Source organism: Bidens hawaiensis, unplaced genomic scaffold (assembly GCF_021521415.1).
Source record: "Bidens hawaiensis isolate Kalapana, Puna unplaced genomic scaffold, B.hawaiensis_p1.1 tig00030490_1, whole genome shotgun sequence".
Lineage (NCBI taxonomy): Eukaryota > Viridiplantae > Streptophyta > Magnoliopsida > Asterales > Asteraceae > Bidens > Bidens hawaiensis.
Genome location: NW_027495074.1, coordinates 46,447 through 118,535, shown reverse-complemented (window position 1 = coordinate 118,535; position 72,089 = coordinate 46,447). Strand labels below are relative to the sequence as shown.

General features: G+C 39.6%; 2 pseudogenes across 2 annotated transcripts; one reads left to right on the top strand and one right to left on the bottom strand.

The window, feature by feature from the left end:
- The first annotated feature begins 33,707 nt into the window (after nucleotides 1-33,707).
- LOC143580445 (nuclear poly(A) polymerase 2-like) lies at nucleotides 33,708-41,062 on the top strand (annotated as a pseudogene). Its single transcript, XR_013143657.1, has 13 exons — nucleotides 33,708-33,732; nucleotides 34,659-34,828; nucleotides 34,900-34,977; nucleotides 35,649-35,756; nucleotides 36,360-36,420; nucleotides 36,514-36,675; nucleotides 36,762-36,875; nucleotides 36,956-37,018; nucleotides 37,976-38,305; nucleotides 38,395-38,559; nucleotides 39,552-40,190; nucleotides 40,837-40,925; nucleotides 41,018-41,062. The product of XR_013143657.1 is annotated as a nuclear poly(A) polymerase 2-like (transcript).
- Nucleotides 41,063-41,949: 887 nt separating this feature from the next.
- On the bottom strand, nucleotides 41,950-45,903 carry LOC143580444 (uncharacterized; annotated as a pseudogene). Its single transcript, XR_013143656.1, has 2 exons — nucleotides 43,196-45,903; nucleotides 41,950-42,386 (listed from the first exon to the last, which is right to left on the bottom strand). The product of XR_013143656.1 is annotated as an uncharacterized LOC143580444 (transcript).
- Nucleotides 45,904-72,089: the final 26,186 nt, after the last annotated feature.

Sequence of the window (72,089 nt, the reverse complement as noted above, 5' to 3'; positions counted from 1 at the left end):
GAGGTTTTAGAAGAAAAGACTAAACTGATTGCTGAACGAGAAAAGCAGATTGCTGACCACCAGGTGAAAGTGGTGGAACTGAACCGAAAACTTGAACAGTTTAGAAATTCCTCAGCTATTCTTGATCACCTTGTTAGTGATCAAGGTACCTCTACAAAGAGGGGAGGAATTGGTTATCACGAGGTTCCACCACCTTATAACACAATTACACTTTTAACCCTAGTGTTCAGAAATCTGTTGATTTTGAAGTTCCCCAGACAGTTCAAATCAAGGATACGAGTAAAGAACCAAGTGTTAGTAGTGGCGAAACGAGTTCGCCTGTTTCAAGTGAGAAAATTTCTGTTACGAGTCCAGTCTCATCGGATTCGGATAAGTTGTCCGAATCAGGTAAGACAAAAGAGAAGGTAGTGTTACCCACTGGTGGAGAAAAAGATAAAACTTCTAAAAAGAATACTCCACTCAACCCGTACGTCCCACCTTATGTGAGACGAACGGCCGGTAACACAGCCTCTACATCCAAAACAACATTTGAAAAGAAAATGGAGTATAGGTGTTGTTTTAGGTGTAATAAGTTAGGACATCTTGTTGCAGATTGTCCTCTGACGCCGAAATTCAGAGGCATGAGGCCTATTAAAACTGAGCGTAAGTCTAATGGTAATTTTAATACTGCTAAAAATGAAAACCCTTCAAAGTTCCGAAATGTAACTAATTCAGGTTTTCACAAAAACAAACCTCAGTTTAACAATGCTAATAACCAAACCACAAGATATAATACTTTCAATGTACATAGGTTTGGAAGGCCTCACACTCAATTTCCAAGGAGATTTCCTAATATGACTGACATGAATTATCCAAATGCTAACTTTGGAAAGCAGAAGTACGGGATGTATAGATCCAAGACCAATTGGTCTTGGGTCCCTAGATTCTAATCCTTTGCTTTATTGTGCAGGAACAGTTGAACAGGGCTGCCCACAGTCTTTGGATTGTAGATAGCGGCTGTTCCCGGCACATGACGGGTAACAAATATTTGTTGCACGACTTAAAACCTGTTCAAGGAGCGAGAGTTAGTTTTGCTGGTGAAAGTGGAGGAAGAATTACTGGAAAAGGAACGGTGTCCAATGGGAAAATGACACTTGAGAATGTGAATTTTGTAGAAGAGCTGAAGCACAATCTGCTGAGTGTGTCGCAGATTTGTGATAAGGAGTATACTGTTCACTTCACGAAGAATGAGGCGATCGTGTTGAAGCCTGGTTTTCAGATACCAGACGAGTGGATAGTGATGAAAGCTCCACGCGATACAAATACTTATGTGATGGATATGAGGTCTACTGAAATGGCCACGGGAGAATCATGTTTAATGACGAAAGCAAGCGAATCAGAATCCGAACTATGGCACAGGAGAATGGGGCACATTCATCTTCGGAAGATGAACCACATTGTCAGGAATGGACTTGTGATGGGCGTTCCCTTGAAAGACTTTAACTTTGAAGACAAATGTATTGCATGCAAGAAGGGAAAGCAACACAAGAAATCCCATCTCACCAAGAAGGTCAACTCTATTGCTAGTACTCTAGAACTGCTTCACATGGATCTCTTCGGTCCAGTGAATGTAAAAAGTCTAGGAGGTACTTCTTACTGCTTGGTGATCACTGATGACTACTCGCGATATTCGTGGGTATATTTTCTGAAATCGAAAGATGAGACGGCTCAAATGGTGAAGAATTTGATTACCAAAGTTGAGAACGTCATGAGTAAAACTGTTAAGTTCATCAGAAGTGACAATGGGACGGAGTTCAAGAATTTTGAAATGGAGATTTTCTGTCTTCAGAAAGGAATTGAACATCAATACAGCGCTCCATATACTCCGCAACAGAATGGAGTGGCTGAAAGGAAGAACCGAACTTTAATTGAAGGAGCCAGAACTATGCTGGCAGATTCGAAGCTTCCTGTGATGTTCTGGGCTGAAGCAGTTGCTACAGCCTGCTATGTTCTGAATAGAGTGTTAACCGTTAAGAGACTTGGTAAAACTTGTTACGAGCTTATGCATGGAAGGAAGCCCAACTTGAGTGGTCTTGAACCATTCGGGTCCCCTTGTTCGATCTTGAAGACAAACTCTAAATTTGGCGAAGTAGCCGATGAAGGAATCTTAGTCGGTTATGTTGTTGGTACTCCCAACAGACGTGTCTTCAATACTTCGACCTGCAAGGTGGAGGTGGTGTGTAACACTGACATCACAAGTTACCAACCGCCAAAACCTAGCAATGGACCTGCTGAGCTTTTCGACTATGTTAAGCTTTTTAAGTCGTTTAACGTACCGGATTTAGAGATTTCTGAAGAAGAAGAAAGAGCTGCGACGAAGATGATACTCGATGAGGAAGAAAATCTATTGCAAAGACAGCTGATTGATAAATGTCAACATTCCTCATCAAACACTATCGGTACCCCTGCTGCCTCTGCTGAAGAAGAATTTATCAATCCTTTTCACTCTCAGCATGAAACAACCATTGATGAGATCTCTTCTAATTTGGAAGATAATTTGCATGTCGGTTCTGTTCCGACCACGAGAATTCATAAAGATCACCCTTTGGATAATGTGATTGGTGATGTGTCCTCAGGTGTACAAACGAGAAGTATCTTGAATGAACATACCTGTGTTTATACAAGCATTAAGGAGACAGGAATAATCAATGAATGCCTGTATACCTGCTTTATAAGCCAGATTGAACCGAAGAATTATCAAATGGCTTTAAAGGACAGCTCGTGGGTCGAGGCCATGCAAGAAGAGTTGGCTCAATTCGAGAAGATGGAAGTTTGGACTTTGGTTGAAAACCAAAGAATGTGCATGCGATAGGCACAAAATGGGTGTTCAAGTGCAAGAGAGATGATAAGGGGATTATTATAAGAAACAAGGCGAGGCTAGTCGTTAAAGGTTTTAATCAACAAGAGGGGATTGATTATAACGAAGTGTTCGCTCCTGTCGCCAGGTTGGAAGCCATAAGATTGTTTTTGGCGTTTGCTGCTTATGAAAAGATGAAGGTGTTTCAGCTAGATGTGAAGAGTGCGTTTTTAAATGGGATAGTTGATGAGGTTGTGTATGTTGAGCAACCTCCGGGTTTTCCTGACCCAGACTATCCAGATCACGTGTACAGGTTGAGCAAGGCGTTGTATGGATTACATCAGGCACCTCGTGCCTGGTATGCAACTTTATCAGATTACTTGCTCGAGAATGGTTTTGAAAGAGGGAAAATTGATAGCACGTTGTTCTTCAAAAGAGATGGAAGCGACTTCCTGCTGGTACAAGTCTACGTGGATGACATTATATTTGCTGCGTCAAAAGTATCCATGTGTCAAGAGTTTGAAGCCGTCATGAAGAAAAGGTTTGAAATGAGTGCTATGGGTGAACTAACTTTCTTTCTAGGATTGCAGGTTGATCAGAAGAAGGACGGGATGTTCATTCATCAGACGAAGTATGTTCATGATGTGCTCAAGCGCTTCAAGATGGAGGACAGTTCTCCATATGATACTCCAATCTGCGTCAATCACAAATTGGGTGCTGAAGTAGACGGTGATGCAGATGTGGACCCAACTCAATATCGGGCAATAATAGGTTCTTTAATGTACTTAACTGCATCTAGGCCTGATATAATGTTTGCTGTCTGTCTTTGTGCACGTTTTCAGGCAAATCCAAAAGAATCTCATTTGAAAGGTGCAAAGAGGATACTGCGGTATCTCAAGGGCAAGCTGAAGCTGGGGTTGTGGTACCCGAGAGGAGGAGACTTGGAGCTGGTCGCTTACACAGACTCTGATTATGGAGGGTGCAATCAGAGTCGGAAGTAAACAATTGGAGGATGTCAGTTTCTTGGTGGCAGATTGGTGTCGTGGCAATGCAAGAAGCAGACTTCAGTCGCAATTTCAACCTGTGAGGCAGAATACATGGCAGCATCCAACTGCTGCTCTCAGGTTCTTTGGATACAACAACAATTGCGCGACTATGGTCTGAATTTCTTACTTACTCCTATTTGCATTGATAACACAGCTGCTATCTCAGTAACTAACAATCCCGTGAAACATAGTAAAACTAAACACATTGACATACGTCATCATTTCATACGGGATTGTGCTGAGAAGAAACTGATAATTCTTGAAAAGGTGGATACGCTTGATAATTTCGCTGATTTATACACTAAAGCGTTTGACAAATCCAGATTTCAAAACCTTATTGAACTGAATGGGATGATCAATCCCGAGTAACCATGCTTTTCTTGTAATTTAAAAAAAAAAAAAAAAAAAAAAACGTCACTAATCGCTTAAAAATATGTCGGTTACATCAGTTTGAAGGACTTGTCTTCGGATATGTTTTGGTCCTCATTTTCTACTTGTAGATTTTGAGGATATCCATTAACCAGATTACTGATAGTGACCGGGGCGGTTTATGATGAATTTTTCGTTCTTTCGCTTAAAATTAGTCGATCATACTTAGTTAGAAGGACACATACTAGTATGTGGTCGGTCCAGCTGATCCATTGGATCTTCGGGATAGCCGTTTACCTGAAGACTTTGTTTTGGTCGGGGCGATTAATGTTAAAATTTTGAAAAAAAAAATGGGAAATGAAATTATTCTTCAAGTCTGTTACTTCGTAAGAAGTTCGTTAGCTATGTTAAACGGAAAATTGATCCAACCTTGGAAAATGATAGTATACTAATTCTGTGTGCTTAGCTAGTGAAGTTATTAGGCTTAAAAGGCTTTAGGACAGTCATTGTATGTCATGGTAACTTTTATGGTGCGTAAAAGTAGATGTGATACAAACTAAATTTACTTGATTTTACGTGGAAACTCCTTAAGAGTTTTGCATGTCTTCATATATATCTTTCCGAATGATAGGCAGAAAAGCGATTACCCGGTCATACACGAGCTCATGTGTGTTCTGATTCCCGTGAAGATAGCGTTTCAAGATACTGCAGTAATCCAGATTCGGGACTTGCAGCTAATATCTACTTTGAAGTCTATGTTAAAAAAAAATAAATAAAAAAAAAATATATATATATATATATATATTCAAAGTTATTGAAACATATTAGTGATGATAAAATAAAGACTTCACAATCATTGAGTAAGAGAGAAGAACGGGAAGCAGATCAAGAAGAGTTCTTACAACTTAATCAGACACTATGGGTCGAAGTCAATTCGGGGTGACTTGGGGAAAGCCAAATACGCTTTGAGGATAGATAGGAGGCATCAATATTTCTGAGTTGTTGCCCACTTAAATTTTAAGGCTTAATTGAATATAACTCGTATCACAGAAACGATGAAAACCACTTTAAGTTATACCTGCTTACAACCTGTCTCTATATGTCATAATACAGCTAAACACGGATCTATGTGACAGTCACGAAATTAGTATGATTCCTGTTCGGATCTTTTCTAAAACGTAGCAGTCACTATCGAGACTGAAATTTGATCCCTTATACTTTAAATTTTTTAAGTTTTTGTACTTAGATAGTTTTATGATTTTTTAACTGGTTACTTAGACTTGATCATGTCATTTATTTCTTAATGGGAAGTTTTAAAGAGTTAATTGAAAAATGTTAAACTTATAAGGTTAAATGTTGTAAATATATAGGCGATGTTGTTGAACAGGCGAAGTTGTGGATAACTTCGCCTAGGCGAAGTTATCCGTAACTTCGCCTGAATAACTCCGCCCATATATAAGGATTATCAACAGTCTTTCCTGTTCATTAATCTCAATTTCAGCGAACTTATCTTATCCACAGCGAACATCTTTTCCGGCGAACTTGTTATTTCCACCGATTACGTATTATTTATTCCCGATTTTCACACCGATTCAAGGTTCGAAATACCATTATATCACATACTCAATGTTCGTTCAAGCGTCTACATGTTTGTTTCGACTGGTTTCGAACCCTCGGACCATCGGTTTTGAAACCGAGTTTCATAACTTGTGTTTTAACGTGTTAATAAACATACTGATCGTCAACATGTCCTTAAAACTTGTGTTTAAGAGTACTTAATCGTCTAAACTAGCCGAATCATCAACTGCACGTTGTTCCATTAAACTTACTGTCGCCGATTCAGATTCAGGCGAAGTTAGGGTTTGGGCGAAGTTATCCGTAACTTCGCCTGGAGCTTAAGTTCGCCTGAGGCGACGTTATCCGTAACTTCGCCCGAAGCTTAAGTTCGCCTGAGGCGAAGTTATCCGTAACTTCGCCTGAAACTTAAATTCACCTGAGGCGATGTTGTGATGAAGCGAAGTTAACTTTAACTTCGCCTAGATCATTTTTACTTAATATTAATTAGACGAACTTAAAGTTGAAGCGAAGTTGTTCCCAACTTCGCCTCAACTTTAACTTCGCCTATACAGAGTTTATCACAACTTCGCTCATGGTAACAAAGCGAACTTGTGCTATGTCTTTGTGTCGTTCTAACTTGGTTAGTTTGTTGCAGATATGGCTGCGGTAGCTGGTGCTGGAGGTGCAGGAGGAGATGATGGTGACAATCAGAGACAATTTTTCCCGGGTCACAATATGTACATTACACTTGACCCGGAGGCGAGCGGTGTGGACGATTACCGTGAGATCATAACCTTTCTCCTGCGCTCGAGGATTTTTCATGCGATCACAAATACTCTGCCGATATCTCTACCGAATATCGAAGACTTCTGGCAGACGGTCGAATACGACTGTCGTGTTGAGCCCCCGGTCATGCGAGCGACGGTGAACAATCAACAAGTTCAGTTCAATTCTGAACAGATACGGGTGGCCTTACGATTCGGTGAAGAGACTAGGGATGACCCTACAGAGTTCGTAGCTCCGTTCCGTGATGGAGCGTTTCTCCGAATGGGCTACTCTGGTCGATGAGTTTCCTTCTAGATCAGTGGCGCTTCCTCATGCACGTTATGATAGTTTGCATGTCTGGGAGGAAGGCGGGCACTGACGGTATGGGTGCGACCATGCAGTCTGCAATGACTGCACTGACCTATAACAAACGTTATAGCTTCAGTCAAATGGTCTTCAAAGAGATTGATAGACAAAGGAGGGCGATGTCTCGGGAGCGGTTCATTATGTACCCACGGTTCATCCAGATGATATTGAACCATGTGGCTCCGACTCTACCTCAGAGACGCCCGATAAGATACGTGGAATCGGTGAGCAAACGTATCTTTGCTCAATGCCGCACTTCGAGTGCGAGGAGCAACCCTGAACGTCGTCCCAGGCATACTCCACTGTTTGGGTTTTTAATTAACCCAGAGTATGTTCCTGCTGGTGGGGACGAGTTCAGAGATCCTCAACCGCGACAGGCAAGAGCAACTCAAGCTGTTCCTGCTCCTGCTGTGCCTGTTGTGTCTGCTGCAGAGGATATTGATCTTGACGTTGTTTTTGGAGGTCAATGTTATTTTGATATGGATCACGTTGAAGAGGTGCAGGTCTCGGCTGCACAAGGTTTGGGTGTGAGTATGACTAGAGCAGCTACGTCGATGGCTGACTCCGATTTGGATGAGATTATGAATGAGGGGAGACGGTTGATGGTGTCTCGAGAGAGAACGATAGGGAAGAGAAAGAGAACGGAGGATGATGATGAGTCGGAAGAGGAAGAAGACATACATAAGCTGATAAGAAGATCAAGAAGGGAAAGGACAGGTGCTGGCATGGGAGCTGGAGAGACTTCAAGGACTGTACGTTTTGCTCCGGCCGCACTGTCTGGTATGTCTATTGTTCCTTCCTCTGTACAGGTGACAAGTACAAGCGCTGCGGATGTTCCCGTGGTAGCTACATCAACGGCTGGCATTCCATCCACCACTACCATCCAGACGTCGACTCCGGAGATCGTGTCTCTACCGCCTCCAACGCTTACTCAGTCGGTGGTAGCTGCACGATTTGTAGAGTCAACGGTCGTCACTGCTGCAGGGTTATCAGGTATGGTACCACCTGCGGTTACGCCTGCTTCTGGTGTCTCGCCTTCGCCTATGTCAGACTCAGAGAGAATAGCTTCACTAGAGCGGATCGTGGCAGAGCAATCTAAGACTATTCAAAGCCTAGTGGAAGCAAATCAACTACAGGCATACCTCCTGGTTGAGCATGGGAAAGTTATAGATGCCTTGAAGGAGTTCTTGGCATCTCAGGGGGAGATGAGCTGTAAGGGCGACGAGCTCAGAACGAAGAAGAGAAACGACCGAGACGATGATCCCAATGCATCGAAAGATGCAGGTGGTGAGCTGCCAAGAACTTCTCAAGCTCTTGGTACTTCCACAGCTGAGGGGGAGTCTACCGACGCGGCTGGTGGTGATGATGTGGTGTTAGTTGAGGATGACGTGATTGATGCGCTGAAGGAGCTTGACGATGACATGTTCAGCGATGATGTGTTGTTTGATGAAGATGTGCTGCCGAGTGATATGATTGAGAAGATCGGTGAGCAGATTGTGATTGAAGATGGGATAGAAGAGGGGGAGATAGTAGAAGAAGACGTTGAACACGAGATCCCTGATGTTGAGAAAGCCGACATGGGTGCTTAGATGGATGAGACTGAGTGGGAGGAGCAGCCTAGGTGGAAGGAAGGCTGTGCTCATTGGTTTATTAAGACCAAGAAGCCTGCTGTTCCAGCCATGTTCAAGAAGACTTATAACATCAAAGGCTATGCTGAGTCGAAGAAGGGAATTATCTGTTGGATATATGATGAACAGATGAAGTTGTTTGTGGTGAAGCGTTATGATGGTATTCAATACTTCAAAAGAATGTTGAGATCTCTCAATACGTTGCCGGAATGTGAGGTGAAAGATTTGGCCAGGTTGGGCCTGATAAATAGAAGTGACAACAATATGGCGAGAGTGATTGAGAAGATTGTGTGGAAAGAAAGCATAAAAGAAAAGAAGTTTGAACTATTAAAGCCACAGAAGGGAAAGCTCGTGGAGGATACAGAAAGGGGATTGAGAGCAGATGGCAAGCCATGGATGGTGATGAAGTACAAACCGATCCGATGCATCAAGGAGGTTCCAATGAAGAATATGCCTCAAGATGTGTTGAAGAATCTAAAATGGTGGTACGTTGATTGCCAGACTGCTGAAGCCGTGATGGAAGACGAAGATGAACAAGAAGTGCTGAGGGTGTATGAGCCGATGCATCTTGTTAACTTATCGAAAGCTGATTTGCAAGTGTTGAATGAAAAGAAAATATTCTATATTCCTGCTTGGAAGGATAAAGCAAGGAAATATCAGCGAGTAGTCACGGTGTGTGTTAGAGAAGGAGTGCACGCGTAAAGATACAGGATTACGAGACAGATGCTGAAAGATCAAGATATGAAGCTACTGCCAAGGGGGAGTCTGTTGGTGCATAGATGTCAGTAGTTCATATGTCTAATGTCTGTAATCGAGTCTGTAATATTGTTTGTGTATTTGTATGTTAAAGCGAAGTTGTTGACAAGTTCGCTTAGGCGAACTTGTTAACCAAGCGAAGTTGTTGACAAGTTCGCCTAGGCGAACTTGTTGAACGAGCGAAGTTACGGACAACTTCGCCTGAGGCGAAGTTGTCGTGTATTTATATAGTTTACAGTTTACTGTTTACGAGTTAGAGTTTTGGTTGATCGAGTAGTTCAGTTTACGTGTAATTCAGTGAGTCGAGTGACGTGAGGTCGAGAGGCTGTAAGTATCACGGTTCAAGTTATTAATATAACGTGTGTTTGTTCGTATCGTGTTCGTGTGTTTGTGAGCTTGTGTTCTACGTCCGTAACGATCTACACAGGGATTCCGCACCTGTGTATATCGGGATATCTCGTGTGATCCGTCCAGGGAACCTACACATAGCCTCCGTTCCATAGGTTAGGCTGAACGGGAATTCGCCATTGCTGGTTTTGCTTAATGTCCTGTGTGCCCACAGGACATTAGGTTGCTCCTCGACCCATGAATGGGATTCTCCCTCCAACCTTTTCTTCAGCCCATTCAGTAAGCTTTGGTTCGCGCGCTCCACTTGGCCATTCCCCTGAGGGTGGTATTCTGAAGTGAAGATTTGGTTGATGCGCAATTCCTTGAGCCAACTGGATATCTTCCTGTCGGTGAATTGTTTGCCATTGTCGCTCACAATTTCCATGGGCAGGCCAAAACGGCATATGATGTGGCTCCAAATAAATTGCTTCATCGCCTCGGCTGTGATTTTTGCTAGTGGCTTGGCTTCAACCCATTTTGTGAAATAGTCTACTGCCACTACCAAAAATTTTACTCGCCCTTGCGCTTGCGGTAGGGGACCCACAATATCGATTGCCCATTTGTGGAAAGGCCATGCGGAGGTCACCGGAATTAAGTTGTTCTTTGGCCGCATGGTGTTTGGCGCATTGCTCTGACACGCTTTGCATTTTTGGATCTCTTTTAACGCGTCCAAGTACATGCCTGGCCAATAGTAACCTGCGATCATTGCCTTGGCAACCACCATGCGCGGGCCAGCATGTATTCCACAGATTCCTTCGTGTATCTCTCTGATCACATAGCTTGCTTCCTCAGCATCTAGGCATTTCATGAGCGGTCCAAGATAAGAGCGTCGATATAACGTACCATCAAGCAGTTCGTAGTTCTGCGACTTGTGTCTTATCTTCCTCGCCTGTGCGCGATCGTCCGGTATCTTTCCCTCCTTCAAGAATTCCATTAATGGAGTTATCCATGATGAAGGTGTTGTATGAATTACAAGGACAGACTTCGCTCCCACCGACGGGTTGCTCATTACTTCCACCCTGACATCTTTGCCAAAGTGATCGAAGCTGGTTGATTCCATCTTACTCAGCGCGTCGGCAGACTTGTTTTCACTGCGCGGAATATGTATGATTTTGAAGAAGTCAAATTGCTCGATGAGTTTTCTCGCCTGCTCTAGATACAGAGGCATGGTGTTCTCCTTGGCATCATAAAGGCCATTGACCTGTGCTGCTACCAAGTATGAATCAACATGGGCCTCTAGCTTTTTAACTCCGAACTTGTGCGCGATGCGCAGACCAGCCAGCAGGGCTTCATACTCAGCTTCATTGTTGGTGCTCTTGAAATCCAACCTGATTGCGTAAGTATACTCATGACTTTCTGGATCCACCAGCTTGAGGCCTGCGCCGGACCCTTCATTGTTTGAAGCTCCATCGGTGAATAATCTCCAAACATTTTTTTCATTATTGGCTTGCGGAGGGTCTACCTCGCGCTGAGCCTCTTCAATTTTTTCTTCAGGGATTTCTGCGATGAAATCAGCTAAGACTTGTCCCTTTATTGCTGGACGGGGCTTATAGGCGATCGTGTGCTCTCCTAATTCCAGCGCCCATTTTGTCAGCCTTCCTGAGAGCGCGGGACGCCGCAAGACTTGCTGGATGTTGTAACCAGTCAGAACTTCAATAGGATGACCATTGAAATATCTATGAAGCTTGCGCGACGAGTGTGTTAGTGACAAAACTAACTTTTCCATGATGGAGTAGCGCGTCTCAGGATCTGTCAGCACCCGACTCACATAATAGATTGGTGTTTGGATTCCCTTGCGATCCACCAACAACACTGCGCCGATGGCGCGCTCTCCTGCTGACAGGTACAATGTTAGAGTTTCGCCAGGAAGTGGAGCTGTGAGCGCAGGCAGATTTATCAGACATTCTTTTATCTCACTGAAAGCTTGCTCGGCCTCAGGCGTCCACTTGAATTGGCTTTTCTTTAGGCAATTTCTCAATGTGTTAACAAATGGGGTAGATTTGCTTGCATGGTTCGCTAGGAACCTGTTAATTGATACCAATCTACCATTCAACTTTTGAACTTCCTTCATGGTGGATGGTGAGGGCATGTCAAGGATAGCCTCCACCTTCTCTGGGTTCACCTTGAAACCATCCTTGGTGACCATTACACCTAGAAATTTCCCTTCTTCTACGCCGAATGTGCATTTGCTCGGGTTGAGCTTCATGTTTACTTCCTTTAGGCGCCAAAGGGTTTCTTCGATGTCTTTGAGCATTTGTTTTTCCTCCTTGCTTTTAATCACCAAATCATCCACGTAGACTTCTAGGTTTCTTCCAATTTGCTCGTTGAAAACCGCATCCATGAGTCTTTGGTAGGTGGCTCCTGCATTCTTCAAACCAAAGGGCATTTTTGTGTAACAAAAAACACCCTTGTCAGTTCTGAAGGCAGTGTTGTCCTCGTCTTGTGGTGCCATTTGAATTTGGTGATAGCCCTTGTAGGCGTCCAGGAAACATTTGAGCTTAAATGGCGCCACAGAGTCCACCTTCGCGTCAATGTTTGGGAGGGGGTAACAATCTTTTGGACATGCTTTGTTGAGGTCCTTGAAATCAATGCACATCCTCCATGACCCGTTGCTCTTCTTTACCATCACAGGATTGGCTACCCATGTTTGGTATCGTATTGGGCGGATGATATTTGCGCGCAGTAGATCTTCTACTTGCTCATTCATGGCCTTTGCCTTCTCATCCCCTATGACTCTCTTCTTTTGAGCAATTGGCTCTACAGACTTGAAGGTGTTGAGAGAATGTTGCGCCAGGTCTCGTGGAACCCCAGTCATATTAGAATGTTGCCACGCGAAGACCGACATATACGTTGTGAGCAATCTCTTCATTCTCGACCTTGTGTCGTCTGATATCGTAGCTCCAATTGTGATTGTTTGCTCTGGGAATTTTGGGTTGAGAATCCATTCCTCTGGCGCGTTGTTTGCCATTGGAAGTTTCATTCTCCCTTCCCTCGGTATACTTGTCACTGCGCACAAATGATCTCGGTATACACATGTTACACCTGTTGGTGTTGGGAACCCCAGCGCGCCGTGCGCTGGTGATGGTATGGCGTTGAATTGAGCAATCGTTCCTCTACCCAAGATCATATTGTGGCATGAAGTGGTGGGCAAGACCAAGAAGTTGACAATTTCGGCTCGCTTGTGTTTCTCATCCCCCATAGTTAGTTCAAATTGTATCTGACCTAGGGGGTGAATGATTTCATTTGAAACACCCGAGATTGGTGCATTCACAATTTCGAGCCTTGCTTGGTCTGCTGGATCCAACTTCCTGAAACATTGCTCATACATGATGTCTGATTCACTGCCAGTGTCCACCAGGATTTTTGACACTTCATAATGAGCAATGTGTGTAGTGATGACTAGAGGACTGCTGATAGACGGGCCTCCCCTGATTTTTGGGAAGATTACTTGTTGCTCGCGCCAATCTCCTTGGACTTGCGCGCTTCTCTTTCTCGATCTTTGCCCTTGCCTTCCTCCCTCGGCTACACAGATTCTTTTGAACTTTTTGCTGGCTGAGGCTCCATCTGGTTGTTCATTCTCTGGTCTTGGGTTTTTCACCAGGTGAGCCAACTTGCCTGATTTCACATCTCTTTCAATCGCATCCTTCAAATGGTGGCATGCATCGGTGTTGTGCCCTGTGGACTTGTGAAACTCACAATACTTGCCACTGTTTGATGGTCCCTTGTGGAGTAATGGCTTGGGGCTTTTAAACTGGACATTCTCTGTGCTTAACACTTGTGAAGGCGTTTTAGTGAGGGGAGTCCATATTCTTGGTAGAGGTCTGTTAGGCTCTCTGCCGCCTTCCCTCTTGTCACTTTCTCCTCGATTGCGAATGTCTTTTTGGGGCTGGGGTGAGCTTGGTTGCGCCTGCTTTTCTGCGGGAGAAAAACTGGTTTGTTGCAACCTGGACCATACGGAGTTCTGTTTGCCCCTCCTTTCATTGTTGCGTGGCGCTTCTGTTTGATGCCCTCTATCTCTTGCTCTATCTTGGGCAATTTGTTTTTCATTTCGCGCGAAGACTCACGATGCTTCCATTAGCTTGGCCCAAGTGGTTGGCATGCCATCTCTGCTCACGAGAGCTCTGCGGAGTTGATCACTGCGCGCACCTTGTATAAAGGCCACGCGCAAGAGTTTCTCAGTGATACCTCCAATTGCAAGAGATTCCTGATTGAAACGGGTTATGTAGTCTTCAATGGTTTCATCATTCCTGCGCACGCAGTGCATGATGTCATCGGGGTCGCGAGTGTGTCTGCGCTGTTGTACGAAGTGAGCCTGGAACTTCTCCAATAGCTCTTCGAACCCATCGATTTGTCCAGTCGGCAAGCTTTCGAACCAGACACGCGCTGCGCCCGTGAGGCAGCGAGCAAACATGTGACACCATGTTGGCATCGTCCAGCTTTCTAGGTTTCCAGTGTTGTAAAAACCTTGTAAGAAATCGTCTGGATCTGTTGTGCCGTCGTACTTGCCCAAACCACTTGGCATCTTGGTTTTGTGCTGAATGGGAGCCTTCGCGATGCGCTCAGTGAATTTTGAATGCTTCACCAAGATGGCTGGCCTGTATGGTATGGTTACGTCCACTTGCCCTCTCGCTGGTGGGTTGTACGGTGTGTACAGATCCATATCGGCTTTGGTTCCAGGCGCTATGTTCATGTGCGCGCGGAGCTGTGAGCCTCCTGCATGAGTATCTCGCGTCTTCCTCATGCTGTGCACTTCTTTATCACTAAAATCAGCGTGTTCAGTGTGAACAGAGTGACCATCTTCCGGCGCGCGCGCCCTTTTTGTTGTTCCTTGAATGGTTTGCTTATCAAACGCGAGCCTTTGTGTTAAGTCGGCTAACTTTTTGTGTTTGACCAGCTCATTGTATTTGTCCATTAAACGTCGTTGTTCGTTTATGAGCCATTCTTTAGGGTCATTGGTTTCAACTTCTGGACCCATTGGTCCTTTTTGTTTCGCGCCAGTCAGATTTTGGAACGTGAGATCGTCTGGAGGAGTTTCAGTCTGGCTATGGGGAGTTGTGATGAAGGGATGGTTACTGGTGGTGCGCGCAGAATCACGCGGCACCCTCAGAAACTGCTGTCCCTCATTAACATCCTCAAGCTCAATATCCTCCAGAACTTGATCGCTGTTTCGAACACCAGAAACCATGGTGAAGTTTTTCAGAGAGAACTGATGAGATGGTGATTTTGTTGCCGTTGTAACTGCTGTCCCACGGATGGCGCCAATGAAGAAACGTGGATCGACTCACTAGTAGACGATCAAGTTTCCTCGGGTATGAGTATGCTATTTCACCGATGGTTCTCCGGAGTACGAATTCTTCCACCTACAAAACGAGCAGCACCGTGAACTTACCCCTCAGAAAGGGACAGAGGGGTCCTCTTTGGGGTAACCCTCCGGTGTGAGAATAAGAGATTGTAGGAGAAGATAATAATAATCTGAGAGTGAGTAAGGAATTGGAATGTATTTTCTTGCTTACTTCCCCTTGTGGAGGTGGTGTGGTATTTATAGTGCTAGGGTTTCCAATGATTGGGCTCAGATCCCATTAGGGCCTTTTTAGCCTCCTCTTATTGCTTTGCGCCACGTGTCCTTAGGACACCTGGTGCTTTTTCATTGATTATTCTCTGACCCAGGTATTTCACCTGACCCATGTGCAATCACGTGGTAGCACATGGGTTTTGCTGAGTTGTCCACCTTTCATTGGCAGCTGTCAACATCAGCATATTCTTATTCCTTAAAGGATACCTTCTGGAAGGTTGTCTGACGAGCACAATCAAGGTTGTCCTTATCCTGATTTGGATAAGGACGAGGTTGATTATGTGCATGTGTGATATGCGCCTATCCTGAGGATGCGCGAGGTCTTCTCTTTATTCTCACGCGCAGATGTTTCATGCGCAGATGTGATATGCGCAAGCATATGTAATATGCGCCACGCGCAGATGCGCCACGCGCAGATGTGATATGCGTGAGCATATATAATGCGTGAGCATGTGATATGCGCCACGCGCAGATGCGCCACGCGCATATGTGATATGCGTGAGCATATATGGTGCGTGAGCATGTGATACGCGTGGGCATATGTGATGCGTGAGCATATGTGATATGCGTGAGCATATGTGATGCGTGAGCATATGTGATATGCGTGAGCATATGTGATATGCGCCATGCGCATAGGTTTTGGCTTTGTGCCTTCATGATATCTTGATTTCAAGCCTCTTGTCTATATCTTGTGGGTTGACCCGCCCCGCTCGATGTTAAGGCGGGTACATACCTCTTCAGTACACAATATTACTTATTTAGAACAAGTTTACATCAATGTCATTTTACAAAATTTAGATACGCCATAGTCATATACTAAGACTAGGATTTCCCAATCCCCGTTAGGAATTTCCACGTCAATATCTATTGTTGGCTACCTAAAACCACTTTTGAAAATATGTCAAATTGCTGGTGAATAATGCTAACTTGACTCAAAAAGGTTCTTATAATTCGTAAATACCACAAATGACAATAACTTTTAACAACTCAGTAGGACAACAACCATTTCCTTGGATAGTTAGCCACTTAAACATACACAAGTCAACGAGTGCATGGGCGCAGTGTGTTCATCGCTTACCATGTATGTAACGATCCATAAACATGTATATTTTGATCTATTTTTAGTTATTTCTTTGTGTCAAAACGTTCTAAGGATTACGTATAATCCTATGTAGACTCTTTAAAATTGGATATGCATATCCTTTTGTTTATGAAGAGTAAACAACTTTGTACAATAGTTGAAAGCATTCACCTTGTCAGTTCTTATTAATCTCAGTCTTTCTATTTTTCTTGATTATCTTTAACCTATTAAAATAAGTTTGTATAAATATCTATGTCATTGCATGATCTATCTTGGTTATCATGTTAAAACTTAATTTTATTTAAAACCACAAAGTTCACCTTCAGACGAACCATCACATGATTAGACAAACCATCAAACCATTGGTTTGACTTTTTGACCAATATTGGTTTTAGACCGGCCTTTATATATAAGACAAATTGTCTGACATTAGAAGGTCTGTCACATTCTTAGACAGCCCATCAAATGATTAATTGTGTCTTCCAACCATTTGAACATACCCCGTTTATCATTGACTTTAGGCGGCCCGTCTAATAGTTTTCCTAGAATTGGTTTTGTAAAAATCATTCTAGACATCAAACCAACGCTCGTTTATGCATTCTTAGCTTTCTAACTTGTTTATAAACACTTTTAGGTAACGAATAACACCATTTTAACAATGTTTGATCATTGTAGATTAGATCTTTTCTTAAACGTGAAGAAACGAGCTTTAAATACCATAATTATACCTTATCTCAACTTAATGTCTAAGTCAAGGCTTGGCTTATACTTCACACCTCAAGAGATTTAATCAAAGCCTCCTTGAAACTTATAACACCTTCTTTGATGGTGAAATGGCTCATGAACACCAACAACTTGTTCTTCAAGTGTGTGATTGATCTATGCTGATTTGCATATGATTGATGCATGATATGGTCATGGTATGTGTTAGGCCATGATTTTTATATACTGAGGATCCTTTATCATTGACTATCATATGAATAGTTTATCCTTGAAATATGTATCAAGATATGAAGGATCGACGATTCTCGGTATTACTTGTTTACTAATGATTGCGTTTAGTATGGTGATGTGTTAGACATGTGTAGCAACTTTAAGACGTACTTGTACCAATTATCCTCACAGAGCATTCTCTAGCTGGAGCACGGATCCAGGATCCTAGTTTAATGTAGCCGTTAATGGATGAATTCATGTGAAGATGGATGCTCAATATCAATAACGGCTACAAGACTCATTCTTCCGCTTATTTCGCTACTGGACGGCTATCACGTGGTCAAAGGTCGTGGAGCAGCTGGTGGAAGACTTTCGGATAGTTAGGAAATATTGTTAGTAATATTATCTTATTTAAACGAGCTATGATCGAGTAGAAGAACACATGTATTATCACACACACTATAGCAGAACACATAATTCTCTCTACGCATAGGTTACTTTGTAATCTCGATCATTTACTCCATAACACTTGTAACCACCTTTGATTATCAATATAATCGACAGTGATAGTTTTCACCGTCCGGGGGTTTTTTGTGCCGGAGACCATGATAATCACATACTTATCGACCGAAGGTTACCTTGTTGATCATTGACTAAAGTAATTCGACCAAAGATTATCTTATTAATCCTTGACCGAAGTTATTTTACCAAAGATTACCTTGATAAGTTTTGACCGAAATAAGACTATCTTGGTTAAGGGCTTTTTCCCTCGTGATCAAACCTTTGTGTTCACCAATATTACGCTTATACACTTGTCATTATCGAGTTAGCACCTTACCTCGTATAACAGATTTGGATACTTGATCCTTAGCAGATTTTTGTCCAAAACAATTTGGCGCCCACCGTGGGGCAATTGGTGCTATAATCCGTATTATTCTCATCGATTTTCATTTTTTCGTACCCTATACACTTGCAATGGCCTCTCAATCCACCCCTACATCGTCAACTATGCCGTCTTCGATTTCTCTCTCCTCAAGGTCCCTGCCGCCGATGCCTCCGCCAATCACGGGAGCACCAAAGGCTGCTACTTCTGGGAGCAAGACACAAATACCAGTCTTCCAGAGCTCGAGAACAACCGCTGCTACTTCGGCGGTAAACTCTAACAATGACGTTTCCTCTATGTTTTTGCAGGTGAGAGCATATATGGAACAACAGAACAAGACTAACCAAAGGATCTTGCGTGAGATCGAAGACATCAAAAAGTCCAAGAGGCCAGCAGAGGATCTCACCCCCCTGATGCCTAGGATGCTGGATTTCACCAGTCCAGGATCCCTGGCTCAGCTTCAGCAAGGATCATCCATCCTTCAACATGGATCCATGGGTCAACAGACTCAAGGATCCTTAGTCTTTCAGCAAGGATCATCCATCCTTCAACAATGATCCATGGGTCCTCAGACTCAAGGATCCTCAGTCTTTCAGCAAGGATCATCCATCCTTCAACAAGGATCCATGGGTCCTCAGACTCAAGGATCCTCAGTCTTTCAGCAAGGATCATCCATCATTCAACAAGGATTCATGGGTCCTCAGATTCAAGGATACTCGGACTTCCAGCGAGGACCATCTAGTTTCAACCATGGGTCGATGGGTCAACCAACGCAAAGTTCCTCGTTGTTCCAAAGGGGATCATGGATGCTTCCGCCAGGGTCTTCCAGGATCCCTTATCAAGGATCCTTCTTTCAGGATCAAGAATCCTTTGGATCCCAACATCAACGATCTTCCGAAGTCCATGATGGGGACATAATCCCCATGCAAACCATAGATTCTGGAGGACCCACTTCGATTGCTGACTCCTCTTATCCCAGATACTCGTCTGGAATACCAAACTCCACCCAGCAGAGAAGTAACTGGTACGATCCTATATCTTTAGATACTAACCATGTTCCCATGCATGATTCAGGTATCAACCAGGCCATGGCAAAGGAGTTACAGAAGCTAAAGGATATGATATCTAGTGTCCCGGGAGTGATACGTCCAATTCCTGAGATACCGGAGGGAAGTCACAAATTATCCAGATTCGCTCCGCCCATATGTGAGGCTGAAATCCCGAAGCGGTTCCAAACTACCAACATGAAGACGTATGATGGGAGCACCGATCCGGAGGAACATGTTGCCCAGTATAGGGAAAGGATGGAAATTAATCCTGTTCCTGAAAGACTCAAGGAGGCTTGCCTTTGCAAAGGATTTGGAGCCACACTAATGGGAGTTGCACTAAAATGGCTGCTAAGTCTCCCGCCTTTCTCGGTTACATCTTTCTCTCATTTAGTTAATTTATTTAACACTCAATTTTCCTGTAGTCGGAAATTTGAGAGGTTAACCGGTGACTTATATCGTGTTATCCAACCTAGTGATGAATCCCTTAGGGATTTCATTACCAGGTTCGGTAAGGAAGCTCTAGAAATCCCAAACCTTGATATGACTACTGCTGTGGAAGCATTCAAGATGGGAATTCAAAAGAGCTCCCCTTTTTATGATGATTTAGTGATGACTCCGTGCAGGACATTAGATGAAGTCAGAAACAGGGCATTAAGATTCATCCGATTAGAAGAAGATAAAAAGATCCAGGATCGTCCCGGGGGACAAACGAAACAAGAAACTCCCGAAAAGAATAAAGGATCCTGGAATAGGAACAAAAATTCGAAGCCGTACGCCAAGTTCAACAATCAGAATGTACGGGCAATTGAAGAAGGAGATGACGATGAAGACTATCCTTGCATCTCCGACTATTGTTTCTCTGTGGATACTCATGGCTTGATCTGTGCCATGAAGGATCTGGGAGAAAAAGCGAGGTGGCCCCGAAAGAACGAGAAAGTTGTCGGCTTCAAGGACAAGTCTAAGTGGTGTGCCTTCCACGAAGATTTTGGCCACGCGACAGATGAGTGCATCGGCTTAAGGAGGAAAATTGGATACCTCCTGAGCAAGGGTCACTTTAAAGAACTCCTGGGAATGAATAAATCCAGGATCCAGGATCCTAAAGATCTTCTACAGAAAGCAACACCACCACCACCAGATGCTCATGTGATCAACTTTGTCTCCGGAGACTACGATTTATTTAAAGATTATTGTACCATACAAGAAAGTCCCATGGAAGATTTCGAGTTGGATAATGAGAGAAGACCACTCATCCCCACTACTCGAGTGACTGATCAGAGAATCTTTTTCAATTCAAGGATCCAGGATCCTCATCAGGACAAGCTGGATGTGCAAGCGGTCAACTTCATCTCTGGAGGTTCAAACATATGTGGAACTTCTTTCTCTGCAGCAAAAAGACTTTCCAAAGAGATCAAGATGGATAACGGGGATCGTCCAATAGTGTCAACCACATTAACAACGGAAAAGAGAATCTTCTTCGATGAAGAAGACAAGCTGAACATTCGGGATCCTCATCATGACGGTTTGATTATTACTTTATATATCTCTAACCATTATGTACACAGGATCCTAGTGGACGGTGGCAGCTCGGTCAACATTATCCAACATGATGTCCTCAAGAAGATGAACATCCCGGTTTCAGAAATCATTCCTAGAACATCGGTGTTAGTCGGTTTCAGTGGTGAAACCAAGAAGACATTGGGGGACATCAACCTCCCAATTTATATTGAAGGGTTAAACTCATACCAAAAATTTTGTGTTATAGATAACCTTTCCTGTTGTAATGTTATTTTAGGTAGGCTTTGGCTCCATGGAATGAATGGTGTAACTTCAACCTATCACCAATGCATCAAGTTACCTACTCCTTGGGGAGTTGTAAAGATAGTGGGTGACCAGGCGGAGGCCAAGAACTATTATTCATCATCAATGAAGCCAACAGCCAAGCCAACTATAGCATAGCAACTACAGCGACATCCTAGGAACGTGCTGGAAGCTCGGGAAAAAGACCTTAAAGAAGTATCATTGGACCCCGAGGATCTAGAGATAAAGGTGTTCCTAGGATCCTCTATCCCCAGTAAGATTGAGGAGGATATAATATCCTTCTTAGGGCGAAGAAGATCTACCTTTGCCTTCAAGCATTCTGACATGACAGGTATTTCAAAAGAGGTAATCACTCATAAACTCGGCCTTGATTTATCTGTTAAACCCGTCCATCAGAAGCGAAGGAAATTCTCTCCTGAGAGGAACAAGATCATACAAGAAGAAGTTGAAAAACTTCTTAAGGCCGGTATGATCAGAGAGGTTCAATATCCTCGATGGCTAGCTAATGTGGTCGTTGTTTCAAAAAAGAATGGAAAGTGGAGGGTGTGTGTCAATTTTACCGATTTAAACAAGGCATGCCCCAAGGATCCTTTCCCATTACCACATATAGATGCCATTGTGGACGCAACGGCTGGACATGAAATGCTCACCTTTATGGATGCTTCCTCTGGATTTCAACAAATTCAGATGGAACCATCTGATCAGGAGGATACAGCATTCATGACTCCAACCGGCATATATTGTTATACTGCTATGCCGTTTGGACTAAGAAATGCAGGAGCGACGTACCAAAGACTAGTCAACATGATGTTCAAGGACCAGTTGGGCAACACTATGGAGGTATACATAGATGATATGGTGGTAAAGTCGAAGAAGGCAGAGGATCACCTCAGGGACCTTGAAGAAGATTTCAATATCCTCGACCTATATAACATGAAATTAAATCCGTCAAAATGCCACTTCGGTGTTAAAGCGGGAAAATTTTTGGGATATATGGTGACAAAAAAAAGGAATTGAAGCAAGCCCCTAGCAAATTGAAGCAATCCTCAATTTGAAATCTCCTGCGAACGCAAAGGATGTCCAGAGACTCACGGGAAGGATAGCTGCCCTCAATAGGTTCATCTCGAGATCCTTAGAAAAGTGCAAGGACTTCTACGAGATCCTTAGAAAGAATAAGAAGTTTGAATGGACGGAAAAGCATGAGACTGCGCTTACTGCATTGAAGGATTATCTATCCTCAGCTCCAGCTTTAATGAAGCCTGTAGATGGAGAATCCTTATTTCTCTATTTGGCTGTCTCTGGAAATGCAGTAAGTGCCGTCTTGGTAAAGGATCATAAAGGCGAATAACATCCCGTCTACTATGTAAGTAAAAGCCTTCTAGATGCAGAGGTAAGGTATTCTCACCTTGAGAAATTAATTCTAGCTTTAATTATGGCCTCAACCAAGTTGAGACATTATTTTGAAACACATACTATTATTCTAAGAACTAATTATCCTATTAAGAATGTTCTTAGAAAACCAGAGTTATCAGGTAGGATGGCCAAGTGGGCTGTAAAATTAAGTGCATATGATATCCAATACGAGCCAAGAACAGCAATAAAGTCTCAAGCACTAGCGGACTTTGTGGCTGATTTCACTAGTGATCTACAAAAAGAAGCCGACTTGGAGGTTCAACAACTGGAAAGGACCAAGGATCCTTGGATACTATTCACTGATGGAGCATCCAACGTAAGAGGAACAGGATTGGGGATCCTACTGAAATCGCCACAGGGGGACATATTACCACAGTCCATAGCTTGTGAGTTTCAAGCAACAAACAATGAAGCAGAGTACGAGGCTCTAATCGTAGGTTTGCAATTAGCCAAAAGCATGAGGATCAGGTATCTTCAAGTTTATGTAGATTCTTTATTGATAACTAACCACTTTAATGGCTCGTATGCTGTCAAAGGTGAGAAACTAATGAAATACTTAGATGTTGTGAAGGAGTTGTCGAAATCCTTCGAAATATTTAGTATTACACAGGTACCAAGGGAGGAAAACGCTGGGGCAGATGCCTTGGCAAACTTAGCCTCATCTCTGAAGATTCCTGAGGATTTGAAAATCCCAATAATCCACATTCTCTCGCCAGCAATAGGAGAACAGGAAGTTGGAGAGATAACAAATGACAAAGAAATCGTGCTCTGGGATCCTTTATCCTCAAATAACAAAGAATCATGGATCCATCCTATCAAGAACTATATTCATACTGGAGAAATTCCAGCCACAGAAAATCCCAAGTCCTTCAAACTCAAGGTATCCCAATATATTTTGTTAAATGATATGGTATATAGAAAATCTATTACAGGTCCATATTTGAGATGCATTGAGGATCCTGAGATCCAAGAAGTACTCAAGGATTTTCATGAAGGAGATTGTGGCAATCACACAGGTGGAGGAGCATTATTTTCCAGAATACTTAGAACTGGATACTTCTGGCCGACAATGAAGAAGGATGCAGTGGAGTATTCAAGGAAATGTGATGCTTGTCAAAGACACGCGAACATCCTTCATCAGCCAGTGGAGCCTCTATATCCTATATCCTCCTCGTGGCCTTTCATGAAATGGGGGATGGATATTGTAGGCAAGCTAGCAAAAGCACCAGGTGGAAAGGTCTTTATGCTTGCTATGACTGACTACTTCTCCAAATGGATTGAGGCAGAAGCATTTGTGCAGGTCCGAGAAAGGGAAGTAATATCTTTTATTAAACGAAATATTATAACTAGATTTGGTATTCCCGCTGAAATTGTTTGTGACAATGGTTCCCAGTTTATCGGTAATAGAACCACTAACTTTTGTGACAGTTGGGGCATCAAAATGATCACTTCCACTCCGGTTCACCCTCAAGCCAATGGTCAAGCAGAATCTAGCAACAAGATCATCATCAACAATCTAAAGAAGAAGCTAGGATCCAATAAGGGAAAATGGGCTGAAGAACTTCCTTATGTTCTTTGGGCAGACAGGACTACACCCAAAAATGCGACAGGCCAGACACCCTTTTCTTTGGTGTTTGGATCAGAAGCTGTGATCCCTACATAAATGGTGGTTCCTACTGCGAGAACGAGCATCCGTGATCCTGAGGCCAATGAAGAAATCCTTCTTGAAGACTTGGATACTATAGAAGAACTCAGAGACCTAGCAAAAATCAGAATAGCAGCTTATCAACAAAGGGTAGCTGGGGCATACAATAAAAATATCAGAATCAGAAGATTTCAAGAAGGAGATCTAGTTTTGAGGAAAGCCTTCCAAAATACTACCAATCCGGCTGATGGAAAGTTAGCACCCAAATGGGAAGGACCTTACCAGATTGAGTCGGAAGCAGGAAATGGGGCATATCATTTGCTCATAATGGAAGGCAACATGTTACCAAGAGCATGGAATGCCATCCACCTCAAAAAATATTTTTTCTGATCAGGATTCACTATCCTGAGAGGATATATTATCCAAAAAAGAATCTATGATCCTTAAATCGGTAACATCTTTCTGATCAGTTATTCTTTTTATATACTACTGTTAATTTAAGGATATTGAATTCTTAACATTTTTGTCTTTTCCGAGTTTTGAATAACCATGCAGGGATCTACTCAAATGTTCAATGATCAAGAGGTTGGCCACCTCTCCTTTACATTCGAGGTATTACCTTATATCCCTTGGCCTAGCCCACGATTGGATATGACCTTCGATGGTCATATCCCCTACGATTTAAAGGTTTTCACCTTTCTCATGATCGCCAGTTGTGCATGCTATCCAACGTATAGTTCGGGGCAGCGGGACCAGTACACGCTTAGTAGCTGACAATTTCGTTGTCTCCGGCTATATGGAGGATCCTACGAATTATGGTAAACGTACCATACCACCGGTTTATAACGTTTTCACGTTATCTCACGTTTAGGCTAAATTCCGGTTTGGGCGAGTCCCCAGTTAACATCCGTATTTGGGCTTGTCCCCAGTTGCACGGGCTTGTCCTCAAATTACACGAGCTTATCCCCAGATTGCACGGGCTTGTCCCTAGATTACACGTGCTTGTCCCCAGTTGCACGGGCTTGTCCCCAGTTTATTATTTGGGCTTGTCCCCAGCTTAATGGGTTTGATCCCAGTTAATATTACAAATCATTTGCAGCAGATTTTCTAAGTTTTTTCTGAAGATCAAGAAACTAAGGATCCCGTATTCTAAAGCTATCCCTGTAAGGATCATTAAGAGTTCAATACTCCTGGTAAACTAGGTCTATCTAGGCCTTCTGGTATGATCTCTGTTAATTAACTTATGTATGATATTTATTGCAATGATTTTGGGTATTTCAGTTTAAAAAACTATTCTCTTAAAGTTATTTGATTACTAAAATTTTTGTCTATTTTAAGGATACTTTATCCTAAAATTTGCCCTTTGAGGGAATTCTCTTATATAAATTTTATCAACTATTAAAGATGTATTATCCTAATATTTATTGTTTAAGGATATTCTTTCCTAATAATTTTTTCTTAAGGATATTCTATCCTAAACGATTTTCATAAGGATCTTTTATTCTAAAAATCTTTTACTCAAAATTATTTGTCAAGCTATCAACAATGCTAAAGTATATCTAACAAGTTTTTGAAAATAAATAACATGTAAATAGTTAAAAGATTTATTTATTAATTAAAATAAGCCCCAAGGACTTATCCAAAATTCTTAACCCGGATTTCACCATACGAAAGATGGACCATCCATCCGGGTTAAGTGAAAGTTACTAATAGTTCATACGTGCAGGAAAATTTAAAAACAGGGGCAACAAAGGCTTCATCCCCATAAACAGAGGACCCCTCCACTTTTGTTACCCCCGCAGATTGTCTTAAGGATCATGGATCCTTTATCCTAATTACTATTGTTTATTACAGACCATAGAAATTGTTCATAAAAACATCAACACTAAACAAAAAAGTGGGCTCGGGCATTGTCTTTGATATCCTTCATTGCCCACTTAAGCTGCATCCTCAACCGCAGCATCATCTTCTCCCTTGCCAGCTTCAACCGCCTCCTTAACGCCACTGGTCCCAACCTCGGTGTTCTCAACCATCTCCTCATCATCCTCACCACCAAGGTCGTCAAGAGCAGCCTTCCATTTCTCCACATCCTAGGCCGACTTGTCGAAAGCAGGATCACCGGCCTCCGTCGCCATCTTGATCCGCGCCTGGAATATCGACCTGACAGCCCACACCTTGGCTTCATCAGTCGCCTGCTCCACTGCCTCTTGACGTTGGGCTTCGGCTAAGGATAGCTGATCCTCCAACTGTTTCTTCTCCTTAGAAAGCTGGATCATAGCCTTGTCCTTAGCAACCACAGCTTTCCCTAACCCTGACATTTTCTCGCTCATCTGATGGATAATCTTTTCATAGTGATCCCTCATAGCGGTCACAGCCTATCAATAAATTTCATATCAGGACTGGGACAATATTGGATCCTAAAATACTAAAGGACAGAATACAGCATACTTACAGAGTTGACAATGTCATAGTGGGTCTCAGGATCAGAGGATCTTTTCCTCTTGGAAGCTGCAGACTTGGCCCTGGTCGTAGCAGTCTTGGGCTCGGAGCTAGTGCCTGCCTTTGAAGCCTCATTTTTGACAGTGGGAGAAGTCACCATACAGTCGATGTCATCTAAGGAGAACTTGAGAGCGGACTTTCCTGATTTCTTTCTTCCTGTAGAAGAAAAATCGGCAGATAAGTGTTCTATTTTATTTACCTTAAAATTGTTAACTTACTTGACATGCTTGAACTTGAGGAGATATCACAAAAACCTTCAACAAATCAAGCTTGAAAGGTCCTAACTTCGGTATCCAGTGCTAGGAACCGTTTCGCTTTCTCTTCTGTTCCAGGTAGTTTACTCAATAAAGCAAAGTTCTCAACTGCAGACAACAAGAAAGAATAAGGATTAAAATAGAAGAATAAAGGATCTTGCTACTACTTAAGGATCCAGGATCCTACCCTTTGTGACCCACGTTGAAGGAAGATCAGTTCCCCCCGGTATTGAGTCGCGTTTTACGAAGAAAAACTGATTCCTCCACACGGAATCATTTAGCGTGGCTTTTGAGATCGGATGGGGCTGTCGGGGCTTGGATTTGAAGATGAAACGAGCAGGACCGTGGGTAGTGAGGGTATAAAAATATGACAATTCGGGAAGGCCGAAATCGATTTTTTCCTCTTCGATGATTCTCTCGATAGTGCTGAGAACCCTCCAAATCATCGGCATGGCCTGTATGTAAGAGATGCCGGTGGAGTCGAAAAAACTTTGGGTAAAAGATGGAAAAGGGTATTTATAGCTGATTAAGAATGTATTTGCCGGAAAACACACCCATATCTTGGAATGTACATCACAGCGAACACTGGACTCGTAAAGGCGGAAAAGGGTTTTCGAAGGAAATAACGTGCGAAACTTGTCAATCTCTGGGTCTGTCAGTTTACAAATCTCAGAAGACGGATTGACAATGAGGCACTGGGGTTCCATTTCCGACAACTCGCAGTCATCGGAAATCTGTTCGGAAGGGTTAGAAATAGCCGGAGAAGAAGAAGATGAAGCAGCAGACATGATTAAGGAAAATAATAGAGAAAGGTAGGAAGGATACCTGATGCGTCGGAAGAAGTCGTGTATATAATCAAAGATATAGGGCGGCATATATAGACGGTTATAATTAACCTTGGGGGTTAAATGGTAAATATTTTGGCAAAACCGTCCCATCTATCAGTTTTCACAGCGATTTTGAATTTCAAAATGACAGCTGTATTCCACTGTCACCCGCCATTTTGGGGGCAATTGTTAGTCCATGATTTTTATATACTGAGGATCCTTTATCCTTGACTATCTTATGGATAGTTTATCCTTGAAATATGTATCAGGATATGAAGGATCGACGATTCTCGGTATTACTTGTTTACTAATGATTGTGTTTAGTATAGTTATGTGTTAGACATGTGTAGCAACTTTAAGACGTACTTGTACCAATTATCCTCACGGAGCATTCTCTAGCTGGAGCACGGATCCAGGATCCTAGTTTAATGTAGCTGTTAATTGACGAATTCATGTGAAGATGGATGTTCAATATCAATAACGGCTACAAGACTCATTCTTCCGCTTATTTCGCTACTGGACGGTTATTGGCACGTGGTCAAAGGTCGTGGAGCAGCTGGTGGAAGACTTCCGGATAGTTAGGAAATATTGTTAGTAATATTATCTTATTTAAACGAGCTATGATCGAGTAGAAGAACACATGTATTATCACACACACTATAGCAGAACACATAATTCTCTCTACGCATAGGTTACTTTGTAATCTCGATCATTTACTCCATAACACTTGTAACCACCTTTGATTATCAATATAATCGACAGTGATAGTTTTCACCGTCCGGGGGTTTTTTGTGCCGGAGACCACGATAATCACATACTCATCGACCGAAGGTTACCTTGTTGATCTTTGACTAAAGTAATTCGACCAAAGATTATCTTAATAATCCTTGACCGAAGTTATTTTACCAAAGATTACCTTGATAAGTTTTGACCGAAGTAAGACTATCTTGGTTAAGGGCTTTTTCCCTCGTGATCAAACCTTTGTGTTCACCAATATTACGCTTATACACTTATCATTATCGAGTTAGCACCTTACCTCACTTAACAGATTTGGATACTTGATCCTTAGCAGATTTTTGTCCAAAATAGTATGATCTATATTTACAGGCCAAATCGACTTGGATAATCATTAATCACCGCTTGACACATTATAGCCTTATCGTCACACTTTGGTTGCGAACTCAACCATTAGATGGACCGTTTGGAATTTGTAGGCGGATTAACGATCCGTTTAATCCTTTCTGCGGCTAAGATAGCCTTTAAACGGGGTTGCCTCAAAAAGTAGGCAGATGAGACGGTCCTTCTAATCTACTATCTTTATAGTTAAGTCAGTCTTTAGATGGGCCTTATAATCTTTCATACGTTTCGTCTAATCCTAAATTTTCAAAATTATTGATTAAATCATGAATTTTAACTTTGGCATATCTACAAATTGATCACCTGAGTTTCAAAGTGGGCTAATTCGATAAAAAATTGGGGGTGTTACATGGTGGTCAATGATGGCTAATAATATGAACGTGGTCATGGTGGTAATGATCAACAAAGATGAAGGTGAGGTTGGTGGTTACCGACGACGATGATGGAGAGGGAAGAGTGAGTGATGCAGATTGAATGTGCATGAGAAGGTGAAAAGGAGATTAAGTGTAGAGTTTTGATATAAGGGTGAACTGTCAAGTTTGCCCATCCGTTTGTCGATGTTATCAACAGAAAATATACTGAGAGATTCATAGTGTTCTTGTCCCCCCCCCCCCCCCAAAAAAATCAAAGGGACTCAACCAGTTTAAATTTCGTGGGAGGGGCAAAGTTGTCCCCCCCCCCCCCCCCTCCCAAACCACATGGACGCAAACTGCAATTTACACCTAAATTTATAAATAAATATTAACTATGACGATGCAGATTTAATGCATGTTTTGAATATTAACACAAATATACTGACATTTGTTAATACGAGACATGTTGATTGCAACACGTGGCATCATGTCACCGACAACCGACCCTTAATAAATAGACACAAGACCTTTAGCGAGTACCTCTCACCAAATTCTAAAAACCTCTTCAACGAAGCAAGGTGTAATCGAAGAACATCCATAAGGTAGATGCACATTATTTTCAAATGATCAACCTTTTCACTACTTGAACAATATCCAGGTTTGATGTTTACCTTCCATTCAACTACTTTGAGTAATAATCATTCATTTAAATATTTTGATATGAAGTTAAATTTGATTCTTAAATCAACTAAAAGATATTAATATCTGGATTTAGTAATGGTTAATGCGATGATTTGTTTCATATATGAAATTGAAATAATCTTAAAAAATTTAAGATCCTTTTTCCTAATGTATTTCTATATTAACAAATTATATCTGAAGAGATATGGTTCCAAATCGGTTAATCGCTCCCTACGGAAATACCTGTTGAGCTCCGGTTAAACTCGTGTTTCTTCAACATCAAAACTAAAATCATCTTAACAAGCTTGGTTCACACACCCATCATATTATTATTATTATTGTTGTTATTATTATTATTATTATTATTATGTGTTTACGTTGTTACAATTCTCATTAAAACTCTAGATCAACAATTTCCACTAACTTTAACAGATCGGATCATGTGAGATGATCACAACAAGGGCAATTAAGTCATTATAACTCTTGTGTTTCTTCATTAGTAAATGAAAAAGTTAATATGTTGCTTGATTATTATTAATATTTGATTACTTTGATGCATCTAGCAGATAAAACATGTATATACAAAGTATTTTCATGTATGACTGTAATCACATCTTTTTATAACACGTGCCAACAACTTTCGCTGCCACTTGTTCAAGAATATCTTATTCTGTTTTTTCTTTTTTTCTTTCTTTTCCTTTTTGTAAAACCTAGTTTAAATAAATCTAGTATTTGCGACAAAAGAATCATCATAAAACAGATCAAATATGAGTATCCATTCATAAAGAAACCTCACATTACATTAAAATAAAAAAGAAAAACTTTTTACCTTTTTCACTCTATTCAGTTTCTAAAAAGAGTGAATAGAATTCCGAATGAAAGAAAAAGAAATAAATAATAAAAGAATATATATATATATTAACAATAACAATCAGATGTGAAGAGTTAAAAAAAATAAACAAACGATCATAATAAACGTGTCTTTTATTAGCTGAATTAGATGGATACTAAACATGAATGTTTTAAAAGAATCAAAACAAAAAATAAATTTAATAAACAAAAAATCACAGATTAAAAGAAGAAATAAAAAGTAGAGGTAAGAGCATTTCCAACCCGTTTCTCATCCTTATCTCTATAACTACACTAAAAAACACTACATTTCTCTCTCATGTTCAATTAAATAATACTTTTTATACATTTATCATTACAGTTCTCTCCCTCCTTTACTGACAACCAATCCAACAAATATTAAAAAAATAAATAGGAGAAACAATGTTCCTCAAATGTTTCTCCAAATTTACAAAAAATCACTACATTTCTCTCTCCACTATATAATTTACACTCACAATCACTCACAACCACACCCTATAATTTGCAAACTTCCCTCACATAATTATAGAGACTGGGATGAGAATGCTCTAAGACAGAGAGAGAGAATGGATTTTTTTTCCCTAATTAATTGTTGCTTTTTTTTTACTTCTTTCATTATATAGAAACATAGATATTACATCAACATAGCAGGTAGGCGGGCAACAAGCTGCGCCGCCACCCTTTTCTGAATTGCAAACCCTAACCTGCTAAAGACATACCTCTGCCCCTTTGGAGTCGACACATTGCTATGCACAACCCGTTGGACCCTGGTTAGGAAACGGATAGCTTCCGGTGCCAAGGAGTCAAAGGTATCAAAAGCCAGAGGGACAAAAACATGTTGGTTCTCTTCGCAGGCTTTAGCATGTTTCTCCACCTTCTTCGTTTCAGCCCTTTTCATTGCTTGCCCAGCTACAAACCCATTATCCCTCAAACCAGCTAAGGGAGATACCCCTGTGAGGTCAACACAAGCGTGTTTTCCCCCGGCCCAACCAAAGACGAGCAAATCTTCCGGTCGTAGAGTGGTCTCCCTTCCGTGGGGTGGGGTCTGTAAGGAAGTTTACGGGGGCTTCCTTTTTAGCTGATATCCCAGCTCGCCTTAAGATGTCCCAAAGAACGTCCCGCACCCAATGATGTCGGTATTTGAACCCAGGCATCTCCTTGCAATGAACCGCATGCTCTCCGAATTTATCCAGGTAAGCCTTACGGCAGATCGGACATGTTTCGTCTTCTGGGTACATTGGGACCATCAAACGGTACTTAAGAATGACCCTATACTCGACCGTAGACATGCTTTGGCCCAAGCCATCAATCGGGATAACGGTCATAAAATCTTGGGCATGAGGACCTTGTAAGCATTCAATAACCGCCTTCTGTCGGGGGGACAATCCAAAAACTTCTCCCAGGCTCTGAGCGATTTTGCCAAAAAGGGCATTCGCCAAAGTTTTTTGAGGCTTTGGTGGGGTGGTGTCCATATTAGAGAAACCGTCAATGTCAAAGTCTGGGAGAGTGCCATTTAGGCGTTCCAGGGCCTGCACGTAGTCTGAGTCCAGGTCGACAACTCTGCTATTCCTTAAGATGTGATTCTGTAGCTTCCAAGACTGAGCCCTCGACGCTACAAAAGCGTAAACCCCAACATCATGAGCCGAAAGAAGGCCTAAACCCCCTAAGCGCATCGGTAAAGATGCAAGTCGCCACTGAAGATCACCAAAGAACGGGCCTCCACATACAACTATGTCTTCGATGGCTTCTCGAAGCTCCTTATCAAAACAGGATACCGCATCATCCATCATATGGGGGCGGCATGTTCGTAACCCAAAAAGCAACTTAGCAACCCCCAAGCAAGACCTAAGCAGGAGGAGTTCGCTCTGGGGATCCCTAAGGCAAGGTAAGAGTTTCATAAGATCAACCGCACGAGATGTTCTCCGCCTCGCCAACTCCTTAATAAAGTAGGGATCTCGACTAACAACACCTCCAAGGAGCTTTACCCCTCTCTCTGGTCTACCAATCCCACTAGGGAAGAGCCCATCTTTGACTTTCACCCCATTACACGCTGGCCAAAAAACCTCGGTTTTCTTAATATTAAGTTGCAGCCCCAATGATGGCCCTTCCGAGCTGATAATGTCTAGAGCTTTAGCGACTTCGTTGGCACCACCAATAATAGTCCCATCATCCAAGTACCAAGCATGAAATGGGAGGTTACAGTCATTTTGTACCCGGAGAACAAGAGGGTGTAATGCTAAGGCAAAGAGGAGGGGCCCAAGGGGGTCTCCCTGCTGAACCCCAGTAGTAGCCCCTATACAGTCATCACCAACGTACAACCTAACCGGCTGGGCATAAAGGAACTGGACCCATAGATAGATAGACGGGCAATGATGATGAACCTCCCGGAGAAGGGCTGTGCGGTCGACCATATTGAAGGCGTTGGAGAAGTCCACGGTAAGCATAGCTAAAGAACCGTCCGCGTGAAAGGAGTTAAGAAACCGGTTCGCGCTGTGAAGCACCACCTCTGCCCCATTAGGGGTCCCCACCCCAAACTGAAAGTCCCCTAAATACTGAGTCATTTCCTTCCCAACCATCTTCATAGCCACTTTAGAAACCAACTTACGCCAGATAGCCCCCACAGCAATGGGCCGAATTCCATTATCCGGCTTTAATAAAGGGGTAAGGGGCCGAAGCAATAAACTCAGCGAGCATCTTGGGGCACAGACCCCCTAGCCATAAGTTGACGACTTCAGTGATGGCTGAGAGCAGACTCATGGAAGTCACTGATCCCTCACCACTAAGAGCGTTCAACAAGTGTTGCGTCCGCATCCCATCTCTCTCACATGAGGTCCTTTAGGAAATGATCGGATACATGTAAACATACATAAAGCCCCCCTCCACGTATAGAATGGATGAAATAAAAAGTTTGACTTGTTCAGTCTCGAAACCTCAAATAATAATAATAATAATAATCAGAAAAGCAGGAGCGGAAGGAAGAAATCAATAATTCCGTCTACGATGCACCACCGTATGACGTTCAGGTTCTCAACTTCTCATTCTCGTCCACTCCACAATTAAATAAATAGATCCATTCATTCATTTCTTTCCATATCCATATTCTTACGATCCAATCCACTCCACTCATTATTAATAATAATTACAACTGGGTTTTCTTCTTCAATTCAATATCCAACTGGGTTTTTTCTATCTTCGTTATTAGACCACCGACTTTGATTATTACTTATTATTCTTGTTGTTTCCTTTCTGGGTTTCCCCATGATTTTGATGCTGCTTAGGGGTTTTAGGGTTCATCATCTTCCAAAATTCAGAATTTAGGGTTTTTTAATTAATACTACTTTTCATGATTATTAGGCTTTTTAACAACTCTATATAATAGCTAGTAGCTTTTATCTGTTTAATGATCATAAGTAGTCAACTTTTCGTTTATACTTCAAACAAGTTGTTTTTTGTTTGCTTTGCTGAATTTTTTATTATTTTTTTTCTTTCTGGATTAATGATCTTCCAAAGTTGAGAATTTAGAGTTTTGAATCTCAGTTTATTTTTAATTGCATTTGATTATTATTTGAATTTTTAACAAGTGTGTATAGTACTATAGTTAGTTGTTCACTGAAATTATCTACCTTTGGTCACAGAGATCAAAATGTAGCTGATAGTTGTTTTACATGTATCACGTCATATGGTGCATTGTAGACTGCAGGCATTCAGAATTGAAACCGTTTTTGAGGTTGAGAATATAGGGTTTTTTTTTTCCGGATAGATTTCACTGTTTTTTGTCTGCATTTAAGTTACATGTATCAAAGTTTAGCTTTTAGTTATTTTACAATAACAAGCTGTTGCAACATGCCATTTGCATTGATCTTGAATTAGTGTGGTTGTAGTGTTCAATGCATTTGTAATTTTGTTAAGGTAAAACAGTTGTTATTCATATAGGTTTGTTGTAGAGTTCTGGTTGCTTTGAGATGGTGGGCTCTGAGACAGATGGTTCATCACCAACACCACCGCCACAGGCGGCGCAAGTGAAGAAGTATGGTGTGATGGAGCCAATATCACGTGCGGGACCCACTGCAGTTGACATTCGCAGGAATGCACTGCTGGAACAGGTAGACCATGCTCTTGCTTTGATCCTTTGTCCACATTTTACAAAAGTTAATTTATTTGTTTATGTTGTAAGCTTTTGAGAAACTCGGGAGTTTATGAGGGCCCAGAAGAAACTGCAAAACGAGAAGAGGTTCTTCGTCGTCTGGATCAGGTTTTTCTAAATTTTTAATAGTTAATGTTTATATATTTTTTTCTATACAATCTTAATGTTTGCATTGTTTAAACTTTAATTTTGAACCAGTAATCCCTTGTTTTGATGATGATCAAGATTATGTACCTTGCAATATTACTTGTTTGTTTGTTAAAGATAATCATATACTACACATATGTGTCCCTATACACTTAATGAATCATCTTTAAGTTTAGAACCATGATGAAAATGCAAGTATACAAAGATTAAGAAATGTAGAAGTACAAGAGTGAATCGAAGCGTAAATCAACCACGTGGATGTGTTGTGAATTAGAGAGATTCTAAACCAACTTTTAATGATACAACAAGACTTGTAGAAATGAAAAAAAAATCATGATGCTATCCGAATAGTTTGATCAGAGACTGGTAAATCTGTTTTTTCTTCCCTGTAGTTGTCTTTGATATTATGCATGTTGTATCACTGCTTTGACCTTAAATCACTTTAAAAATCCATTAACAAAACTATAGCATTTTGCCAAAATGACCAATGATGTCTCATTTCTGTTCATGTATTGTTAGATATGATTATCCGCATAACTGCCATTCTTTCTTAGACGCGTCACATATATCATTTTGATGATCTAACGATAAAAATGCATTGTTTAATTTGTAACTTCATCCTTTTGTTATAGATTATCAAAGATTGGGTGAAACAGTTAACCCATCAAAAAGGATACACTGAAAAAATGGTTGAGGAAGCAAACGGTATCGTTCGCACCTTTGGATCCTATCGCCTAGGGGTAATTGCCATTATCTATGTGTACATTAAAAAATTTGTGTTTTGTTTGTTTAACTTAAACCGAACAGATGATAGAACACGAACAATTGAAAGAACAATACTCTTATGTTTGTGCTTGTTCGTTAACAAAAAGGAAGACCGCATTCTTTTATGTTCGTTTATTAATAGTATAAACAAATAACACATGAAACGTAAACAAATGAACATAACTGAGCTTATATCAATTAACAGTAAAGGTGCACAACAATGTGTTGGGCCTTAAAAGTTAATATAGTTATCCTAAATTGTAATGGGTAATATTTTAACTAAATATATTAACGAACGTAAATGAACTTTTAAACGAGCGAACATAAACGAATTTAAACTAAAGAACGTTTATGAACAAAATGTTTTGTTAATGTTCATTCGTTTATGAAAAAACATAAATAAACAAACTTCATGTTGAATGGTTCACGAACTGTTCGTTGAACGTTCGGTTCATTAACAGGCCTATCTATAATTATATAATTATATAAGTTTAATCTTGAAACATGAAAAGTAAAAACTGTATATTTGGAGATGAAAAGAATAAATGATGGTAAAAACATGACCCATTTGGTTACAGGTACATGGTCCCCACGCTGACATTGACACACTGCATCAGGCCATCATATGTGAATCGAGAGGTGATCATATATTTAGCTGAAATTGTATATTCTACATTTTGATTTGGTCATATTTGTGCTTAAATTAACCTTTTTTTTTATTTCTTTCATCAGCATGATTTCTTCAGAATATTGCATAATATATTATTGGGAATGGAAGAAGTGGCTGACCTTCAGGCCATTGAGGATGCACATGTTCCTGTGATGAAGTTTAAGTTTCAAGGGATATCTATTGATCTTCTTTATGCTAGTGTATCTCTACTGATTGTTCCAGAAGTAAGTGCCAAAATGCCCAGCCCTTCTGAAAATGTATAGTTTGCTTTTGAGTTTAGATTTTCTCGTGTGAAACTAACTTTTGACAGGATTTGGACATTTCTCATAACTTTGTGTTGTACAACACTGATGAAAAAACCGTGAGGAGTCTTAATGGATGCCGCGTTGCTGATCAGATTCTTAAACTTGTTCCAAATGTGGAGGCACGTATTTTGGTCTATATATAGTGTTAGATATACATTATTGATTTTTTTTTACATTTATACTGGCATGATATATGTAGAACTTCTGCACAACATTAAGATGTTTGAAGTTTTGGGCTAAAAGGCGTGGCGTTTATTCGAATGTAAGTTTTCATTCTATGTCTATCTTTATTGTCAGATGTTACAGTTTTGACTAGGCTTGTAGACGAACCAAGCGAACACGAACGGGGCATGTTTGTGTTCTTTCGTGGAACTATAACCAACAAACAATCAAGTACGAACTGTTAAAACAAATGGGGTTTTCTTGTTCATGTTTCTTCCTCAAGAAAATGATAGTTTTCGTGTTCGTTTGTTAAGAATCTTTCCTGCTTTAGAGCTAATAGGATAGATATTCTATTTGAAATAATGGGGCTACCCTAAGGTGAGATAACGTGTCAGTAAATACGCAGTGGTTAAGGGCATAGACCTCTAGACAAGACAGAGTACATTGTGGGTTCCAGTCCAGTTTTATAGATTTCGATAGTCACCCCCTTGAAACCGACACAGGTGGGTATGTAGAGAATACCTAGGGGCGCAAGAAAACTCTCAGCAACTCAGCAAAGGGAAGAGTGTAAACAAACGAACATAACTGAATATAAATGAGTGAACATTAATTAAAAGTAAAAGTGAACACCAATCAATTGGGCTAAAAATTAATAAAACTAGACTAAGTTAGAGGGTCTAAAAGTTTAAATGAATATATGAAAACAAACGTGAACAAATGAACATGTACGAACGAACGAGACATGTGCTCATGGTTGTTCATTTAACGAATATAAACGTTATTAAATAAAAAAGTATATTCATGTTGTTCATTATTAAATAAACGAATATAAATGATTTTTCCGTTGAACGATTTATTGAACGTATCATGCCTAGTTTTGACTTTTGATCAAATTCGAGGCCTATGTTATTTTTAACGAGCTAGATGGGTAAATATAAAAGTTCTGATTATGTCAGAAGATGCAGTTGTTATGAAATTCTATTTGACACTTTAATTTTATAAAACTACAGATCTGGCCCAACATTCACTGTTTTGACCCATTGATGATTTTGATTAGGTCACGGGGTTTCTTGGTGGTGTTAATTGGGCTCTGTTAGTTGCTCAGGTATGCCAGCTTTATCCCAATGCAATACCTAGTATGCTGGTTTCCCGTTTTTTCAGAGTGTACACACATTGGCGTTGGCCCAACCCGGTCATGCTTTCCCCAATTGAAGAGGACGATCTTGGATTTGCCGTGTGGGACCCACGCAAGTGGAAGGGTGACCGCACTCATCTTATGCCTATTATCACTCCTGCGTACCCGTGCATGAACTCTAGTTACAATGTTTCTGCAAGCACTCTCCATGTTATTGTGGAACAATTTCATTTTGGAAATAGAGTTTGCGAGGTAAAAACTAAAAACCCTTTATTTTATTATGTTTATTAATTTTGTGTTTGCTGTTGATGACACATTGTTGTTTTTTTAATGTGATTTAGGAAATCGAGTTGAACAGAGCAAATTGGAGTGCTTTGTTTGAACCATGTGCTTTTTTCGAGTTGTATAAAAACTATTTGCAGGTAGACGCTATAGCTACAGATGCTGATGATCTGCTTTCATGGAGAGGATGGGTGGAATCCCGTCTTAGATTCCTTACTTTGAAGGTCCGTTTCATTATATTAATAGTCTACATTCCTCGTTTTAACATTGACTTGTTTTGACCCGTTACCGACCTACCTACCCTTTTGGGGGTGATTATCAAGTCGAATTCGGGTTATTCGAACTTGAAAGTTTTAAAACTTCGAATTCAAATAAGTTTGAAAAATCTAACCCTAAATTTAAAAATACTGAAAAAAGAAATTCTAATTATTAAAAAAACATCCCTGAGTTAATATCTAGTTATATGTAATATCAAAAAGCTTAGACATAATTCAAAAGCCTGTTTGAATTCAGAATTAATCGAATCAGTTCGAGATATTTAAATCCGACATAGAAATTCGATTTGGACTACCCAAATTCGAATTCCTGATTCATTATTTGAATTTGGGGCATGCTTCTGTCGTTTGGTTAAATTTAACCAAGCAAACGATCGGACATGAATGATTGCACAGACAAGGTTTTCTTGTTCATGTTTGTTCGTTAAGAAGTTGTTCATGTTCGTGTTCGTTTATGTTTGCATGTTAACAGTATAAGCAAGCTATTCACAAACGTAGACAATCACAGGCTAACAAACATAATTGAAGTATTGAACATAGATGAACAAAGATTACTTTTTAAATACCAATTAAAAGTAAACGTTTATAAAACTAGACTAAATAGTAAGAGGTGATATTTTAATTTCATAAACTAAACTAAATTGTAAATGGCCCAAGTATTTTAAATGAATACGTAATCCAGCGTAACCAAACGGACGTAAATGAACAAACATATCTGCGAAAGTTCACAAATGAGTGAGACATGTGTTCGTGTTTGTTTCTTTAACTAAATGGACAAAAAGATTTGTTCATGTTCGTTCGTTTATTAAATAAACGGACATAAACAAACTTCCCGCCGAACATTTCACAGACGGTTCACTGAATGTTCGATTCGTTTACAAGCCGACCTGCTATTATGAAATCTGACCTCTGTTTTCTGTTCGATTGTGTGGTGTTTTCAGGTTGAGCGCGATACAAAGTTGACATTACAGTGCCACCCGTTCCCAACCGCGTATGCTGATACATCAAAGTCGTATTCACATTGTGCATTTTTTATGGGGTTGCAAAGGCAACCGGGGGTGATAGTTCAAGACAGCAACCAGTTTGATATTCGTGTAACAGTGGAAGAGTTTAAGTCAGAGGTAAACAATTATGATAATTGGAGACCTGGGATGAGCATTTTTGTGTCACATGTGCGTAGGAGAGAGCTTCCGGCTTATGTTTTCCCGTCAGGACATAGACGTCATCGACAATTAAGACACCCTCCACAACCATCTACAATAACGTCAAACCAAGATGTTCAAGGCTCGGTTTCCCCAGCTTCTGAGAGACGATCCAGGAGGAGAGATGATAGTCTTACTGAGGATGTTCACGGCTCGGTTTCTCCAGCTTCTGAGAGACGATCTAGGAGGAGAGATGATGGTCCTACTGAGGATGTTCAAGGCTCGGTCTCTCCATCAGCTTCTGGGAGACGGTCCAGGATGAGAGATGAAGATGCTCCTACCGAGGATGTTGGGCCTAGTAAGTTGCTGAAACAGGCCTCAGGAAGCCAACAAGCACCTGAAACTGCTGGCCTGATAACTCAAGGACTCACATCTGAGGTCAGTTTTTCAAGCTTCAGTATTCTTGTGTCTTTATTGACTTAATAGCTTGTTAGAAGCTAGATGTTACTAACTGGTGGGCGAAACCCGGGTGATGGTGGGGGTATGAAAATTTGCAAGTAGTATTCACCCTGCAAAAAAGTTCATGTTTAAACGTCGATAAAAATAAGCACATTGAAATGACATTTCTGGAGTTTTATAAAGCATCATTTTTTAAAGGCTCTATGTCTCTATGAGAAAAACAAAATCAACTACAAAATAAAAAAAAACAACCTTGAAGTAGCTTTGACGGCTTGTATGTTCATTCTTCGATGACTTGTACATTGTTCTGAAAACTCGGTTTTGAATTAAATTCACATCGAAACGTAACGGTGCATTTGGAATTTTTTATAAAACATCATATTTAACAAAAAACAAAACTAAAAAAGAGTGAGTGTGCCACGTGTTATAGCCTCGTGGTGCATATTGTGTTTTGAAGTTTATATTCAGTTCACGCTGAAATCACTTGTAAAGTGGTTCAAGCATTTGTGACACTATGAATAATGATCTTGTGCGAGCACCGACCACTGTAAAGTGTAAGTAATATAATAGAATTGTTTAATGATTCTTATCTGGTTTGCTTCTTGTTGGGTTATATTGTATGCAGTCTCCAGTTCAACTGAATGTTGTAATGGAGGCTGAGGATGGAGCAAATACCGAACCAATGCAACCACCCACTATAAGGTATGTGAATATGTGGTATTGTGCATCACTAATGTGAGTTGATCAATTCGTAATTGATGCTAATTGGTTTTAAGTAATTTAATTTTTGTTTGTGACAGGTTGAGCTTGGAATCAACGGCTTGAGAGCGTGATGCGGTTGCAGCTTAGGGTGGTGGCATCAATCAAATCAGTCTCTTGTGTTTTAACATGGTACGATGGCATAGTGTGTAATCCAGCTAGACTCTAAAAGGCTTGTGCTTAGACCTTAAAGTTTCGTGTTATGTTGACTGATGTTTGTGGTTGTTTTGAGACAAGTTTTGTGTAGTAATCTTGCTGTCATGAGTCATGATTAAGTTGTGCTTCTTGAAATCTAATAGATTTCGGTCTATTGGGTCATGTAACGGGCCAAAATTGGTTCGGGTTAAACTGGGTTTTGGTCAAAAGGAGCTCTTGTAAAAATGGGTCGTTTTTAAAAAAAATATTTGACCCTTTTTAATCTTTTGGATATTGAGTTAACTCAAGTTGGCCTGTTAGTAAACTCAATGGCTGGTTACAAACGGTTAGAACCAGTTCCACATCGGGTTCAAACCTGTTCCTACACATTGTCTTTTGAACCACCAATTTAAACAATTGGGGCCAAACCTGTTCGATTTTGGGTCGGTAACCAGTTTCGATGTGCATCTCTAGACCTATGTAGTTGATACCGCCATTGTTCCCTCGGTAAAACATGGGTATCAATAGTATTGGCGATATTGATAGTTATGACCGATATTTGACTGACATATCACAGATATTCTCGATGTCAGTGTTTTAAGTCTTAATTATCTATTTTTAGTGCTCATTGTTATTGTTTTAAGTCTCAATTAGTTCTTGCTACGATTGTTAGTGTTTTGCGAGTTGTAAAAGGCTAATTTGTTAAATTGCTATATATATGAATTTTACATGATATTAAAATTACCAGTATCCAACCATGGTAACCGATATCTCAAATATATTACTCTCTCTCGCATACTGCATAATAGTAGCACTTATAGTTGACCAACTTTTCGGCTAAAAATCACACACTCGTGTCGAGGAAATCCTCATTTTTGTGATAGCTCGTGACGTAGCTTTCTCTCTTTACAAGAGGCACAACATCAAACTCTTCTCTTCCTAGTTTCACTTGTTCCGGGAGTTGATCAAGCGGGTTGCATCTTCTAAGAACCTCAAGAACATCCTTCATTGATGGCCTACTTGAAGGCAATGCGCTTGTGCAAATGAGTCCTAGCTTGAACACTGTGCTCAACTCCTCCATGTAAATGTCAGGATCTTTGATATCTTGATCTAAAGCTTCCACCATGGAACCGCCTTCTTCATAGTGCTTCCATGCCCATTCGGCTAGGTTCAAATCCTCATCCCCTTCGTTGGCTTCTTTTCCTGTTACGAGTTCAAGTAGGACCACACCGAAGCTATACACATCTATTCGCTCGTTTATTCTGCTAGTGTATGCATACTCTGCAATTAAACACGTGTTGAGTTTTAAGTCTAACTAACCAAGTTCAACTTCAATTTTCAACATAAATAATTTTTTTGGCATATATGTAAATGTATAGTTGTTTGAGTTATGATACAAAATGGTTGTTCACAATCCGGTTTGAACATTCTTAACAGAACTGACCAGATTGGCCAGACCAGCCAAAGAGGCCAAAACAATTTGGTTTTGGCGGTTTGGACCGTTCTTTTACCTTTACTAAAAGGTTATAAAAAATCGATAGCACAGATTCGGATAAAGTGGTAATATGCGTATCATTACTAAAAATACTTAAACCTATTATAATGTTTGATTTTTATACATAAAAAGTTAAGTTTTTCTAATTGTATAAATAAAATTTTTGTATATTTTGGCCAATTCAGTTTTGTCTGTCAGTTTCAACTGTAAAACCTAGTTTTTCAAACCATACAACGAACCGGTTAACTTATAACCTTGCCAAACCAGCTGTAGGGCTTGGTTTAGGCGGTTCAACCGTTTCCCTATACACATCTGATTGACATGAAACATGAACCTTACATTAAATTTGCAATATGGTTTAGTCTAAAAGGGCTCTGGGAAGTTTTTTTTAATTAATTTAAAGTAATTAAGTTACATTTTTTATAAATTTGTATGTATAGACACTTAATGCGCAAAAATATGTAATAAAAAATTAATGTTAAACTGGTCATGTTCGTGTCACCCCATGTTGTGTTTAGGCTCACATGTCTAACATGATGTCCAGGTCCGTGTACCCACTAACACGACCTGTTTAAGCTCTTAAAAGAGTTCTTACCAGGAGCGAAGTAACCAAATGAGCCAACAACGGAAGACACATCACACCCAACAGGCTTCTGCTTTTCCAAAATTCTCGCGACTCCAAAATCAGCAATCTTCGCTTTAAATTCCGAATCCAACAATATATTACTCGACTTCACATCTCTATGCACAATCGGGGGCGAGCAATCATGATGCATATAGCAAAGCCCTTGTGCTGCACCAATTGCAATCTGCAACCGCCTCGGCCAATCCAACACAAACCCGGGAACCAAACCGGGCCCCAACTTTCTCTTCTTCCCATGTAGCCACCGGTCTAGACTCTGGTGCACCATGTACTCGTACACCAGAAGCCTAGAGGTCTGACTAGACAAACAACATAGTAATTTCACTATGTTCGAGTGTCGAATCGATTCCAATATTTGAACCTCAGATGTGAACTCATTTTCTAGACCTTGATCCACTTTACTTTTATTCCAAATCCGTTTCACAGTAACATAACCACGCGGTTGACCAACTGCAATCCGGTAAACTTTTCCTGAACCACCGGTCCCAATCACATTGGCTTCGGTGAAGCATGACAATATGTTACTTTCTGTGAAATCCATATTTTGAAATGAGGTAAGTTTCCATGTTGTGCAAACCGATTTAGGTTTGTTGTGCACATGGTGTCTGAACATGAACAAAGTGGACAACACGACTGCTAGTAGAACGAATGCTGATAATATTATGATCATAGATATGGTTTTGGGTGAGAATTTGTTGGAGTGTGAGGGTTGGTAATAAAACAGTTATGGAGGTTGGAGATTTGTGAAATGGAACAAAGATTAGGATTGTTGAAAAAACTGTTTTGAAAAGCCATGGTGTCTAAAGATGATGGGATTCTTCCAGTGAGTTTGTTGGATGAAAGATTCAAAGATGTGAGTCTCATATTGGTGAATTGTGGTGGAATTGGCCCGGAAAATTGGTTTTTGGATAAATCAAGGTCGAGAAGATCCTGTAAAGAAGCTAACGAACCAGGTACCTGGCCAGAAAGTTTGTTTCTGGCTAGGTTCAAGATCGTTAGCGAGTTCCATGACTTTATCTGGGACGGAAACTCACCAGATAAAGCACGGTTAGCTCAGAAAGAGATGTGAGTTCTGTCGGAATTTCACCGGAAAACTTGTTGTTACTAGCTTTGAACACATTGAGTTTCGTCCAAGACGAAATTTCACGCGGGATTTGGCCGGAAAACTTATTGTTACTAATTTCCAATCTAGATAGATTCCCGGAAACTTTACTCGGAAGCTCACCGGAAAATGAGTTTCCGGTGAGCCTCAAACTAGAAATACTTGATAAAGTCCAAATTCCTGAGGGAATCTCACCGGAAAAGTTGTTATCATAGAGCTGGATAGTGATAATCCGGTCACACTTCTCGAGTGACCGCGGCAATTCTCCGGTGAGATTGTTCGAAAAAGCAATCACACCGGTCAGCGCCCCACCGGCACATAAATTTTCCGGCAACTTTCCGGTGAACTTGTTCTCGGACACCTCAAACGCTTCAAGTTTGGAGTGAAGCCCAAACTCCGTGGGCAATTCTCCGGTAAGATTATTTCTTAACACTCTAAAAATCCTCAGCGTCCGAATTTTAGATATACTCACCGGAACTTTACCCGAAAACCGATTCGAGTACAAATTGAAAACCTCAAGCTTTACCAGTTTTCCAAACCCATCCGGAATTGAACCGCTTAAGTCGTTCATAGAGATATCAAAATGCGTCAAATCCAACAACCGAATCACTACCGGAATTCGTCCAGATAACTTATTCTTATACAAGAACATATCCTTTAAATTCTGTAACTGAAACAATCCATGCAAAATCTCACCTTCCAAATTATTCAAACTCAAATCCAACGACACAAGACTTGTCATACCCGCCATTGATTTCGGTATCTTACCGATTAAATTACTCTCCGTCATCCATAACACCTTCAACTTCTTCAATTTCCCGAACTCATACGGTATCACCGGATCAGCAAACCCGTTATACGCGAGCTCTAACACTTCAAGATTTGTTAAGTTACCGATCTCAGAAGGTATACTACCGTTAAACAAATTCTCGTACAGACGCAACGACCTCAACAACGTTAAATTCCCAATCACCGGCGGAATATCTCCAGTGAAGTTATTAGCACCGAGTTCTAACGTCTTGAGCTTCGAAAGCCGGTGAATATCGTTTGGCGACGTTCCAAAGAACATGTTTTGCGAGATATCTAACGTAACCAGCTTTGAGCAGTTATACAAAACCCTAGGGAACTCTCCGGTGAGGTAATTGTCACGTAGGATGATCTGTTGCAAGTTATTTAACTCGCATATTAGCGGCTGTACGTAACCGGTAAGCTTCATGCTTTTGAGGTATAGTGAGATAACAGAGGCGTTACGGCAGTGAACCTCCGGCCACGAGCATGGTGATGACGTGGAGTTCCAGTGTGTTAACGTTGGCGGATTGTTCCAGGTTTGTTTGAGGTTAAGCAAGGTTGTTTGGTCGGAAATGGAGAACGGTTGTGAAGGTACGCCGGAGGTGAGGAGGATGAGGACGGAGATAAAGAGGTGTGGTGACGTCATTGTTTTCCGGTGGTGGTGGTTACCGGGAAAACATAATATTTATTATTGTGGGATTTTGAATTGGTGAGTTTTTGGCGTTTGTGGAGCTGTTGGTTTTATAATATTACTATGCAGAAAGGGTGTAGAAGATAGAAGATGGTTATTTACCAACCTAGTCTAGTGGTGTGGGATATTTATTATTATAGATTTGGAGTCCGTGTAATACACGGGATTATACAAATTATAAAATTACATGGAAAAAATAGTTAATTTGTCAAATCCCGAATCTTTTGATTATTTCCAAAAATGTCAATAAAAGTAAATTTGAAACCCAAATCATGTTTAAAATTCTAACTTTCACCCGTTTGATATTTTAAAGTCAACACTTTGAAGCCGTAACAAATCTAACAATAAATCTATTTGTATTCGCAAACTTTAAAAAATACTCAGATTTCTCATTTTGACCCGTAACAAATTTTGACACAAATGTATTTAACTTGTATCAAATAATTTATTTACCAACTTTTGACTGTATAAATCAAATTAAAGTTTCACAAAACCCGAAACAATTTTACATAAAAAATCAAGAAATTAAATATGATAAATTTGTTACATATGAAAGTGATTGGTATATATTTACCAAATAACCGAAAAAAATATATAGTTTACTAAATTAACTTAAAAAATAAATTGATAGATTTAAAACATATATTTATAATTTATAAATTTATATGACAAATGTATATATATAATATAAATATAATGTAAAAGAAAAGTAAATATGACATACATTAGGGTCAATTAAGATCTTGATTTTGGAGAGAAAAATGTTATAAGGTAAACAGACATATGTCATAATTATTATTTTTTAAAGAGTGAATAGCCATTTTCGTCCCTGTGGTTTGCGATTTTCGCCACTTCAGTCCAAAGTTTGATTTTTAGTCAATTTAGTCCTAGTAGTTTTCATTTTTAGCCTGTTATATCCTCCCGTCTAACGTCATCCAAGTATGCCGTTAGTTTAAGGGTATTATTGTCTTTTTCTTTTTAGTTTTAGATTATGTTTAATTTAAATCAGTTTTCTTTTCCTTATAAGACCAAAAGCAGAACGAAGCCCTAGCTTATCAACCTAATTGTTCCATCAAAACTCTAGATCATCAATCATGGTTTTCTGCTCATGTGGTTGGCCTACTGTGATTCGTACCTCATATACGGAGAGTAACCCAGGAAGACGGTTCTTTTGTTGCAGCAAACAGGTAACTTATACAATTGTATTGAACAAACATTTGAAATTAGGTTTTTTTCCCCTAATTTTTGCCCTAATTTTTGTTAATTGCAGCCAAGGAGTTGTGGCTTTGTTGTTTGGATGGATCCTCCAATATGTCAAACATGTACTAAATTGGAATTGAAGACCAAAAGAATGAAGTTTGCATTGACTTTTGTTTTGGTTGTTTTTTTCCTTTATGTATGTTTCCACTGAATGTTGAAGTTGTCTTGCTAAGATCTCTTTGTTGTATGGTCATCGTACCACTGTATTGTCTTTTGTAGTACTAATTTTATGATATGAAAATGTATGGTCTTTGTTTGAACATATGGTTAGATTAAACAACTCAATGTTTGATTAAGTGTTTTGTAAAATGTTTGACAAGCTAATTGGTTGGTTTTGTGTAAAATGTTTGACAGGTCAATGGTACCACTGTAGTTGACTTTTGTAAAAGTCAACTATGCAGATTGTATGTTTTTGTCTGCAAAGTACCAAAATTGGTTGCTTTTGTATGTTAAGGTCAAATGACTTTTTGCAATCTATGAACATAGGTCCACCTGCTTGTTCAGATCAAACAAACAGGAAAAAAACAGACAAACAAATAAAAACCAATACAAATTACCAAAATGCCCTTTAACTACAATCAACTATGCAATTCAAACAATATACCATTAGCCATTCCAGTTGACATTTGTAAGGTCAACTAACCAATACAAAAGATTACAGGTTTTAACATAAAGTAAAAAGTACCAAAAACATCCTAATACCAAAAGATTACAAGTTTTAACATAATTAAACATAGTACCAAAATATTACAATACCAAAAGCAGTTTAACATCCTAATATTACAATACCAAAAGCAGTTTAAACCCCTGAACAGCCTGCTGCATCAGTTGCATCAACTTGTGTTCCTAAACCTCCTGCTTCTCTTATATCTCCTGTTTTCCTCTTCTTGCAAGATCTCTTGTTGTGTCCTGGTTGCTTGCAAATATCACATGTAACTGTACGACCCTTCCTTGGCAATTTCTTGGCTTTACCAACCTTTTGACTCAGTAATTCAATTTCCACAGCAGATTTCTTTCTATTCTTTTTTGGTCTACCAATCTGCACATGGTGCTTAGGAGCAGTCAATTTAGTGGGCCAAGGGGATGGTGCCCATTCTTCTTGGCCATTGATTGGATCTATGGTGTGTGCATAAACATTCTTCCATGTCTCCAACCAATACACTTTGTCAACCCATTTCTCTGGCACACCATCATCCGATCCATGTTCACCCATATCAAAAATACATGCCACTGCATGCTTGCATGGAATCCCAGTCAAGTCCCATGTAACACCCCGACCAAAGGCGGATTATACATCGGGGCGCCACATATTGTTTCATTACTCGTGACACTATTGGGTGTCAATATTTAATAAATACATTCATTCGCGCACGCGCAAAGCAAAAATAAGATAACATAAATCATCATAAATCAATATATTATAAATCATAATATTCGAACAGCAATAACTTGTCTTGATACATTTTAATCTAGGTCAAACATAAAGAAAACTTCCTACGTGTCCACAAGCTCCAAAACAGCTACTGCAAACCTGAACATGTGTTAAAATAAAACGTCAAACACTTGCGTGTTGGTGAGAAATCAAGTTTAATACAATACATAGATAACAATAAATCTGCGCGCAACATGTGTATGTCTGGTTTTCAACAAGGGTGTAATCTGATCGGGACCAACTCTAAGATTCATAAGACTGCCAGTGCTCACAATTGAGCTCACAAACAAAACAAACTGTGCATGTGTAAACAAAAGAGAAAATCATAAACGATAGTTCTCCCGTGTTCATCTAATGGTACCATGAAAACTGCGGAATAGACCGACAAGACGGTTAATGATCCACACATACAAATAAACAGCCAAGTCTACGTCCTCAACACATGGGATACTGCGCGACTAAAGTTCATAAACAAGTTTAAGACTCTAAGTTTGTATGAACACATGAACATCCCAAAACATTAAAAGCAAAAAGGGATTAGGTACGAGATTACTCACTTGATAATCGGTGCGGTGTAAGATAAAGCAAGAACCAACTTTAAACAAGCACAAGTTAACCGGAAAAGCAGGGCAGAACAGGGAGGAAGACGGAGGCAGAGAGGGAGGCGGCAGAGAGCAAGGAAAACAGGAGAGATTAAGTGTTTTGTGTATGTAGTGTTATGAAAATATTATTATTATTTATAGGAAAACCCTAGGAGACACAATCCCTAGAAAAAGGAGAAAAGATCTCAAAAGTAAAAGATTCCAAAAGCAAAAGATATCAAAAGATATGGCAACTGCAGAGGGCAAGATAAAGCTGTCAGGGAACAGTAAAAAGGCATGGGCGGGTCAGATAAAGGTACTGGTCAAGCATGGAAAAAGCAGATCTCAAAAGATTATGTCAGTCACTTTATCTGTCAACCAATGGGGTTGGTGCGCATGCTGCGCCGAAAGTAACTTTTCAGACATAAAGCAGATTAGGTCAACAGCTCAAAAGATAAGACAACACAAAAGCAAACGGCTAGATTAAACAGAAGAAAACTCAAAGGGTTCAGCGCGAGAAGGCTAAGGCGCGAAGGCAGACACAGAAGGTCAAGAGAGCGCGAGCGCGAAGGTAGTCAGAAACAACCTTAACGCGTCGCGGAAAGAACTATATTTCTAAGCGCGCCGCGGGAAGAATTACATTTCTTAGCGCGCCGCGGTAGGAACTAAAATTCCTAGCGCGCCGCGGGAAGAACTATAATTCTTCGCGCGTCGAGGGATGAACTACGATTCTTAGCGTGCTGCGAGAAGAACTACAAATCCTTAGCGCGTCGCGGGAAGAACTACCGTCCTTCGCGCGCTGCGAGAAGAATTACAATTCTTAGCGCGCTGCGAGAAGAGTTCGTTTCGCGTATCGCTGAAACAGGTGGTCTTCACGCAGGATTCCTTGTAAGGGGTCTGGCGCGTGGAGCTGCGCAGACAACCTTAGGCGGGAAGGAACAAAGGACAAGCAAAGAGTTAGAAGAAAGAGGGAAACAAGGCGTAAGGGCGGGACGGCGACAAGAGGGAAAAGAAGGCGGAAAGAGAAAGGAGAGGGACGGGACGGCGGAAAGAAAGAGAGAGAAAGAGGCGGGAAGGAAAAGTATATTATTATTATTAAAAATAAAGTATAAGTATAAATAAATATTAAATCATAAAAGAAAGAGATCGGATAAGGGAAACGGGTACCTGGGTCGGGTTGGATCGGGCAGATGTCACAGTCTCCCCTACTTTAAGAAATTTCGTCCCGAAATTTATCTCGAAGTAGGTTGCTCAGAGAACAGGTGCGGGTACTTGATCTTCATTTGATCTTCCCTTTCCCATGTAAACTCGGCTCCGCGCTTGGACTCCCAACGAACTTTCACGATAGGGATACGACTGCGCTTGGTTTGCTTAACCTCGCGATCCATAATCTCAACAGGCTTCTCAACGAAATGCATCGATTCATCAACTTGAACTTCATCAAGTGGAATGTGAAGGTTCTCGTCAGCTAAACACTTCTTGAGATTGGATACATGGAACGTTGGATGCACATTACTGAGCGCGGGCGGCAGGTCAAGTCTATAGGCAACTTTTCCTACACGCGCGAGAATCTTAAATGGACCAACATAACGAGGAGCAAGCTTACCCTTCTTCCCAAAGCGGACAACACCTTTCCAAGGCGACACTTTGAGGAGAACAAGATCACCAACTTGAAATTCGAGAGGCTTTCGCCTACGATCTGCGTAACTCTTCTGTCGGCTTCTGGCAGTCAGCAGATGATCACGGATCTTGGCTATTTTATCGGTTGTCTCTTGAACAAGTTCGGGTCCTGTGATTTGAGTTTCACCCACTTCGCTCCAACAGATCGGGGAGCGGCACTTACGACCGTAAAGTGCTTCAAATGGGGCCATACCGATACTGGAATGATAGCTGTTATTATAAGAGAACTCAATCAAAGGCAGGTGTGAATCCCAATTACCTCCAAAATCAAGAACACAAGATCGGAGCATATCCTCAAGAGTTTGAATAGTTCGCTCAGACTGACCGTCAGTCTGAGGATGATATGCCGTACTCATGTCCAAGCGAGTTCCTAGTGCAGATTGGAGAGATTTCCAAAAGCGAGATATAAAACGGCCATCGCGATCGGATGTGATGCTCAAAGGAGTACCATGGCGGCAGACAATTTCCTTGACATAAAGCTGCGCGAGTTGCTCAACACGGTAGTTTTCACGAATGGGCAGGAAGTGAGCAGACTTAGTCAAACGATCCACTATTACCCAAATGCTATCATGTTTGCTTGCTGTCAAAGGTAACTTGGTAATAAAGTCCATCGCTACACATTCCCATTTCCACGTAGGAATTTCTGGTTGTTCGAGCAAACCAGATGGGCGTTGGTGTTCAGCTTTCACTTTAGAACAAGTCAGGCATCTAGCTACGAACACAGCAATATCCTTTTTCATACCGGGCCACCAATAAGTAATGCGCAAATCCTTGTACATCTTATCAGCGCCGGGATGAATAGAATATCGAGATTTGTGCGCTTCACTCAGGATATCAGCGCGAAGATTCTCATCACAGGGAATCCAGATGCGATTGAGATAGTAGAGAATTCCACTCAGATTAGGGACAAAGAGTGCTTCCGCGCCACACGCTAACTCGGCGCGAAGGTTACCATTACTGATGGATGCGCGCTGCGCGTCACGAATACGCGATTCAAGGTTGCATTGAATCGGCGCGAAGTGAAGCTGGGTGCGCGGCAAGATACAGTTAAGCTGGCAGGGTTTTCGGCTGAGCGCGTCGGCTACCACATTAGCCTTACCAGGATGATACCGGATCTCACAATCGTAATCGCTGATGAGTTCGTTCCATCGGCGTTGCCTCATGTTGAGTTCCTTTTGATCAAAGATATGCTGAAGGCTTTTATGGTCGGTGTAAAGGATACACTTAGTACCATAAAGGTAGTGTCTCCAGATCTTCAAGGCAAAAACAACTGCACCAAGTTCGAGATCGTGAGTTGTATAATTCTTTTCATGAACCTTGAGTTGCCTTGATGCGTAAGCGATAACCTTGCCTCGTTGCATAAGAACACAACCGAGACCTTGGTTGGAGGCATCGCAGTACACGACAAAATCATCATTACCCTCAGGTAACGCAAGAACAGGAGCTTCACACAACAGACGCTTGAGCGTTAGAAAGGCTTCTTCTTGCTTCGATCCCCAAATATACGGTTTACCTTTGTGCGTCAGAGCTGTTAAAGGCAAAGCGATCTTTGAGAAGTTCGAAATAAATCGCCGGTAGTAACCAGCTAAGCCCAGAAAGGAACGGATCTCAGAAGGAGAGGATGGCGTAATCCAGTTCTTGATTGCTTCAATTTTGGATGGGTCGACATGAATACCCATCTTGTTAACCACATGACCAAGAAACTGTACTTCATCAGACCAGAATTCACACTTGGAAAGCTTAGCATAGAGCTGCTCGGTTCGAAGCTTTTGCAACACCAACCGAAGATGTTGCTCATACTCGGCCTTGGTCTTAGAATACACCAGAACATCATCGATAAACACGATCACGAATTTATCCAAGAAAGGCCTACACACCTGATTCATTAGATCCATGAAAACGGCGGGTGCGTTGGTTAAACCGAAGGACATGACCAAGAATTCAAAATGGCCATAACGAGTTCGAAAAGCAGTCTTCGGAACATCTTCATCGCGGATGCGCAACTGGTGATAGCCAGAGCGGAGATCGATCTTCGAGAAACAAGAGGCACCTTGGAGTTGATCAAAGAGGTCGTCAATACGCGGTAAAGGATACCGGTTTTTAATGGTGAGTTTGTTCAACTCGCGGTAATCAATACACATGCGAAACGATCCATCTTTCTTTTTAACGAACAACACCGGAGCACCCCAGGGCGAAGAGCTAGGGCGAATGAATCCTTTAGCAGTCAACTCTTGAAGTTGGCTTGCCAATTCTTGCATCTCAGCGGGTGCAAGACGGTAAGGAGATTTAGCTACGGGGGAAGCACCAGGGACAAGATCAATACGGAACTCGACTTCACGAGCGGGAGGGATACCAGGAAGATCATCAGGAAAAACTTCAGGAAAATCACGCACAACAGGGATATCGCGAAGCTTCTTTTCTCCAGCAGGTTTAACCACATGGGCTAGAAATGCAATACACTTCTTCCGCATGAGCCTTCGGGCTTCGGCGCAAGACATAAGTTTAAGACCGCGGGAGGGTTTCTCGCCGTAAATATGAAGATCACCATTTTCTCGAGGAATGCGAATCATCTTCTTGGCGCAAATAACTTCGGCGCGATTATGCGTAAGCCAGTCCATACCAATGATAACATCAAAGCTTCCAAGAGGCATGGGGATGAGGTCGATCAGAAAATCGTTTTCGTTAAGGTTAAGCGTACAATCTTTAATCACCGAGTTAATTAAAACAGTTTCACCGTTAGCCAATTCAACTGAAAAATTTTCTTTTAAATCGTTGCGCGGTCGCGCAAGCTTCTGCTCGAAGGCGCGAGAAATAAAACTTCGATCGGCGCCAGTATCAAAAAGTACAGAAGCATAAAATCCGTTAAGCAAAAATGTACCATTAACTACGTCATTATTCGCTTGCGCTTGGTGCGCGGTTATGTTAAAAGCTCGTCCACGCGTTACTTGGTTTGAAATCTGGTTCACCGGATTCGCTTGTGTGATTTGCACTTGTAGTCTCGGGCACGCGTTCCGGAAATGACTGGGATCACCGCAGTTAAAGCACGATCTGGGTCGTGGGTTTTGGTAGGTTGGTTGTGGGTTCTGCGGGTAGACTGGTGGTGTTGGCGCAATTGGGTTGGCGAGAAGGACTCTACAGTTTTCTGCAAGGTGACCAGTACGGCCACATCGGGTACAAAGTCGACACGGGGTTTGGATTGGGTGGTGAAATCTACAGGTTGGGCAAAAGGGGTGGTTTCCTGTGTAAGGTTTCTTAGTTGGCGGGGCAGGGAGTGCTGGATTGGTTAAGGCATAGTTGTGGACTATAGGAGGTGTTGGGTAAGCTGACAGAGGGTTAGGCGCGTAAACTGGAGGTTGGTAGGCAGGTTGCTGGACTATGGGTGGGTTGGTAAGCGCATAGGCCTTGCGCCTGCGCTTGAGGTTGTTACGGTTTGAGGGTTCAGGTTTGGTTTCTGTTGGTTCAGGGGCAGTCTTGGTGAGTTTGGTCTTCTCAGCTCCCCGCAGGAACAGGGTTCCTGCTCTGACATGGTTGTCGCTGAGCACAGCGGCCAACTCAATGGCGTCAGAGAGGGTTACTGGGTTTCTGGCCCATACAGAATCTTGGATTTCCATGGGGAGACCCCCAAGGAATTTCTCTATGGCTCGGCGGGAAGGGGTAACAAGGTGAGGGACCAGTAAGCTTAGCTCGTGGAAGCGCGTCGCGTACTCGCGCGCTTCGCCGCTGTATTGCTTCAAGTTCCAGAATTCCTCCTCTAGGCGCTTAATTTCGTTGGGAGGGCAGAATTCTCGCGTCAGAATTTCCTTGAATTCCTCCCATGTCATGCTAGAAGCAGCCTCTGCGCCTCGCGCATGAGCTACTCCATTCCACCATGTAAGCGCTCTAGATTCCAGGACACTGGAAGCATACAGGGTTCGTCTGTCTGAGGGGCATTGGGTATGGAGGAAAGTGTTTTCAATCTTTTCGAGCCATTGGAGCATCACGGTGGCTCCTTCAAGACCTGTGAACTTTGGAGGGTTACCCGCGTTAAAGGACTTAATGTTGTAACCAGAGGTGTTGGTATTGTTTTGGCTCAAAGCTTGGGCTATTGCGGCGGCCATTTCCTGGGAACGTTGCTGTCTACGCATGCGCGAGGCTTCTCTTCTCTGAAATCGGCGAGATAGCGGAGGCATTCTATAAAAGTTTTAATTTTAGTTAATATCTTGGTTTTATCGCAAAGTATAACTTTATAAAGCTTGGTTTCACGGAGTCAGTTACTGTCAAAAGTTAAAGTAAAATAAATGACCCTAAATGCAGACTTAATAAAGGTAACAAATTCGAATCAAGAAATCGACAATTCATGTATCACCATGACTTTCCGAATTCCCAATTTAAAATTTACGAGCAACGAGTATTGGAGATTGACGATTCATGTATCACCATGACTTTTCAATCTTCAATATAAAATATATAAGAAAATGAGTATTGGAGAGTGACAATTCATGTATCACCATGACTTTTCAAGTCTCCAACCTCAGAACATAATCGTAAATGGAAATTGAAAATCAACTATTCATGTATCACCATGACTTTTCGGATTTTCAAATCCAACAAACGAGTATGTAAGTAAAATCAATAAAAATCGAAATTCAACAAAAATCGAAATATCGCGGAATAGAACATAAAATCATATACTGCGCAAGCGCGAGCATATTCATAAATAACGAGTAATTAACAATAAGCGCGCAAACATGAGATTTCTCTCATGCGCGAGAAGGGACTCTTAGGTATTCTAGGCCGTTACGTCTAACCACCTATCCTAAAGTCAACGAGCTCTGATACCAATCTGTAACACCCCGACCAAAGGCGGATTATACATCGGGGCGCCACATATTGTTTCATTACTCGTGACACTATTGGGTGTCAATATTTAATAAATACATTCATTCGCGCACGCGCAAAGCAAAAATAAGATAACATAAATCATCATAAATCAATATATTATAAATCATAATATTCGAACAGCAATAACTTGTCTTGATACATTTTAATCTAGGTCAAAAATAAAGAAAACTTCCTACGTGTCCACAAGCTCCAAAACAGCTACTGCAAACCTGAACATGTGTTAAAATAAAACGTCAAACACTTGCGTGTTGGTGAGAAATCAAGTTTAATACAATACATAGATAACAATAAATCTGCGCGCAACATGTGTATGTCTGGTTTTCAACAAGGGTGTAATCTGATCGGGACCAACTCTAAGATTCATAAGACTGCCAGTGCTCACAATTGAGCTCACAAACAAAACAAACTGTGCATGTGTAAACAAAAGAGAAAATCATAAACGATAGTTCTCCCGTGTTCATCTAATGGTACCATGAAAACTGCGGAATAGACCGACAAGACGGTTAATGATCCACACATACAAATAAACAGCCAAGTCTACGTCCTCAACACATGGGATACTGCGCGACTAAAGTTCATAAACAAGTTTAAGACTCTAAGTTTGTATGAACACATGAACATCCCAAAACATTAAAAGCAAAAAGGGATTAGGTACGAGATTACTCACTTGATAATCGGTGCGGTGTAAGATAAAGCAAGAACCAACTTTAAACAAGCACAAGTTAACCGGAAAAGCAGGGCAGAACAGGGAGGAAGACGGAGGCAGAGAGGGAGGCGGCAGAGAGCAAGGAAAACAGGAGAGATTAAGTGTTTTGTGTGTGTAGTGTTATGAAAATATTATTATTATTTATAGGAAAACCCTAGGAGACACAATCCCTAGAAAAAGGGGAAAAGATCTCAAAAGTAAAAGATTCCAAAAGCAAAAGATATCAAAAGATATGGCAACTGCAGGGGGCAAGATAAAGCTGTCAGGGAACAGTAAAAAGGCATGGGCGGGTCAGATAAAGGTACTGGTCAAGCATGGAAAAAGCGGATCTCAAAAGATTATGTCAGTCACTTTATCTGTCAACCAATGGGGTTGGTGCGCATGCTGCGCCGAAAGTAACTTTTCAGACATAAAGCAGATTAGGTCAACAGCTCAAAAGATAAGACAACACAAAAGCAAACGGCTAGATTAAACAGAAGAAAACTCAAAGGGTTCAGCGCGAGAAGGCTAAGGCGCGAAGGCAGACACAGAAGGTCAAGAGAGCGCGAGCGCGAAGGCAGTCAGAAACAACCTTAACGCGTCGCGGAAAGAACTATATTTCTAAGCGCGCCGCGGGAAGAATTACATTTCTTAGCGCGCCGCGGTAGAAACTAAAATTCCTAGCGCGCCGCGGGAAGAACTATAATTCTTCGCGCGTCGAGGGATGAACTACGATTCTTAGCGTGCTGCGAGAAGAACTACAAATCCTTAGCGCGTCGCGGGAAGAACTACCGTCCTTCGCGCGCTGCGAGAAGAATTACAATTCTTAGCGCGCTGCGAGAAGAGTTCGTCTCGCGTATCGCTGAAACAGGTGGTCTTCACGCAGGATTCCTTGTAAGGGGTCTGGCGCGTGGAGCTGCGCAGACAACCTTAGGCGGGAAGGAACAAAGGACAAGCAAAGAGTTAGAAGAAAGAGGGAAACAAGGCGTAAGGGCGGGACGGCGACAAGAGGGAAAAGAAGGCGGAAAGAGAGAAGGAGAGGGACGGGACGGCGGAAAGAAAGAGAGAGAAAGAGGCGGGAAGGAAAAGTATATTATTATTATTAAAAATAAAGTATAAGTATAAATAAATATTAAATCATAAAAGAAAGAGATCGGATAAGGGAAACGGGTACCTGGGTCGGGTCGGATCGGGCAGATGTCACATCCCACATTCTACATGTGCAAGACCTTTGGTCAACTGTCACAACATATTGCTCTTGATTTGGACCACTAACTTGATACTTTGTAGCCCCATTCCAAATGACATTACACTTAGTGGCATCCTTCTTGATTTTTTTAAATGAAACTGTAACATTTGGTGTTAATGGACCTTTACATTTTGCTATCTTCATATGGACTTTCACAATTCTTTTCATTAGGTATTCCCTAATGAACTCTAGGCAACTAATGATAGGGAGGTCCCTTCCAGGTGTCAACTGCCTATTGAACACCTCACACATGTTGTTTAATTGCAAATCACTTAGTGCCCTACCTATAGTATAAGCATAAGTAATTCAACTGACAAGGATGTAATTAACAATAATGTAATGAACAAGAATGTAATTAATAACATAAAAATACCAGTAAAATGTGATAGTGACCAATGCCTTGGTGGAATTTCCTTACTGTTTTCACGGCTGCTCTAAATAATTCTATATCCTGATTTGGGTCATCCATACTGTTTTCATTAAATATGAAGTCTGAATCATAATCAGAACCTTCTGCCTCACTATCACTATCAAACCCCTCTACATCTTCATCAGATTCAGGCACCCTAACATTATGTAAATCTATGTCATCTAATTCAACTACATCATCATCTGTAGGTTCATCAGATTCTAATTCATCATCTATTTCCACATTAAAACAACTTAACATTGAAGCCTCTTTTACCTTTGATATAATGTGTGAATGTTCCACATACACCTCAATTACCTTATGCACACTAATATATCCTATGAGGCTAAGAGCATCAACATCATTGGACAAGGGTCTTAAACCTGAATCTAAGTCCCCTCCGGGAATTCTAAAATAGAATTTCTGGTCAGTAAGAACTTCCTCTTCGCTGTAGCCTAATTGTTGTACCATATCATTCACAATAATCACTGAAAACAGATCAGCATTCACTCTATCAACAAAAGTAACCAAACCCCCCTTGTATGTAGTTTCTGGAGATTTCTCGAACTCTCCCCCATGGTGGAATTTAATAGTAAAATGGTCTGGAAAATTCCCTGAAACCGATTAATAGATAATAGTTAGGGGTTAGGGTTTGGAATTCAAGGGTTTCTTTGATTAATAGATAATAGTTAGGGTTAGGGTTAAGGGGTTAATACATACCGTATTCAACGTCTGGATCGAAATCATCACCAGAAGCTCTGGTATCCCACATTTCCATGTTGTTCTTCACTTAATTGCTGGTTCTTCTTCCCTAGTTCTTCACTGTGAATATCGTATCTAAGTTTTGTGTATTCAGTTAATATAATAATTAATTGTAATATCTAAAAAGACTATTCAGTCCCTGAGGTAATATCTAAAAAGACACTTCTAGCCCTCAGGTGATAAAGAACTAACGGCATACTTGGATGCCGTTAGACGGGAGGATATAACAGGCTAAAAATGAAAACTACTAGGACTAAATTGACAAAAAATCAAACTTTGGACTGAAGTGGCGAAAGTCGCAAACCACAGGAACGAAAATGGCTATTCACTCTTTTTTAAATGAAAATGTGCTTCAAATTTCAACTTCCAAAACCCGCCACACGGTGATAATATTATATTATAATAAGATAATAATTGAATAAAGGATGCTAGAGCCATGCAATTATATCCTACAACATTTTACACTTTTTATTTATGTCACTCAAACCATGGTGGGCATAAAATCAAATTAAACAAAATGAAATCGAATTAATTAAAAAAGCTGAATTGAACCGATTGAGTGTGATGGTGATGATGATTATGAAGATTGAAACTAAACTTTGAAAATAAACAAAATAATGAATGAAAGTTAAGACTAAACTTTTATGGTTTTTAATTAAAAACTTTGTTGAATTTTTAAACTTTACTACTCTAGCAATTTTGTATTCGTATGGTTCCAAGTAACGTGCGTTTATATTTGGTTTTTGCATTCATTCAATATAATTGTGGTACTCTGATACGCTCTTATAAGCTTAAAATTATCGTCTTCATTTTTCATTTTTTTTTTGCAATGTCTGTACATAATTAAAAAAAAAACGACTAGATGACTTCGATTTCGGTTTTGGTTTTACCTAAAAACCGAACCGGACCGTACTCAACCCTAGCTAACTCAAAACAAAGTAAACATCCCAATTATAATTATGATGGATCAGGTGGCTTGGTACCATTTTTCAAAGTAAGGATAAGCAAAGCACGTATTGGTATTGATTCGGTGTTGGTATCAAATCGAAATTCAGTTTGGTACCGTTGGTATCAAGTTTTGAGTTTTCGATATCGGTAAAGTACTGGTATTTCCCGAATTTTACCTTTAATACCAGTACCGATGCCAAGAATTTGGAAAAATCGGTACCGGCGTTTTCGATACCGATACAGGTACCCACTCATCCCTACTTCAAAGCAGCCCAATCAAATTTTCCATACAAAATCTTCATAGAACCGATTGTATTTTGTTGAATGTGAGCAATCTCTATAATTCTCAATGGATTTTGATGCTCTTACTAAATCTCCATAATTTTTATGAATTTAATTAAATAGGAGTTGAAAACATCTTATTAGTTAATTTGTTCAATTCTCCATGACCTCTATGACAATATTTTTAGAGATGTAGATGGAGATAGTGATTGAAATGTAGATAAGAACAGAAAAATACTCAAAATTTTAAAGATGAAAATACATGATTAAGTATGAATGCTCAATTTAGACTCGTGTAAGCTAAAAAATATTATAATAGTGGTTCCGTTGTCTAATTTTAGCATACCTCCATTATATATTTTGTTAGCACATATTAACCTATATACAATTTTGTTTTATCCGGATGATCAATCTATTTTTTTTTAATATATGGATTTCATAAAGGAACTTGAAAGCCAGTTTCCTATTTTGTGTTGTCCATCAACCCAGTAATTCTTTATGCGCATATAATATGAACAACAAACCAACAATAATGTAGTCTGTAGTCTTGACACCCAAAGTCAAGTAAAGTGAGCATGATGTGTTGTAACGAAAGTTATTTACTGACAACGGAATATTTTACTCGTTCGGTCCGTACTTACCTTTTGTATTCTAGGGACAGGGATGAAAGGAATATAGAATCGATGAATTTCGAAAACCCTACACGGTAGCGCCTTGTAATTATGCTAGAAATGTTGACGGAGAAGAAATTCGGATTTTATGAAGATAAGGTCATTATTGATGGTTCAAGTCTAGGACTCGATGTATTGTGTTATATTGAATTGAGTCCAAATGGCCTCTAGCAAGTGATGGTGAGTGATGCTTACTCATTTATACTCGTTCTAGTAAGTTTTAAGAGTCACTTAATTTGATGGATTGTGTAAATTTTGATAGACCTAATACACTTATCTAACAAACAAAAATTAACCAACTTGACTTATTATATAAGGGTGTAATTTAGCATGTGCCGTTATGACACAAAGAAAGAACTTATTGAAACAACCTATTGAGAAGCTGGGGTTTAATTTTTGTCTCGTGGATGATGTTACATCATTAAGTGTGTTGATTGTGTCGGGTTGATTGATTGAATTAAGGAAGCCATTTAATAGACACGTTGTATTTGGGTTAACATGTTTAATCCGTGTATTTTAAACATGTGTTTGAATTAATAATACATAAATAGTGAATGAAAGAATAATACCCGGCGCCATTTCTTCATGAGCTTACGCTTACGCTTGCTGGAAATAGTGGTGTTTTGGGGCTTATGTTTCAGCTTTCCTTCACCGTGCGCCGCTCGCTTACGGTCGGCGATGGCGGCTCTCCGCCGCTTCTGTACCACGTTGAAGACGGCCATCCCGATATCTGCTTCTCGGTGACTAGGGTTTCAATTGGGCGTCCATGGTTCCTTATTTGTATTGTCGATGGAATAAGTTACACAATTTCCCCCTCATGTATTACGAGTGAAGTGTCTAATGATGAAGGAACAAAGAAGACGAAGTGGAGAAGAGGTGAGAAGTCACATGTACAAGACTTCTGGGAGAAGAGGGCGCGCAGACGTTTTTTAATGAAACGTCTTCGGAAAAACAAACGCACTGCAGAGCCCAACGTCTGCGCGCCCTCTTCTCAGTGCAGACAAAAGTGGTCAGGAAGAGCTTTTGAGGAAAAACAAACAGCACCTAAGAGTAACACTATAGTTTTATGTCTTATCAACGTTTCCGTCCTTAATCCGATGCTTTCGAAATTGGTTAGGGAAAATTCCATTCACTTTGAGAGCGATGCGATGCTTAAGGCGGAGATTGAAATATGAGTTGTCGAGATATATATTCTTGTCTAATCAATTAAAATTCCATAACATTATTTTTTAAATTTTTTGAAAATTCAAAATGAGGGTCACTGTTATTTGCAAAGGAATTATTTGTAACGTGACGGATTAGAAACTTTTAACTTTATAACGTATACTTTTCATTTTGTTAATATACAATAATACTTTTATTTACTATATAAATAAAGTAATAACTTGTTATAATAAAGTAATAAAATGAATTAAAAGAAAATTTAGATTTTTATTTACGGGTTCATAACCTATTTTTTGATCGAAAAGATTATGAACATGTAAATAAAAGTGTAATTACACTTTTGTTAATATACTACATTAATAACTTGTTATAACAAAGCGACGAGTCAACAAGCTTTTGAACTGCGTGAACTTACTAAGTAGTTTCTCTTTCGGTTCACACTTGGGCTGTTGGGTGTGAACTAAGGACCCGTCAGACAAGTTTTCAGTTGCATCTATAAAATCTCTTTTGCGTTCAGTTTCCTACGGGCCCTCCACGTTCATTTTGAAGTGGAATAAATGGGTTCCTAAAAAATTAAACATATTTGCTTGGAAAACATAAATGAATAGGCTCTTAGCTCTCGTGGCCTTATCTAAACGAAATGTGGAAGTGGGTTCGTTACTTGCAAATTGTGTGGTGGAATATGAGGAGACCAATGACCACCTTTTTATTGCTTGTTACTTTGCCTCATTAGTTTGGAGAATATGTTAGTAAATGGTGTCAAATTCCTCCTATATATGCGTTTTTTGTTCATGTTTTACTCTGAATCCACATGCAATTTGGGCCAACAAAAAAAATAAGGCATTATATGGAATTGTTCATACGGCTTGCTGATATATCTGGAAAACAAGAAACGATGCTATCTTCATCAGACAAACCAACATGTTTTTCGAAAACATTGATGGACATTAATAACTCTTCTTCTCAAAAGTATCTTTGAAGGAAAGATTAGTGTAATTTCTTGTTATAACTCTTGTTTTTGTTGTTTGTTTTCTAGCGTCTTGTTTTTTTTCCGAACTGTAAACTTTTATAAACAAAGGCGAAAAAACGACAAGAAACACTGGCACCCTCCACAAACCGAAGAGAGCAGCCAACCACCAAATTCAAACAATTACATGAATACAATTTTACACCAACTAGACCAATCTATCGAGTTTTTTTCTAAAATTATTTTTGTATCAAAAGAAACCTAAGGACTTGATCTCACCTATAATCTCCTCTATTTTAACCTCTTTTATTCCGTAAAGTTTATCAATTCTTGCTTTTCATATGCTCCAATCGACTATGATCACAATCTTCTAGAATACCTCTCTTTCTTTGTCTCCTAACCCCACCGTTTTTTAGAGATCCAAAATATCAAGCACCGAAAAACCAACAATTGGTTCAATCCTGCACCACCGGCTAATATGATCTTAAACCACGGTCTTCTTAGTTGTTTCTATTGAAATTTGTTATCCCGCTATAAAAAAATAAAAAAAGATTAGCTTAAATAAAGTTACGAAATAAAAGAGAACAATTTACAATTTTGATTTTTGAGTACGAAAAAGTTCATCCTTTGTCTCGAAAAGTTCTGACGATAGAGTTGTCAAAAGTTGTCACTTTAACTCTTGAACTCTTATGGCTTGTCGTATTATATATTTTAGTGTTTGATTAGTTAATAAAATAAATAAATCTACATTATACACTTTACAAAACTTAGTGGCGATATGAATAGTGTTACGGCCACTATAATGACAAATCTATGTATACTATGTGAAATGAAAATGTATATATAAGATGTTATCATGTAGACACATTCAATAGGTAAACAATTTGGGTGATAATAGATAAATCTAACTAAATGGTAAAAGAGTGAATTTTCAAGTTATCATATATTTCTCAATTTCATCAAATCTCTTTAAATTGTCACATGACATTTTGACGGTTTTTTTTATCTTTTTTGTATTTCGTTAAAGTATTTTTCATCAAATCTATTTAAATTGTCATATGACATTTTGGTATTTCTTTTTATTTTTTCCTTTTTATTAAAATACTTTCATCAAATCTCTTTAAATTGTCACATGACATTTTGCCATTTTTTTTTCTTTTTCATCAAATCTCTTTAAATTACCACATGACATTTTGGCATTTTTTTTTATTTTTTTTATTTTTTTTCTTTTCATTAGAATTCACATATAGCGGGTTCTATTTGTAGATTCTATTGGAATATACATATTCATATGTAATTCTCAATCATAATTCTATATTCATATGCGATTAGACTATACATGTCCAATTAAAGATCGCCGTCTATTTTTGCATTAATCGGATCTGCTTTTAGAATTATAAGGTTCGTTTGATTTATTCTTTTTACACGTGTACCAATCGATATTCATCAACATGGGTATTGATTATCAAATGCAACACAAAATTAAAACATTCATATGAGATTTGTTGGTAAAAACATGGGTTTCGATAAATTAATTATATCCTTTTAGTTCTTTGATTAAATCGAATTTATGAAATGAGACTTCTCAAATTTTATAACTTTGGTTTGAAATTAAAGAGTTATATTCAAATTTCTATATAATTTTGTACAACATGGCCTATGTTTGACTCAGTCGATACAATGATGCAATCGTTTCACTTCATCTAAATTTACCCCGTTTATCTAACTCCGTGTCATAAAAAATTTGTGCAGATTGTCAAAAAAACAACATGGTTTCGATTTTTGGCAAATAAATGAAGAGTGTTGAGGAATTCGAACGTGGCTATGGTTCAAACTTTCTCAATAAAAGGGATTTAGTTTTAAAACCAGCTTCATATGTTTTAAACAAAATTAATTAGTGCCTTAATATTTTTCTTTTAAATATTTGTTAAACATAACTGTTAGTTAGTTTGGTTAATGAGATTTTATTTGAAAGTTTATTCTCACCTGATTGATGAATGGGTATGTTTTATACGTATTTAGTGTTTTTAATATTACATATGATTTCAAAATTCGTTATATGGGTTTTGTAATGAAGCTTCCAAATAAATATTTAAAGAAATATTTATGATAGTTTTAAAATATCATAAGGACATTAGTAAAAATGGAGACATGGCCTTCTACTTGGTCAACATCGTAATAAATTGAAACCGGTGTTTACAAACAAATTTTAAGATGGAAAATGGAACCAACATCTATGAAAACATTTTAATTTAACTTACTTAATTACATGTTTTAATTGTAAAATTTTCATAGATCATATTTATTATAGAAATATTTTTTTTAACCCATGTGTCACATGAGATATAAGCTAGTTAAACAATATACATATTAGTATGCTACCATGTATATTGTTAAGTATTAGGTTACTTGATGCATCTTTAGATTCCCCATTCAGTTTCATTTGGGTCCTCGAGAACACCACCCCAATTCAGTTTGGTAATTATCAATTATCAATATAGATTTGGGTCCTCGAGAACACCACCCCAATTCGGTTTGGTAATTATCAATTATCAATATAGATAAAAAGTGGTGGTTGGTGTCACAAGATTTTCGAAAGCCAATGTAAGTTAACTTTTAGATACATTAGTTTGATAATTTAACAATATGTTAAGTTGGTGTGATGGTTATAGCTTTGTTAGGTTGTTGCTTGCACTTGCACAAATGCAGGGGCGCAAGTTCAAGTTTTGAATGTCATGGATAATACTTTAGAAATAAAATGATTATTTAGTTTAGTTTGTGCTTCTTTTACATATATGTATTCTTATATATAAAATATGTATTTTTACTTATGATATAAGTTTACGATTTAGTGGCGGCATCGTCAATACCGATTAAATTTGTGTTGGTTCGATGCCCTAAGGCATGTAATTTTTCTTTTTGGTTTAAATATGCTAATATGTTTTATTTTGGCTTTGGCGATTTTTTTTATTTTTATTTTTGGTGCAACAACCCAATATCGACTGAATTCGCGTCATGCTTTTAACTTTTTTTATCATAGGTCTATACAAATGTCAATACTATTTTAGCATTCTAATTATTTTTTCTTTAGGTTTATTATCGTTACTGTAAGGAACCTAAATGATACCAGCCGACCACGTGTCGTTTCCCCACAGCAACACGGTAGGTTTATTAACTAGTTTGGTTTCTAATTTTGGTTTCAAATATTCAAATAGATAAATGATTGTGTGTGTGATAGAACACTATGTAATTGATTGAAACATATTTGGGTTGGGTATAATTGTATAGCTGGAACACATCCCTATCAGTTTGTGCTCATTTGAGAGTTTTGAGTTGTCTCCATTGTAGGAAGTCGTTTATATACTAAATAAATAAGGTATATTGGTTTTATTAATCTCAATTATCGTCTTTTGATTGTTGTCAATCCTAACTAACGAATTGGTTGATGATAGTCCCAACTTTTAACGTATTCGTTCATAATGGCCCGCGACTAATAGAATTCTAACGCCGTTATTTGCAAGTTACCGAAAAACGTGTTTGGCCGAAAAAGTCACATTTTTGCTGGAAAACACCGCCGCCACCATCAATTTTGATGCAGTGGTAAAACGAATACGAAGATCAAATCACGTTGATTCAGTGAATACCCGTGATGAATTTCCAAAACCCCCAAATCCCACCGAAAGGTCAAGGGAAAATGAAGTGAAAAATCTTTATTATCAAAATTCAATTATGATCTTTCACATTACACATATGGAATATAAATAGATTTTCTAATACGGATTGGGCCCAAAAAAGGTCATGGGCCAACACAAACCCAAAAATAAAAACATAAAAACTGCTAAAAAAACATAAAAAGACCAATAACTTTATTTAGAAGGAGTTTTTGGGCTTCGGTCCGGGGCAAAACCGCCGTAGGCTGTTTGCCATAACGTGCTCCTCGTCTCAAGCTTTGATTTGACTAGTAATGGACCTGAAACGGAGCTTCGTGGGCCACCTTTTGTAGCGCGATCTTGGGCCTCCAGAAACATAAAGGCCCAGTCTTTCTATACTTGGGTTAATGGTCCGCGACTAATAAAATTCTAACGCCGTTAGTTGCAAGTCACCGAAAAACGTGTTTGACCGAAAAAGTCACATTTTTGCCGGAAAACACCGCCACCACCACCAATCAACCACCACCACTTGAGCACTAGTACCAACGATTTCAAGAATGGTACAACAAAAAAGTTCCTAAAAGTCCGACACAAAATCACAAAGATGTTTGGTACAGACACACTAAATTATGCGGTGCTTACGTGGCTTACTCCTCGCACTCACTTGGTATAACATATACCCATATATTATAATTTTATCTATTGTATAAACTAAACTTTAACATGACATAATCATCAGTTTTACTATTGTGGGATCTTATGTTTAAGATGAGAATTGAAGTTTCCAAAATTATTCAAACAATGATCAACTACAAGAGACGAATCTCATGATTTACGTGAAGGTAGTTGAGAATGTGACCAAATTGTAGCAAGGAAAGCAACAGTCAAATGTTTTATGTGACCAAATGCGATTCTAAAGTTTAAACATACATTTCCAAATAAATTTTTTGACAAAATGGTAAGTTTTGGGAAACACCAAGCCACCTTTCCTTTCTCGAGTACAGTTCTCATGTACTTTATATGTCCAACTGATTTTGTCCCATATTTCAAAAGTATATTTTTATCGACCATTACAAATACCAATAAAAATCCTATTTTAACACAATGGTTAATTGTTTATGAGAGAAACATGATCCTAATCCCTGTAGATTCACAATTTGATATATATAGTTTTGTAACTTTTTGAAAAGTCCTCGCACACATCTATTTAAGCAAGTAAGCAACCATCCCTTCAACACTTGGACTCATCCCTTACACTACTCTTGGTGGTCATTTATTCCAATCACACCTTAACCAAAATCACAAGATACATATTAATTAAAATCAAGGGAAGAAAGAACAAATGAGAAAAGTTGAAAGCATTCAATTTGTAATTCAAGTTGAACATTTCCTTCAAATAAAAAACAACTCTTAGTTAAAAACCAAAGGATATTATAAGATAGTTTTGTTAACAACCACAAACGCCCGAACCACCATACACCATGTCATCTAATCTAAATATACTATTTAAGCAAGATGATTTTTCCAAATGATATCATTCTAGGACTACTACGTAAAAAATGACCTTTGGTCACACGAAAAAAGTGTGGCCGTAGGCCTTTAGCCACATACATCTGGTTCAGGTCATGTGTGACCAAAGGTTGCGACATCGTAGGTATGATATGATCACACACAGTTTTTAGTGGCCTTATGTGGTTATAAGTGTGGCTAAAGGGTATCAGCATTAGTTGTTGGCCATCAAGAAGCCTCTCCAATAAGTGTGGTTAAACGGTAGAAAATGGCCACATGACTATTTACTAGGTGTGACCATTACACGTATAGAGCCACATGAATTCATGTTTCAGCCACACGAATTTTATAATAATGTGGCCAATAGGGTTGTGGTAAGCGAGCATTGTGACCTAGGGGTGTTCAAAACTATCTGAATCCGAATCCATATCCGAACTATCCGAATTCGAATATCAGTTTTCAGATTTTCGGATATCCGAATTATCCGGTATTTTAATTTTAATATTATTATATATTATATTTAATAATATCAACCCTACCTAATCACACAAATGTGATAACAGACATCACACATTCACACGCAAGCAGCAACAGCACATCTCTCTCACCCTAAACCTTGCCGTTCCCAGACGTAACCCTCACCGTCTCTGGTCACACACATCCGTCTCAGTCTCTTTCTCTAACATAGTCGCGACGCCTCTTTCTCTCTCACAGTCACGGCGGCAACCAGTCATCCTCCTCTGTCTCCGTCCCCGTCTCCGTCTCCAACCTGCCACAGATCCGTCACTCTCACGGCGGCACCGGTTTTTTTTCTTTTTTTCCTTTTTATTTTCGGATATTCGGATATCCGAGGTTCGGATACCCGAAATTTCGGATATCCGAAGTTCGGATATCCGAAATTTCGGATTTGGATAGTGATATTCACTATCCGAAAGGTTCGGATATCCGGTTTTGAACAGCCTTATTGTGACCTATACCGTGCTGCTATAGCAAAGCAATGGCCAGTTGAATTTAATAATAGTGTGGCTAATTATATCATATAGACACTGGATGTTATATTAAATGTGGCTAAAAATGTTTACTTGTCACTCAAACACTCCTTTGTAGATTATAGTGTGGCTATTGTCTTACCGTTTGTCACACATAATGATTTTCGTAATTTAAAGTGTGACTACTGTCAAACTTTTCATCACACATAGTGATGTATTGTGTGGCTAATCATATCATATAGACATTGGAGGTTATTGTCAATGTGGCTAAAAATGTGAACTTGCCAATCAAACACTCTTTTGTAGTTTGTGGTGTGGCCATTGCCTTGCCGTTTGTCACACATAATGTTTTTGTAATATAAATTGTGACTATTATCATACTTTTGGTCACACATAGATAAATGTGGCTAAAGGGTAGCAATGACCACATCAATTTACTATAAATGTGACATTTTCTATTATATAGTCACATAAATTTATTGTAAGTGTGGTTAATGGTTAATTTTAGGCACACAAAACTTTTGCAATTTTAAGTGTGATTATTGTCTAACCTTTAGTCACACATAATAATTTAAGTGTGGCTTTTGTATAAGCTTTGGTCACATATCACTACTAGATAACTGGGTTGTTTCCTACGCTCCTTTCCATCGGAAACGCGTTAGACATTTCAAAGCATAACTTTATAAATGTAACTAAACACATTAGCATAAATTCAAAACATGTTTTTTCATAAGTTTAACAAACCCAATAACATAAATTCAAAATGGGTTTACATTACCAAACCTTCACTAATAAGTTATAAATTCAAAATATTTGAAACTACTACTAATTACTACCGACCTCAAACTTTCTCATAAACTCATCAAATTGTTTTTGCCTCCTTTCTTCATTTTCCTTACGTTCTTTTTCCATTTGTTCCATTCGTTGCACTCGTTCTTCCAACTCGTTTCTTGGCTTCCTTTCATTTTCTAGTTCTTTTTCCATTTTGGCTCTAATTTCTTGAACCTAAAATTGTTAAAATATTAGCATCATAACTAGTAGAGGGTTAATGTGAGGAGAAAGCTTAAAGCCAAGTAGGGGTGTTTACGGTCCGGTTTTCGCGGTTTTTCGTCAAACCATAAACCAAACCGTATAACTTTTAAACCGAACCAAACCAAACCGTTAGTAACGGTTTGGCTTCATGGCCTGAACCTAAACCGACCCGTTTATATATTACACCCATAAAATCAGTATGTAATTTTCATTTAAATTTTCAGTTATAAACCGAACCAACCCGTTTATGAGTATACCACATGTATATTAAATTATAGTGTTAGCAGTTTTTATGTTACCAAATGTATATGAAATTTGAAACGGTCTATTTCATTTGCTCGCCCCTGGTTGATATGTTATACCTAATTATATATAAAACAAAAAATGATAAAGATAACTTACAAATGCGTATTCTGACTTTTCCGTACAAAAGTTATATCCCGCAAGGCTATTAATGTCGGGCTCGCCTGCCCAATACTTTTTCTTGCTTTCTTTGCTGAGGTGGGTATCTAAGAATACTTCAATCCACTTAACTTTTCGACCATGTTCTTTTTCCTAATAAGAAGTAATGTAATAAACGTTAAAGCACAAACAATTATAATTTTTGACCTAATTTTTTAAGATTGAATTTACAAATAAAACTAGCTTACCAAGCGGATACGATGCTCATCAAAGCCTATTGAACCGCCCATATGCCGAGATATATTTCCATCACTACCCTCTTTCATGCGGTTGTCCCTCCCGCTCGCGAACTTCTTTAGCCATTTTTTGTGTTCCAACCCTAGAAAGAGAAAAAAAATATGATACATATATAGGGTAAAAAATATAAAAATAAAAACTTGAATCGACGCATAGCACGACGACTATCACGCACAATCACATTAGACATAATGTATACACATACTGTACTAAAAAAGTCAACTGTACACAAGCACGGCGACTCGTTGGTGATAATAATCAATGTCAACTGTACTAAAAAGTCCTAACATGTATTCACACATCGTATCATGGCAAATCAATCAAACATTCATCATACAACTTAACTTATGATCACGAGACAGATTATAGCATGTACAAACTGATTTTATTCACTAAGAAAAGATTAAGTATAAATTCTACAAAATTTACCACATGAATTAGATTTCTCAAACAATTTATATTTTATTTTTCTCATCCATACAAAACTCACAATAATTCAACCTTTACAGATATGTACCAGCAGTTCAGCAGATTGCACAACAAACACTTGTTTAATGGCTCTATTAACTCATTAATCCAAATTGTGCAAGACCAATTGGGTTGTCTTCAAAACTCATAATACTAATTTTCAGAACTGGAACCAACCCGTTTGGTTTTGTCATTAGGGAGTTATGGTGTCGGAAAGACAACCCAGAATATAACTCCCTGAATTAGCTTTGACCAGTGTTTTTGTAAAACATTAAAACTATTCAAAACTTGTCCAAAAATTATAAACTTTACCTTTCTGGAAACTACTCTCATATTACTATATGCTAGAATCAACAATCGTTCTATAATCATCGTTTGACATCAAGTTACATACCAATAAATAAACGAAAACGAATCTGTTAGCAAACTGTTGTCATCAAAATTCAAACCCTAACATATTTATAACATCTCTAGGGGTTCTAATTCGTCAATTAACCTTTTAGCGATGAAAGAAAATGTACTAAGCTACAATGACAAGAGAAATACATATCTTTTTAGCGATGAAAGAAGATGTACTAAGCGTCAATTACAAGAAATAACACTTAAAATTTAAAATCACCAAACTTGGTTCTTAGGGTTCTTCACACTCAACACGAATCCGGCAAAAATCGGGATATAATTGATGGAAACCGACACCACACGTAAATTCCTCTCGCAAAAATAATAAGATTAGAGCCCGGAATAAAAGGATTTGGTTAAGAATTGAGTGAGTTAGAGAATTAAGGATGAAAGATTATGGTGGGTGTAGAGAGATAAAGAAGAAGAAGAATAAGAAGGAATGAAGAGAAAGAAAAAAATGTAGGTTAAATATGTGGTCAAATTAGATTTAAGAATGAGAGGGTAATTCAAAATTGTTTGAATAAAAGAGATGGTGAATTTAATTTGA